At 40.2% G+C, this 66,270-nt stretch overlaps 2 protein-coding genes and 1 pseudogene across 2 annotated transcripts in view; 1 reads left to right on the top strand and 2 right to left on the bottom strand.

Annotated features, from left to right (window-relative positions):
- The window catches only part of calb1 (calbindin 1), a 17,662-nt gene extending 15,612 nt beyond the window's left edge, over nt 1-2,050 (bottom strand). Inside the window, exons 1-2 of the mRNA XM_035410276.1 lie at nt 1,876-2,050; nt 1,248-1,324 (exon numbers count right to left, since the gene is read on the bottom strand). Coding sequence (XP_035266167.1) covers nt 1,248-1,324; nt 1,876-1,954 — 156 coding nt within the window. The 5' untranslated portion in view covers nt 1,955-2,050. The remainder of the gene's footprint in view (nt 1-1,247; nt 1,325-1,875) is intronic.
- Nucleotides 2,051-18,819: 16,769 nt separating this feature from the next.
- Nucleotides 18,820-20,070, top strand: LOC118228187 (annotated as a pseudogene).
- A 7,927-nt stretch (nt 20,071-27,997) lies between these two features.
- pnp4b (purine nucleoside phosphorylase 4b) lies at nt 27,998-47,967 on the bottom strand. The gene is made up of 6 exons (XM_035404382.1): nt 47,680-47,967; nt 45,873-46,045; nt 41,173-41,276; nt 30,508-30,683; nt 29,498-29,688; nt 27,998-28,682 (listed from the first exon to the last, which is right to left on the bottom strand). The coding sequence occupies exons 1-6, from the start codon at nt 47,700-47,702 to the stop codon at nt 28,459-28,461; spliced, it is 891 nt and encodes a 296-aa protein (XP_035260273.1). The 5' UTR covers nt 47,703-47,967; the 3' UTR covers nt 27,998-28,458.
- Between the last annotated feature and the right edge of the window lie 18,303 nt (nt 47,968-66,270).

The raw sequence follows: 66,270 nt of genomic DNA, 5'->3' as shown, positions 1-66,270 counted from the left end.
CACAAAGTAAATCCTGTAAATATGCTTTCTGATAAAGGGACAGAGGCAGTAATAGCGAACAATACCAATATATGCTATTAATGCTACTATCTGCAACAAAAGCAAATTAAAAATATGAATCTGAAAAGGCAAATTTGTAAAAGAACAGTCACATATCACAGATCCTAGATCCTAGCCTTCCAACACGCACGCCATTGAGCTTTTTTCTGTTTTATTCAAAGAAGGACTGGCTCATTATATTGTTGGTGTTTACACATTGTCACTCAAAAACGTCCTCGGAAGCAAACACTACATAAAATATATATTTTCTGAAACATTGGAATCAAAACAATTCCACGATCAGGAAATACTTACATTTTTTAAATGCAGTTTTATCTTTAGTTTACTTCCTTATAGTCCAGTGGGCTACTTTCTAATAAATAATTCCTTTTAGGGTTCCATGACCTTCAGAACACTGTCTAGGATGTAAAAATATTTACACTTTGCAAAACATTCTTGCTGTAAAAATATAATTCATCTGTATTCTGTAATCCATACAGACTAAATATACCAAATTAAATATTTGTAACAATAAAAAAACCATAATAAATAACAATAATTACTCAACTATAGGTTTTAGTTTTTTCTTAAATGGATTAATATGTGTTAAATATTAAATGACAATTGATAAACCATTATCTGTATGGAATATGATCCAATAAGCATTAAATTACGTAGCAGGGGCGATGAATACTAAACTTTGAAAACACATTAAAATCATTAGCTCTAATAAAGCATATTCCCGTCCAATAGTTAATTCCCTCAACCGACAAGTTCTGCTTGTTGATTGAAGAACGTAGCCTACCACCACTGAAACAACTGCAGGGACGTACGGAGGATGGCCACGCGTAAGGAGCTCCACCGCATCAAGGAAACGTGCAGAACAATCAGGTCAGTATCGGACTACCGTAACAATGAAGATTTCGTTCATGTGCCACCGTCACGGTGCTTCAGTGAGTAAATACGAGATAACAATTGAAGGTAAGAGATTTGTCCGGTAAAATCACTGTGGTCTAATATCAAGGGCAAACTTGAGAGAGGGGTTGTTTTAGTGGTGAAGGACACGTTTCTATGCGTTATAGAAATGACGCATTTTGTAATCGGTAAATTAGGCCTATATCACACATCGCAGTAAAAAAACAAACAAACAAAAAACCTTGAACTTTTGCCAAAATTATAAAGATTAAAGAACAAGTATCTGTACTTACTAGTCCTGCTTGTTTTCGGGCTTGCTGAAGTTCTTTAACAAAGTTCTGCAACTCCTTTCCTTCAATATATCCATTACCTGAAAGAGTAAGTGCCTCCAAATTAGCGCGTGAGCCCTAAACGTTGAAGGCAAAAGTAATTTAAAAAGCTCTTCGAATGTCATGTAACTCGATGACAACTCGAGAAAATCACTGGAGGGAACGAATTCACTTGCACAATCATTTCAGCATCTCCAAATAAATAAAATAGCTCGTTGCCTTATCGAAACATTCTTAGCCTAACTGAAATGAACTAACCGAAATTAATTTCTATTCCGTCACAATGTCACCACAACTTTCGCATAAAGTCTTTTAAAAACGTATAGTCTATACCAATGCATATAACAGTCACATCTAGAGACACCAGACACGTTGAGCACAGCAGTATTCTACACTAAACAGTCCCAACTATTCAAATACAGTGATCGGTGTCAAAATAACTCAACTCATGACGGTTTAAGTTCTGAAGCAACACTTAGAAGCAGATGCATAAAATATAATTCCCAGATCAATAGATAAAAATCGCACTTCGCTCTCATCGTTAGGCTCCAGGGCCATCTTTAATCCATAATTAAACGATTTAGTAAGTTACCATCATTGTCATAATGATGAAAGATATCCAGGAACTGTGAAGCCGAGATCTCAACTCCCTGCAGGTAAGCGTTTGCCATGTCGCTTGTTTTTTTAGAATGCGAAGATGGTATTGTACTGGTACTTCTGCTCTGACTGAGCTACTTTGATCAGAGCGCCTCAGTATTTAACACTGCACTAGCGCCCCAATCTCATGGCCCCGCCCCCGCTTGCTGCGAGGGGAGAAAGGAGCCAAAAGCGAAGCTCACCTCCGCCGGAATGCCGCAGGTAGCGCGCGCTCACGCAAATACGCACTGGGGTGCACGGAGATGTGGAGCGCATTCTAAATGAGCACTTTTAGGCGCCTCGGGTTTTTTTTCATTCAAACAGCCTGACAAAAAGTAAGTGTTCAACAGAGCGACGGATACTATCCTAAACAATTCGTGGCATTTTTGAACAACTTTCCTGATAAAGTAAAGTGAGAATTACGCTGAAAAATCAACGCAGCAGTCGTTATTTTTGGGTGGTATTTTTTCTTTAGGAAAGACCACCCGAAACATTTATTTATTTATTTATTTATTTATTTATTTATTTATTTATTTATTTATTTATTTATTCGTTTGTTTGTTTGTTTGTTTATCAGAGACCATGTACAACAATTGCAGCATAACATTTCATTAGCTGCATTTTACGAGACTTTTAGGGTAGCTCTAAGCAAATGTCCCTTTCCAGTGCCAGAGCAGGTGTACAACAATGACACCTATTATGTAGGAAATAGAATAGTCACTTTAGAATAGCATACGAAAGACATTCGGAAGACTAAATTCAGGGTCAGAGTTGTTCTAGATAATGCAAATTTTGTTCGTTGAGAACTTACAGTGAATATATGACATGTTTTCATAAATTGATATGACTCTGTTTCTTTACTGCATTTTCAGGTTGATGTATGAACAATTTGTAATAATAATAATACAAGGAGAAGAATATGTTTAAGTATATAAGTATATATTTAATAATATTTAATACATATTTAATAATAATAATAAATATTATTTAAAAAGGAATACAAGCAAGAGTTCTGGCATTTGGTTGTGCGTTGAACATTCCTGAGCTGTGTAGGCTCTAGTTTATTAAACTATGAACAGTGCCAGTTGCTGCTGAATTGTCTGCCATGATGAACAAACTATAGAAACATTACAGCAACCGTTAGACAAAGAGGGCAGCAGATGCTGTTGACCTTAAGATCTTGTTGGCACCTATCACTGCAAAGGGAAACTTCTACCCTAGCAGGATACAGACTGCCAGAGTGAGCAGATATTAGCACACCAGACACAACACACCAGTCAACTCACCAGACAATAGGTAGACGGAATCCGGTGTAAGGCACTATGCAAGTGATTAAATAGCAACTTGCTCATTGAAACCCAGCACATGCTCTTGTAGAATGATAAGCACTAAAGCAGCCATGTTTCTTGTCTCTAAATTACTTGCCAATGTTAGGGTGAATACCAACAGACTAGGGTTCTTCAGGTCCAGGGCTGCTCAGCTCATGTGCTTATACATCTGATGGAACTGGTGTATTTGATTGGACACATACCTATCTGACTGTGTCCATGATCCAGTGGGATAGTCTAGACTTTCGTAGTGGCTGACCCCTAGTTCAGATTTATAGCATACAAACAGCTGGTCTGTCTGCCTTGGATGTCCTGGTCTTTCTGTGCAGACACTCAGAGCCCTAACAGGGTGCAGGAGAAGCAACTTTATGTCATTATATGTCACCCCTGATGGAAGACAGAAGGGATGCTGGTTGATAGATTGATAATAGTATAATGGGGGTGGCACTCTCTGGAAAAAGTTTTGGTAAAATGTCACCCCCATACCATCATGTTAAACCTTTATCTGCCTCTGTGAACACAAAATGCTTACATTTCACAAACCTTGTCTTCATTGATTCCTGTTTCAGCACAACAGAGTCCAGGGCTCAAATAAGGAACTCGAAAGCTTTTTGTACCCATCCCAAGTCCAATGCAGGTCCTCCCCTGAGGGGACTGTTTTATCCCCTGGAAAATGTCCTTGGGGTGGCTACATGAGCAGTGTTCATTACCATCATCAATCCCTTAGTGTTGCTTGCCATAAGAACAGGACAAACTTTAGGGTAATACACAAACATGATTGTCTTGGACCACAACATGATTAGAACTCGGTGAGGTCCGTACTTCTATTTGGGATATTCCCACTAGTTCGAGCTGGGATTTCTTGGTGGCCAGACCCACAGTCCAAGCCCCAGAAAGGGATGGAATAACAAGCCCTTTGTTTGTGACATAAGGTTCTGCATGATAGGGAGCATTTTGTCCCCTGTCCAGGAGATAACAGAGACCTGAGAGCTGCAACCTGCATGGCACCTTATAGGGCAACAGGATATTGCTTCTTCAGGATATTCAAAGATATAATGTCTTCTCCATTCTGTTAATCATGGGCTATGGGTGTTGTGGGCTGCCATGTCTTCCAAATGGTTCTAGATGAGCTGAGCCACATTAGACTGAATTTGCTACTCTTTGAGACTGAGAGCGCCTCTGGTCAGCATGGCCACTGCCAGACTTTGCTATCCTGGCAGGTAGGTTGCCTTTACGCATCTTCATATGTAAAAAGCAAGAAATCGGGCAACACTTAAAGGCCTATCTTCTCCCCCCACCCCCTGTTTGCATAGGCGGTGGCCATAGTATACTGTCTGCTCTCATTTACACATAGCAACCATAGAGCTGTGACAGAGCACCAGGTAGATATTTCTCAGCTACAGCCCAGTGACGTGCTATTGCACCCGGGGGAGCTTTTCACAGTCACTCTTCCTCCTGCCTTTGTGTACCACTCTCCAAATGGATGGTAAATGGTAAATGGACTGCATTTATATAGCGCTTTTATTTAAAACGCTTTACAATTGATGCCTCTCATTCACCCATTCACACACCAACGGTGAAAGGCTGCCATGCAAGGTACCAATCAGGGGTTAGGTGTCTTGCTTAGGGACACTTCGACACGCCCAGGGCGGGGGATCGAACCGGCAACCCTCCAACTGCCAGACAACTGCTCTTACCTCCTGAGCTATGTCACCCTGGACATCTCCCGTATTAAAGAGACTCAGAAGTTCTTCATATTTAGCGTTGTGCCATTTAGGCCAAGCCAGCTTCAACTAAGATATTCTCCTCGTTTAACCATTTAGGAAAGTCTTTTTGTGTTGTATGGGTTTGTCATATACAGACTCTCTGACCTAGTGTAGTCTAGTATCTGGTTGGGGAGATATTTCATCCATACTCCATTGATCTCCTTCATAATAGCTTTCTGTTTCCTTGAAATTTATGCAGAAGAATTGGGAGTGCTGAGGGGTGGGGGTGTAATGGTGAGAGATGGCTACAAACATCCAGGGATGAAAAAGCAAATTTAACTGATGTATTGGAAAAACAAAGTGAAATGTTCATTACTGAACTGTTGTCCTTTGAGTGATCTTCAGAAGAGTTCAGTAGCTGCAGTGGCTTCCTGACTCTCGAAGGTGCCATTCCTCATAAGCCAATCCCATATACTGCATATGGGTTCAAGAGGCAGTGTCAGCATCAGAGAGGGAAAGTATGATTCCATCCACTGCAGGATGCAGTGAGCCTGTAAATATCACGCTTCTTCACAACCGAGCCGCCCCGCCACCCATCTCCCAAAGTCAATATTTTCACATCTCTCCGCACACTAATGAAGTGTGCTGGTTTACTGCTGTTTTAAAGGGTGTCATGGGAAGGAGTCCAGCAGTTGAGCCAATAATCCCTGTCTTTTACAAGATAGGTTTCTAGGGAGGCGGCACAGACTACAGAATTGATTACTGGCTAGGTGATGTCGGTGGGTTGGGAGGAAATTATGTGATATAGCAGAAGGGTGTACAAAAACCCCATTAAATAGTATTGAATTTCCCCTCAATAGATCTTATAATGTGCGAAAGAGTCTTGACGGAGTTCAAAGCAATAGAAATCTCTGTACTGGAAATGCATTTTACTTATTTTTACCTACAGGTGGGGTATGCATAGCCAGTCAGATGTAGGGTATGATGGTGACAGAATGCAGAGGGACAGTTTTGTGGGAATTTGACAGACACTAGGATTAATACCTGTACTCTCTTGAAAAGCCCCTTGGGATCTGTAATGAGCACCATAAGCCAGGACCCTGGTTTAAGGTCTTATCATAAGGATGGCATTTCTAGAGCTCAATGCCCCCACCACAGTGCTGGGGCATTGAATTTCTGATTGGACCAGAGACAAAATGCCCCCTACTGGTTCACCAATACCTCTTCCAGTAACAAATTGGCTTTCCTAGATTTCCCATCTAACATACTAACCAAGCCTACACCTGCTTAGCATAAAAACTACTTTCACTACTAGGTGGTCTATAATAAGGCAACTGATAGGAAAAACTGACAGAATAAAACAAATATGAATGTTTCAATATTACTGTAGTTATACACCATGAAATTCCATGTTGTTGTAAGATTATAACACAAGCATAAAATATACAGTAAATGTTAATGCAGCGTAATAGCAGAAGCAGGCAGTTTTAAAGAAAGGCCCGGTCTCTCTCATGGCAAGCACGTTTGTCCAACATTGGTCCTTTTACACTGCGGTTTCTTGTTTAATGAAATGCATTAGAACACGTTTTGATTTACTATTGAAATATGGCATTGTGCCTGGTGTTGGTGATACAGTACATGCCTTTCAAAGCATCACCCTATGAAAGCTATCTGTGGAAAAACAGCAGACAAATCATTTCCACCAAAATATCAGTCCAACATCCAGACTGGGGGACTACCAATATACCTCAAGAGAGCACTTGGATTTTTTTTGGAATTAAGTCTGTATCTGTATTATTTCCATTAACATAGAAAATATTTTTGTGTTTCTTTAATCTTTATGAAAATGTAATTCATTCACAATTTTCTGTTTTCTTTCAGCAGACACAATAAAATGCATAACCAGATGTTCAATACAAATAGCAATCATTATATGCATATATGTACAATTATTCATTACATTTCAGTTTGTGTCGTTAAACTCCACTATATTAATCCATTGGCAACTTAGTAATGTATGTACCACACAGAGATGCATGCACACTCAAACACACAGACACACACACACATACATTTTGTATCACTTGTGGCTAGTATTTATACAAGTGCTGGGTAGGGAGGGCTATGTATAAAAAGTGTTGTAATTTCTACATGGTGAAACCCCAAGTGTATAAAAATACCTTTCAGTAAAATCAGAGAATCTCTACTTTAACCACATAAGAATTGTTTGATTACAAATCTAAATTTGCAGAGTACAGAACCAAATAAAGAAAAATATACATGACTTTGTCCCAAACATTATGGAGCTTACTGTACCTCATCACAATGACACTGCAGTCAATTACAGGCTTTTTCTTTTTCTTCTTTTTCTGAAGAATAAATGCTTGATTTTGGCAAACATCCAGAGAAACTCCTGGGTGTGATTACCTTCCCTATAGCTCAGAAAGAAGAAAAAAGGAGAGAATTGAAAACTGGCATGGTCCTGCAGTCTGTCACAAAACTAGGGATGCACTGCAATACAGTGACAGGGACAAACACTCCCGGATGGAACTGCAATGGACAGTGGGGCAGATTAGCACATTTAACCTGAATCTTGAAGGCAATAACATAGAAACCATAACCCACCATTTTGGTTTGTGCAACGGTGAGGACGGAAGACAGTGAGATGAAACATGAAGACGGCCTACGTGTAATTTTTCCACCACAGAAAATTAAGCAAATTCCTATCAAACAAGCAGAGTGTTCCTGTACCTGCATTTCCTACCTCAAACGGCTTATTCAAAATGCATGACATAATTAGAGGAGGCATAAAAGGACATGAAAGAATAAACAAATGGAGCTGATGAATGCATTCAGGATTTTTAAAAAAGTGATTGTCATCATTTTAAGGCGTCTGCCTGTTGGATATAGTCTCTGAGGCAGAGATTCAGGCAGTCAGTGGAAGTGCGAGAGCTTGCTCAACTGCTGATATGATGTTTCTTTTCTTTGTTTTTTGTCTGTTGTTTTTTAACAGCCCATTAGTCTATGCAAATGTGCAGCCATCCAGGTGGTAGTTGCAGTCCATCTGTTTTTCATGATGATCCCTCCTGGAGAATCGAGCTCTGGCTCCTCCTTTGCCTCGCCCCACAGGTAGACCACAGGCAGCTAGCATCTGCTTGGTGGCGGTGATGTCATCGACTGGCTGGTGGTATATCTCCTCATGGCCTTGACTGCAGACCATAGGTCGTGCATCCCAGTACTATGAGTGTCACTTTTGTGTATAGTTCAGATGTATATTTATTACCGAAATAGTTTGCAATCTTCTATCAATGTTTTAAATATATAGACTTATACATTATACAGCATGATAGTCTGTGTGTCTTTGAGTGAAAGTAAGAGATTGTGAAAAACAATTTAAAAAACTGATATATTATCACTTGAATAAAAAAGTTGCCCTTGGTATATTATGCAGTCATTACAACATAAAAAACTTTTCAACTTTTCCCCCCTTATGATTTATCATATACTAACACATGCTATCCCGGATAGCATAATATCCTGTTGCTTGCTGAGAGGCTGTTTTTAGAGATAACCACTCCAAAAATACCTCCAGGCACTTTCAGCGACTAAGACCATTAAATAAAACTGTAATCTTGACAAGAATTGTCTCCACATGAAACAAATTGGGAGCTTATAAAAATGACCTTAATATTACATTAAATCAAATAGTTTTCATAATAGTTTCATTGGTTCACCATAAATGATAACATATTTCTTCAAATTTGGTACATTTTATTGTGTTTTATGAAGGCAAGTTTTGTACTTTTTAACTTTAAACATAAATGAAACATAACATACATAATATGTCCCAAATTATATCTACTGCAGTATATTTAACAATTACCGACCTATTCAAACAGTTGAAGTTTTCTTTTTATGATTGCAATTGATGGTTGTCTAAATGATAATTGACTCAAACGTGTAAGACAAAAAAGTAACACAAGCCACACAAATTTCAATTACAAAATGAAGGCACTGTTTCCCAAACTTTGGATCAGAACCCTCTGCAGTGCTTGGGAAGGTTTGAGGTGAGTATTGAGATACATTTGACAAATATGAAGTTGTATGAAAAAATGTGTTTCATTGACATTCACACCTGTCAGTTTAAGAATTGAGGTTGTCACATACACTGCAGTTGTTAGATTACACAAGCAGAACCAGACAGACCCAGTAAGTGACATGTAGCATTTTAGTGGCCCAGAGCCGCCATGCCTCCCCCCCCCAATTATTCAAAATATTTCAAAAATAGTTTCTAAAGAAGCAATTGAACACAGCTGACTGATCAGAAACACCAGTGAAGCCATTTGTCCCAAACACTATGGAACCCTGAAATGGGGGGACTATGTAAAAACAGTGCTGTTATTTCTACATGGTGAAAACAAAATGCATAAAAATACACTTCAATACAAGCCGAGAATCTGCACTTTAACCTTAGGTGAATTGTTTGATTACAAATCTAAAATTGTGGAGTACAGAGCCAAATCAAAAATATATATCTCTTTGTCCCAAACATTATGAAGCTGTATATATATTACTTATAATGTAGAGTCGGGGGGGAGGGGGGGGGGCACCAAATCAAATCCTGCTTAGGACCCTGAAAGGTTAGAGCCAGCACTGTATACTAGTTGTGTAAATTTGGCAGGCAAATGAGGGTGGGGCATATAAATTGTTTGTGTGCATTAATTTGCCTGTGGGCTCAGTAAATTTTGACTTAGGTTGAGTGCTGTTTAAAGCATTCAGTGCTCAAAGCTGGACTGTGGACCATTCTGGTTATAATAATGGTTATTCTACAGTATATAATTATAATCATGGTGATAAAAAGCTGTGTGTTACAGAACAGAGAAATGAAAACTGGCAGACCAGCATATGGTGATTAATTGCGATGTCAGCATGGGACTTTTTAACAGGAAAGCGTGTTGGTGACATTATGAATCACCCTCTCTTTAGCTGGCTGAGAGACACACATTCTCCCGGGGGAACACCGGTTTATACTGTGAAAATAAAAACAGCTTTATACACCTTCAGCTTTGCGAACAAAGTGCGTCACAAAGCAAAATTATGTCAGACAGCACAGTCAGATTGGGCAGGGTACATTAATTGACTATCCTGTTATAATAACTTGAGTGACTGAGAAAAAATGTCTTATTGGTTTTTAATTGATTTGGCACAACATCCATTATGTGTACACACTATAAATAGTGCAGAACTCCTGTCCTGTCCAGCCACTTCTCTGATTCTGACAGAATTGAGTGAAACAGTAACTGTGATCACATGCAAACCACCCCTGTGATCCCCCTTTCTGTGATGCTCTCCTGTAAAATTAAGGTGGAATGATTTGAGTTGGCCCCAGAAGCTTGTCTCTGCAGTAAGCCCAAAGAGAACTATTCCTCAGACTTTTATCTAATTGGATCGTAGACCAACAGGAGTTTGAGAGACAGCAGCATTCATTGATGCTATCTAGAATCTTCGTGCTGCTCTTAATAGTTTGGCTGAGAACTGATGATATGCATTCTGGTGGAATTTCTTCTTTTTTTAACGCTGTCAATATTATGTCTGATCTTATTTTGACAATCACATCTTTTCAAAACATCAACTGAATGAGAAATCAGACAATCTTCATCACGGCCCTCATATTTAATTAAATCAGATTGACTTTTTTGACACCAGAGGTCAAGTGCACCACCCAGCCTTTTAGGAATTTGACCGTATTTGCATTGGAATATTGCGATGAGTGTGTGGCTATCTTACTCTCACATGCTTTTGCAGATTGGCCAATACAGGCACTCTTCGAAAAACTCAGTTGCTCATTTTCTGTATGCTCTTGTGAAACCACAAAAGGCAGTCGCTTGCAATGCACCATTAATTTCAGAACTCATATCAGCGTTACCGTGACTATGTTGTGGCATGATCTGCATATAAATGAACAAGGTTTTATAGACAAGGTAATGGCACTCTACAGAATCCCATTCATTTTAATAAACAAAATGTATAATGTATAGTTTATGCTGGAATATTTCCATACTTACCACAATTATACAATCATAACAGAAGAGTTCAAAAGTTGTGTGTAAGTTTTTAATGTTGAGTGTTTCACATTCTGTAATTGTTTTGATTTGCATAGGTGCAAAGACCAGTTCACAAATAATTTTATTCAGTGTTCATTTTTCAGATGAAACACCTGTTCTTGATTGGTTTGGAAAATAATAATATAACAGTAATTATTGCTGCCTGCTTATTACCATCAGCAGGGTTCTTGACATTCTAATCTGTAACTCATTTTTTCACATTATTATTCAACCCAAAAAAACCTTATCCTACCCAGGCTTGTTTTTGACATTCCTACTTGTTGTTGCGTCTAAGTCAGAGCTGCTTTGAGAGCTACATCTTCTTTTATGCACCTGATAACTCTTTTAAAAGAAGGGACTGGACAGTAAAGTAAAAAGAAAAACTTAAGCTGGCAAACAACAGTCCAGTTTTATCCCAGGATGTTCAATATTGTGGAATATCTCTGGCAAGAATAGAACATTTCTCCAACTGATAAAGATATAAAAAGCTTCCTTAAAATGCTGTTTTTTATTTATTTTTTTTCGTATAAAAAAGCTTTAAACAAACTTGATATTTATATTTCATCTTATATATATATTAAATATCAAGCCAGGTATGATTTTATAGTAATTTCTTGCTTACCACAGATAGATAGTTTCCTCCTTTGTGATAATGCCTTGGCCTTTGGGAAAGAGGGGCAATTCAAATGTTAAACTGAGGCCTGGGGCTCACTTTGTGGATATGACAAAGTGCCCATGGGCTACTGGAGGGGTTGACAGAATTAAAAAATGTAAGAATTTTGTGTTGACACTCACAACTTGTAAGATGGTAGGCTGTAGTTTCTTTGTATAACTGCTGCACAGTTTAATCCTCCGACTGAACAATCTGGTCCCATTTACTAGAATACAGACTGTGGTGCGAAATGGAATGATAATTAATGCATGATTAAGTTTGCAATATACTGTATGTACTTTCAGTGATTTAGGCCCCTGAACAGAAATTAACCATGTTGTCTCTGTGGGCACCTGTCCTTCTTCCAACAAATGATTAGCTCTCTTCTGTTTACTAACACGAGCAGGACAGTCGATTGCTGTGTTTACAGAGAGCAGCTTGTCAAGCTAAAACAGATTACAGGCTGTGAAAGATGTTTTACGAGGCTAAATCCGAATGGTGTAAACAAACATGGCTGTTGATAATAATTGGAGAGAAAACAAAATCTCCAGCATCATGTATGGTATGTAGTGACAACTTTTATTATGAGTTTTCACACTAAAATGAGAGGGCACTGAGAATAGGAAGGGGCAGAAGACTGAGATAGGAGAGGCGTAAGGTACATGCAGCCAGCAGTTCTACATCACACAGTTTAATTTAAGTGCTTATGGACTTCATTAGCCAGGTTCAGTGAACCGATGGAGAGGCAATGAGAACCCAAACAAGCAAACCTAAGTGTATAATTATCCTCAGGCTATTTATTTTGTATCGGTAAATTCATCCTGCTAATTCAAATTTAGTTAAAAAAATTTGTGAGGTTTCAATCTTACTTAGTAAAAGCTGCAATTATATTTGTGTGTACTGTGGAAAAATGCCACAGATTTTTAACCTCAAGAAGGCTTTTAATTTCAATTCAATCTGTAATTAACACAAACATCATATTCATAAAAGACATTTACAAAAAGCCAAGGTCATATAGTTATGTCTGTTAATTGCTATTAAGTAGCTCTTGTTCATTCAGATGCAACATAAAATATGCATTTAATGTTTAGGTGTTATTGTATTTAATATCCATTCCATGATGTCTTCTAAGTTCATGATTCTATGGACCTTAACAAGAGCCCCTTGACCAGTAGATGCAGCACAATCCCAGGGAAGAAACTAAGGGGCATTTAGAGGGAACGCTTTCCCAGGGGCTAGTGGGTCCAGGGGTCCCCTAGAGGTATATTGTGGTTCCTGCAGTGCTTTATATTATTTTCCACACACACACATTGACTACGAAATGCCAGGGGAAGAAAACCATGAGCTACAGTTGGACACAATCAGTCAGCTGAATCTTTTTTCTTTTAGGCAATAAATGTATTCATAATTAAATTCTCATATTTGTAACTGCTTTTGAGTCAACCCTGCACTAGGCTGAAGCATACGTTCCTCCACTATACTTGCCAGTGAGTTACTAAAAACAAATGGTTGCTTGTGGGCGCCTGGGGCTTCACTGGAAATAGCTAACGCAAAGTAATCTGAGCAACCCAGTGTGACCCATCCTAACCCCTGCTACGACAAAATCGATGTCATCCCTCCACTGTGGGCTCATGGCCTTAGTAGCTCATAGCTCAGGCTTGAATCTGACACACGTCTTTTTTTCCCATAAGCAGAGAATGATTCTAAGCATTGTTGTAAAGACAACAGGTCCTAATTTCTGTCTGTGATCCTGTCAATACTCCTAAACCTGCAAATGGTGAGTCACAGGCCTGTTATTAAGTCAAATATCTATCTTAAACTCAATAATAAAATATTGGCAAGTAAAAGTAGATTATCTTGTTGAAATGTGTTTTTCTTAACAAAAACAATTTCCCCTTGACTCATTATGTAATTGCTGTGATTAAGCTTTTCTGCCAGTCAAGCACGCTCAGAAATGTACAAAGAGTCAAAACAAAATCAACACGCTGGGGTGCAGGAAGTCGTACCACCCTAACAGCCTTCCCTACAGTCATTTTCAAAATGCCAATACGGCAGATGATATCAACGGGTAAAAAGACTTTCTAATTATTTTTAACCTCTGAAACTCATAATGGATATGGATATTTATGAACAAATGATTCTGATTAATCAGACTTTAAGTAGGTACATTCACCCTCATCAAGGGGTCATTTTCTGGCCGTTGAAATCTTTTCTTTAGTCAATTGTCTCTAAAAGGTCAAGAGATGTATTTTCCTGCTGAAGCTGTACTAAATGCTGCTAACACAGAGGGAAATCTTTATGCTTCAAAGTGTGAAATGGAATCTTTTCCTTCAGCCAAGGCTGTTAAGTGGATGTCCTTTTCAATCTCGTGTTCATCCATATAATTCAGTCTCCTGCACAGATGCAGAGTGAGAGAGCTGAACCACGGAGATGGACTGTCCGGTACATGAAGTGACAGGCCACAGCTGACGGTCATCATTCAAATGTCTGCCAACTGCCAGGAAATAACACGCCATTAATCTGAGACCAGAATCTGACAAAAAGGTGCAAGATGTGATTTCTGCATGGAAAGGCACTCATTCGGCAGGGAAGCCCACGTAATCTGCATTGTACACAACATAAGAAAATAAGGCAAGGACAAACTGTAAGGCCCACGGGAACAGGCATAGAGTGGAATTTCCTCTCTGACTGTCGTAAAGCAATTCGCCAGGTGCAGAGTCTGATATTGTCGGGACAGAGTGGCCCGTAAGACCTTGGCATCTGGTTTTGCGACAGTTAACAGGTGACACCTCTTTTCTATGGTCAAGCAATTCTAAAATTATCCCAACATCCTGGAGGTTTCAGATGGCAAGTGGTAGGGTCGCATGGTGGAAGTGGGGCAAGTTGCTCAGGACGGTTGAGGGACAGTCAAGGTGCCCTCGCCTGGTGTCGCTGGGTAACTTGTCTCCCAACCTTCATAAGGAGAGAAATTTACTCACGCACACTTTTTGTTGGGAAGTAAATCCCGATTTGGGTCGAGTGCATTGATACACTACACTATGCGGTCTTGATGCACTGTGGAGGGACATTGAGAGTTGACGGTTGGTTCATGTGAAAGATTGTGCAGTTGTTTCATGTTTTTCGGAGTTTTCATGACAATCACGAGAACAAATATTCATATTTAGTATGGTTTTTATGGTCTCTGTGCGAGTGATGCTCTGGTTTAGGTTTTAAAACCAGCAAACCTGTAGAAAATCTATTTTAATCAATGTGTAAGTAAACTGTATTTTTGGGACACACCTCCTAGTAGCCTAAATCCATCTGTCTGATCCTGTCTGAACCAAATTCCAATCTTCCCTCTCCAAGTACATTTATGGTTTTATGACCCTTTTGTGGCGACATCCACCTGCCTGCGCTGGGTTCTTATAGGAGAGGAACAGGGCCCTCGGGGAGTCTGCAATCAGACTTCCCACACAAGACTCTTTCTGTGTGTAGACTGCTGTCAGGTATGCTCATCTTTATCTTTGATTGTTAGACTATTTTCTAAATTCTGTAACTACAAATTGACTATTTTAAGTGTATAACCTACCTGACATTAAAACTGTTAATGACTTGATTTGTGTGGTCTTGGTCAATGTTTCGTTCTTGTAAAAGCCTTCTAAGTCGGTTTCCCCCAATTATGACTAGGGAACTGCCCGTTGGACTTGTTTGATCACCAAGTTTTCAGTTAAGGCGGGACCGTCAGCAGAACCAAGTTGATCCTGGGATGACCAATATTGGCCCTTTCGGAGTCCCTGAACCTTAATTAGGTTATACTCCCCATGAGGGAAATCTCACAACCGCTGTGTCGTCTGCAAACATCTAGTTAAATTGTCGTTACGGGCGTATCCGCGGTGCGTACCGGGTGAAACTGCGTTGACCCTCGGTGTAGAACTTCAGACGAACTGAGGTCCATTCTAAATCAAGCCTAAATTCTAATTTGGAACATAACTTATTAATGAATATGGAGTCAGATTATTACGAGGGTAAAACCTATTAACTGTTACGCTTTCTTGCTGTGGTCATGGATATATTTGATGTGTTGTTCCGCGCATTTGTGAATATCCTGATGCTCCCATTGGAATGTTGACAGTCCGGCGACAGATCGGATATATCTCTGATGACAGCATAGCCCCGTTTACGAACGGAGAGTAACCTGAATGCTACTGATCCGTTTTGGGCCAGTTTTAAGCGGGATATGAAGCAGCGCCTTCATATCTAACCTGTGGCAACGGAACCAGTGCATTCTTAATTATAATTGTGCCCTGTTCTTACGAACAGAGGAAAATAACTAACATCTCCGGTTTTGAATCACACCAGCCAAGGGAGAACACGCGATACCTTCCCCTCCAGCTACAAACCCTCATTGGTCTAGCTGTGAGGTGTTTACAAGTGGTGACCCCGACGTGATTGGAAGTATCTGGAGTGTTCCCTGAAGTTTCTGCTGGTGTTTTTCATCCCGGCGTGATACCCTTCACTGTGGGTATCTCGCATTTTCTTCTCTGGGTTTCCTGATCCTTGGTGTGGTGAGTGACACAATTCTCATATATTAGCCTGTGCTAGGGAGAGTTTTCTAGTCACTGCATAGGGGATCGACATATCCCAGACAGGCCTGGGACCGTAGAAACCAGGCTTTTTCCATATTACTACCCTTCGGGGGAATGCATAAACAGGGAAAGAGAGAAGCTTAGGCTGGCATGTTTTTAGGAAATGTGTTGTGCTAATACGGCAAAATGCGTTTTAGGAAAAACTAGCCTATAGCAGTAGATGGTTGCGTATGTGTACGAAAATGTAAGCGTTTGTAGAAAGGAAGGGAGTTTTGATGCAAGGCTTACTACTGTTTCTGCACAGAGGCGCAGAAAACCTTGCTCAAACTCAGGAGAAATGAGGCACTGGTGAAAAGCCAGTGAATTCTGAAGGTGAACAGAATGGAGTATGAAAGACTAAAAAGCAATAGAAGGTGAACAGTGAGAAAGTTTATAGCTGCCAGTAAGCGTGTGCAATCACAGAATGCACACGCGAAGAAGTTTGAACTTTGCTAGGGGGCTAACCCAGGAAAAGTGGCAAGCTTCTTATTATATTTAAATTAAATAATATTAAAACACTGCTGAATGCTGAATCAGGTGCATAACCTCGGCTTCAAAGTTCCAGTCCTGAAAGCAGAGTCTGTGCTGATCCTTAAACCCAGGTATGGCCCTGCGGCGGTACACACGTCTCAAGACCTCTGACAGTGCAGACTGCAGCTGCACCAAGTTTTGAAACTGTTCGTATCTGTCCGGAGGAAACCATATTTTAAGTCTCAGAGATCGAGGCCGGTACCAGTGTAGTCACTGAACCTCTGAGTACCGTGCCCGATGTAATGTCACAGGACCGCTGAGTGCCACGGCAAATGCAAGTCTCCATCCCTCTGAAAGTGTAGCCGCAGGCTACAACAAGGGTGGCGACCGTCTGGAATTTGCCGCATGTGGGACTCATGTCTAAAGACCTCTGAAACTGGTGAAAAGGTATCAGGACACAGAACTTCTGCATTTCTGAGGTGCTGGAACCAAGGTCCTTGGCCTGTGTTATCTGTCTCAGTAAACAGTGGTGTACTATTAATTAAATAAATAGGTTAGGATTTATGAAACAGTTGAGATAAGCCAGTGTAGAAGGTAAAATTCCAACATGGCTTACAACCAACCAAAAAATAGACTTTGGCCTATTATAAATAAAATAATCAATAGCCTAGAGCTAAATTAAGCTATATAGGCATAGGTGTACCACCATTCACCTTTCGTTAGAAAGCTCATTTTCAAAAAAGTGTAGTGAATTCTGGTGTACCCTATTGTTTTCATCTGAGTTTTTGTTCTGTGTCTTAGCAGCACAAGGATGAAACCAGAGGATTTTAATTAATAATATTAACTAATAATATATTAATTATTAACGCATGCCTGTGCATGCCATTTAGAAACTGTTAGAATTCACTAACAGACTTCTTTGGGTGCCAATTACATTAGCCAAGGCATGTTAGATACTAGAGATCTAATGGTATGTTTGTGTGAATTTCACCATAGCACAACATATACCTATTAGAATCTTTGTCAAACCGTTGATAAGCCAGTCAAATGCCATAAATGAACATAAGGTCATCAAGCTTAAACTCAGTTAATAAAGGCCAGTATCATCTGTGCCTGCAAGGAAAATTATTTAAGGAAGAAGTCTTCCAAACTACATATGTCAAATAAATAAATAAGGAGAAGAAGCACTTACTCCTAAGTTTACACCAAATTTGTCTTTTTAGCATTAAAATGTTGAAAGGGGTGTTATTTTTTGGCAAGGACTGGCTTACTGGTCTCACTTTATTCTACTTCTCCACATTTTCTCTCCTTAGATTCCCTCCTTCTTTTTAATTTACTGTTCCTCCTCCTCCTTTCTCCCTTCTCCCCACCGGTCTGTCTTGTTCTGTTTCCCCCCCTTCTCTGTCAGTTGGTGAATATTTAAGGAGCAGTAAACCTACACTCCCAAGACAGTGTCTGATTTTCTTTTTGTTTTTTCATCTTTTTATTTTTTGTCCGTTGTGGTTTAACCCCAAATTATGCAGACAGTAACCCTACATAGATTTTCTCTTCTGTGCACAAATACAGGCAAGAAGTTAGCACCTCAAGCATCGGTGACAGACCAGTTGGGTGGAAATCTCTGAAGGGGTCATAAACATGTCAGCAGCTCATTTAGCCAACTCCTAACTTTAAACAGGCCCCCTGGTGTAGCACCAGAGCAAATTTTACAACACCCAATTTGTTACATTAGGGGATCCACCCATCCCATTAAGAACTTCACAGTCATCTAATCTAACAAGAGCACATAAACCAGCACACATCCAATCCTAAACAGCGCACATATAGGACACAATAGAAACACTATCCTATGTGATTCTATGAATTTCTTGGTGCAATAATGAATTTCTCTTATACCATTAACACATAGTATTAGACAACATTTCTTCAGTCTGCTTCAATTAAACTATTTTACCGTAATTACCATTCCAGTAATTTTCAACTTTTTAATAAATGTATGTATGTAGGCATTGTATGTTTCTGAACACTACTTGTCTTATATGTCTTAATTTATGATTTTGGTGTTTTTCTTTATTTTTTGTTCTTTATTTTTATACTATCATTTTCAATAACCATCCACACAAAATGTATTGGGTTCTTTGTTTCTTTTCCTTTAATTCACCCAGAACAGGTGTACCCAAATTCCACTACCATACGCTCTATCGGCGTAGTAGTGAAGAATCAGGTTCTAAAATTAGATCACCTTACCGGGTATATCACTATGAGGGGCACAGAGACCATATTCACCACTCGCATGTGTTGTCATGAAAGCTCCAGCTATATCATCTGTACCTGTAACACCTTACAACCTTTTTCTCCCAATGATACCAAATTCATTAGTGTGCAGTCTTTGCATGGCCACGCTGACGCTATCCAGGTTTCCCACACACAATGGTGCGTCATCAGCGAGATGAACTCTTTCTCGTATGGAGGTCTGACCTGTCCAGCAAACCACACTTTCTGCTTGGAAGTGACGGAAGATTTGGCCATGGGTCAGATCAACATTCTAGGCCGAGTTCCACTGGAGGTGGACGTCTCCCCGTGGTGGGAGGACACATTCTACGAACAAGGAACGCGGGCCCTGACTGACCTAATGAGTTTGGTATAACAGATCATCCGTGACACCAATTATCACATCAACCAGGCTTAGGTGGAGGTGAATCTGGCCAAAAGAACGGCGGAGATCCTGGCCAGCTCCTCTACCCGGTCCGCCCAGGACACGTACACCTGGTGGGATTGGGTGTTCCGAGGGTGCGTCATCCCTAGCGCAGTCATCTTTACCATCACCCTGGTTCAATGCTGTTATTTTCGACACCTGATACACTCTCTGCGCACCTCCACTCATGCTGCATTGGTTCTCAGCCCCCTCCAGTTTCCAGCGAGGCCGGGCTTGAGACCATAAACACCGGACCTGGACTGCTGTCAAAGTTGGGCATTTTCAGTGACCCCTGGGACAGCGTTCTGTTTGTCCCACGGGGCCAGAGAGGGGAACTGTAAGGCCCACGGGAACAGGCATAGAGTGGAATTTCCTCTCTGACTGTCGTAAAGCAATTCGCCAGGTGCAGAGTCTGATATTGTCGGGACAGAGTGGCCCGTAAGACCTTGGCATCTGGTTTTGCGACAGTTAACAGGTGACACCTCTTTTCTATGGTCAAGCAATTCTAAAATTATCCCAACATCCTGGAGGTTTCAGATGGCAAGTGGTAGGGTCGCATGGTGGAAGTGGGGCAAGTTGCTCAGGACGGTTGAGGGACAGTCAAGGTGCCCTCGCCTGGTGTCGCTGGGTAACTTGTCTCCCAACCTTCATAAGGAGAGAAATTTACTCACGCACACTTTTTGTTGGGAAGTAAATCCCGATTTGGGTCGAGTGCATTGATACACTACACTATGCGGTCTTGATGCACTGTGGAGGGACATTGAGAGTTGACGGTTGGTTCATGTGAAAGATTGTGCAGTTGTTTCATGTTTTTCGGAGTTTTCATGACAATCACGAGAACAAATATTCATATTTAGTATGGTTTTTATGGTCTCTGTGCGAGTGATGCTCTGGTTTAGGTTTTAAAACCAGCAAACCTGTAGAAAATCTATTTTAATCAATGTGTAAGTAAACTGTATTTTTGGGACACACCTCCTAGTAGCCTAAATCCATCTGTCTGATCCTGTCTGAACCAAATTCCAATCTTCCCTCTCCAAGTACATTTATGGTTTTATGACCCTTTTGTGGCGACATCCACCTGCCTGCGCTGGGTTCTTATAGGAGAGGAACAGGGCCCTCGGGGAGTCTGCAATCAGACTTCCCACACAAGACTCTTTCTGTGTGTAGACTGCTGTCAGGTATGCTCATCTTTATCTTTGATTGTTAGACTATTTTCTAAATTCTGTAACTACAAATTGACTATTTTAAGTGTATAACCTACCTGACATTAAAACTGTTAATGACTTGATTTGTGTGGTCTTGGTCAATGTTTCGTTCTTGTAAAAGCCTTCTAAGTCGGTTTCCCCCAATTATGACTAGGGAACTGCCCGTTGGACTTGTTTGATCACCAAGTTTTCAGTTAAGGCGGGACCGTCAGCAGAACCAAGTTGATCCTGGGATGACCAATATTGGCCCTTTCGGAGTCCCTGAACCTTAATTAGGTTATACTCCCCATGAGGGAAATCTCACAACCGCTGTGTCGTCTGCAAACATCTAGTTAAATTGTCGTTACGGGCGTATCCGCGGTGCGTACCGGGTGAAACTGCGTTGACCCTCGGTGTAGAACTTCAGACGAACTGAGGTCCATTCTAAATCAAGCCTAAATTCTAATTTGGAACATAACTTATTAATGAATATGGAGTCAGATTATTACGAGGGTAAAACCTATTAACTGTTACGCTTTCTTGCTGTGGTCATGGATATATTTGATGTGTTGTTCCGCGCATTTGTGAATATCCTGATGCTCCCATTGGAATGTTGACAGTCCGGCGACAGATCGGATATATCTCTGATGACAGCATAGCCCCGTTTACGAACGGAGAGTAACCTGAATGCTACTGATCCGTTTTGGGCCAGTTTTAAGCGGGATATGAAGCAGCGCCTTCATATCTAACCTGTGGCAACGGAACCAGTGCATTCTTAATTATAATTGTGCCCTGTTCTTACGAACAGAGGAAAATAACTAACATCTCCGGTTTTGAATCACACCAGCCAAGGGAGAACACGCGATACCTTCCCCTCCAGCTACAAACCCTCATTGGTCTAGCTGTGAGGTGTTTACAAGACCATTGCAGTCATTTTGCCTGCTGCCTCGAGACTATCCAGCATTTGCCAAGACTGTTCTGGAAAACTTTAAGGGTCTCCACCTCTATACAGAAAACAACTTTTTGCATTCGATGGTCAAGAGATATGCTTGCTGAACATCAGGCTAACAGAGTTTAACACCAAAAAGATCCATATACTGTGTACCCTCACCATCTATTATGTACCTTCCCTAAAATAAATGTATTTAATAAATAAAAGATCACAGTATTACCAAGGATGTATAAAACAGACAAGGTTTATTGCATTTAACTAAAAAATTATGTAATTAAGTATTTGCTGGTCATGAAGCGAGGTCAGAAACTGTAGCGGCTGGCCAATGATTTGAGCAGATGTTCTCTGTGCTCTGGAGGTGCTTCTTGTTTCGGGTTGACTTATGCCTTCTGACTATGCCCAGCACTTGATTTGTTTGGGGCAATCTCCATGATACACACCACCATCTTCCCAACATCTTTCCAAACCCTTCTGCATACCTGCCTCCCCCCCAACCTTGCTATCTGAACTCAAAATGCAGTTCTTTAGCCCAATAGAGGAGGAAGTGTAATTTGAACCGCAGTGAAAGTAGAGTATTGATTTTGTTTCCAGAAATCACATTGGCACTTAGAATCCCTTTTTAAATATACAGACATGCAGCAAGTCATTTGTATTTTTTTTTAATAAGGTCTCTTGTTTGTGCCACTATATACATGCTGCAGTGTCAGTGATTTAGAGGCCCAATTTACTGCTGATTACAGAATTATAATTTATTGCAATATGCAGCTGGTACATTGTCAGATATTCCCAGCGGACGCCTGGGCTTTTTCTGGAATATTACTGGCACCTTTTCAAAGATTCAATTAGGGAATTGTTCTGTTTCCAGTGTATTATTGCTACATTGTCAATAACTTAAGGAGAAGGGTTGCTCCGTTTTCGTTTTTTTCGTGATGCTTCAGTTTCTGCGTGTGCAGAGTCACACACTGCTCTGCATAGTCAGAGGGCTGCTGAGGGCATATTTTCATTTGGAGATCGGCTGCAGCTACGGTGATTTATGTAGAGCTGCAGCACAGTGGAATCATGGTGCATGCAGCGGCATATACCAGAGTCACAGCCCCCTCTCCTCTCCTCTCCTCTCCTCTCCTCTCCTCTCCTCTCCTCTCTTCTCCCCTCCCCTCCCCTCCCCTCCCCTCCTTCCATATGGACACATTGTAATATGAGTGTAAAAAAGTATATATATTTTTTGATTACAAATTGATTACATATTTTTTTTTCTGATTACAATTACAGATTATTTTTTTGTTATTTTTCTATTTGAGAGTAGGACCTCTGATTACAACTAAGCTCTCTGATGAAAGTCTAGTTGGGTTTGGGAATGGCACAGGAATATCAGCACAGCCTTTGGGCACAATTTTCTCAGTCAAGACACAATAGTAAAACTCTCACAGCAATTCACAACAGTGTCGAATTAAGGCACGGTCAACTCAAATTTAATAATGTTGCACACCTGCAGTGCAGTTTTTGAGGTTGGTTAAAGTGGAATAAATTACCTGTAGGTACAGTATGGTGAGGGTTTTGTTTCATTATAGCCAATCACCGTTTTTATTTCTCTTTAATCTCTTTATAATTCTGTCATGTCTGCTATAGTTGTCAGGGAGTTACCGAGTCACTACACGATTCAGATCAGGAAGGGAGAGGCAATGCACATGCCGACTACAGTGCAGACCTTTTTTTGGCCACATGATAATAAAACAATTTTTTTTTTTTAGCCGGTGGGATGTTCTGTTTGGTCTACATGTGGATAAAAACAAAAAAAAAGATGAATGAAAAGTTAAGCAAATGGATTAACATAATCATACTTTAATTTGCTAGTTGCTAAACAAGCTAACTATCTCCTAGCTCCTTTCAGTGCTCTAGGAAACGGTCAAGGACACAGTTCATCAACCCTGCTAGCCAGGAACTGTGAGTGGGATGACTGACAGCTTTGGCCCCACTAGCTAGCTAGATGGCCAGCAATGGGTTATTTATCAGAGGTGTTCTTAACAAGCTGACATTAGCTAATTAGCTAATTCCCTGCTCTACCAAATACCTGAATCTCCTGCTGGCATCAGTGAGAGACTAATGTCATTGCATGTCGCCATGCCACTTTGATCAACACAGATGCTGAAAGCGGCATCATGGAAGCCTTCCTCTGTCCTGAACAAAATCCCAAAAGAAGTCAGAATTCTGCTCCTGGAAGGTTTCAATGTGTGAGTAGGCTCAGAAAACCGCATATGGAACAAGGTGTTTGTTTTACACAGTTCGTTTACTCAGCAATGTCCTCTGGCTTTTAACGCTCTGTGCTGATCACCACATATAAGTCATCAGCACAATATTCTAGCGGAAAGACAAGCACATGATGTCTTGGCATCATCCCTGCTCTAAGAATTGGCATATTCTGGACTACATAATTGTCGTTCAGGAGGATCTCAAGGAGGTGCTGTTCACAAGGTCCATGTGTGGCACTGATTGCTGGACTGATCGCTGCATGATCAGAGCTAAGCTCAGACAGCAGTTCTGGCTTTCCCACCCAAAACAAGCCCCCAACAAGAGACTCGACTGTTCTGCCCTCAACTCACAAGGCCCAATTAATAGCCTTAGAAGTATTCTTACAAAAAATTTCTCTGCCATTCCTGCCACTTCATTTTGAGGCTCAGTGGTCATAAGTGCACTCCATTCACAAAGCAACTGAAGAAGTACTTGGTGATTCCCGAAAAAACACGAAGACTGGTTTGACAAAAACTCACCCAGTATGCACAGTCTCCTAAGACCAAACATTATGCCCACAAAGCCGACATAGCAAACCCAGCCTCTCACAGATCTCATCTCACCAGCATAGGAGCAGAGACCCAATGTACACTGCACTCCATGAATGATAACTGATGGTTTGAAAAGGCTAATAAAATTCAAAACCTTGCTGACTCCAATAACTTTTAAGCCTGCTATGAAGCTGTTACAGCTGTAAATCTCTATGTAGCCCAAGAAGATGAAGTATGACCCCTGTAAATTCAGCAGACTGCAACACCCTGTTCATTGTTAATAGATCCTCGTGAGGTAGGCTGAGCACTTCAGCTTCTTTCTGTGCTATTTTAATCCCATCAGCCCCACTTTATTAGACTCTATTCAGTCTTCCTCCAGTCTTTTACCTTGACTCCCTCCCCAGGTTCTCTGAGGTCCTCCAGGCCATCAGAGGACTGAAGAACAACAAGAGTGCAGGCCCTGATGGTACACCGACCCGAAATATATAAACATGGAGGATATCTGCTCATCCGTCAAGTTCACCTCTTAATCTATGCTGTCTGAACCTCAGAATACATCCTGCAAGAGCAAAAAGACAAAAACATAACTGCCCTTACAAAAAAAGGAGATAGAGGTTTCTGTGGCAACAGTAAAGGAATTTCTCTCCTTTCTGTTGCTGGAAAGTGCATCCCTGGATCAGGCTCCTAAGTCTCCTAAGCTCCTAAGTCTTTGTGAAAGAACCATGCAAACACAATGAATATCTCTACATGGCTTTCGCTGACGTGGCGAAGACTTTAGACACTATCAACTGAGATGTACAGTGGATACAGCTAGCCAGACTGGGTGTCCCATCCAGGTGGGAAGTCTCAAGTCAGACCCCTTCAGTGTTGAGGTTTGAGTTAAGTCCAGTCCAGTCACCTTTAGCATGTTCGTGGCCACTGTGACCCAATGCCGACTGGACAGCCAGCTTTTCAACCTCCATAGTCTTCAAACACACACTAAAATGCTAACAGCACAGATCTTCGAGCTACAACATTGAGAAGACTGTGCTGTTTTAACACACACCCCAGTGGTCTATCTGAATGTCCTAAACATGGTTTGCACATTTTATGAAACTATCGGCCTACAAGTAAAAATCCAGCAGACCAAAATCATCACACAGTTTGTTTGTTCACCAGCTGAGCTACCAGTCTTCACAATCAATAATAAATCTCTCAATGTGGCGGATTATTTTACATACCTTGGCAATGTTCTTTCTGCATCCTGTTCCATTGACAATGAAGTCCAGTCCCGTATCAACCACACCTCAACAGCCTTTGGTCAGCTGCCCTTGAGAGTTTTTGAAAATAAGAACCTGAAGACCAGCAATAAAACAGCTGTATACAAAGCAGTCTGCCTCCCAACCGTCCCGCTCAGAAACATGGATCACTTACTGAGGCCGCATCAAGATGCTTGAGGCCTTCGATATAAGATGCCTTTGTCGCATTTTGGGAATGACATCAGAAAATGGCTTGCCTCACAATGAGTTTTGCTACAGACACAAACATCATCCATTGAAGCTACGCTTCGTTTATAGATCCAGATACTGGCACTTCCATTTAGACGTTTTTCCATGTTTCGGTGTGTTAAAAAGCCTCTACACTGCAGCCTATTGTAAGTGAATGGAGAAAGGTGTCACATGTCAGCCATTCTGTGGAGCCACAGAGTGTTCTTTTTACAAGGCCTTGAGATGAAAAGCTTTTGTAAAGCTAGTATATGGGATGTGCAGCACTCTTTCAGTCAGGGGAAAACAACGGAAATGAATAAGCTGAGGTTGTTAATGTGAAATTGGTTTGGTGGCCCCACTGCCCTGTCTCAGCCCTGAAAGGGAGTGGGTCAGTCCCTGGTGAGCGATGCCAAGAGGTTAAAATTGATACCTTCTGCCACTCAACTTGGCACTCAATATGGAGATGGATTGGGGGCACGGCCCAGCTAAGGCCTAGTGTCCCATCTGGGCTGGGGCTCAGTCTGTCTGCTAGCATAACGGAGTTTGAAAGTTTGAAAAGTCCAGTCCTGTATCTACTGTATAAAGCAGCAAAAGTGCTGATGCACAGTGAGACACAGAGTGAAACCCACCCTCCTGGTGATCCTCTGCCATGGTTGGAGCTGGCCACCAGACCTTGGGTGTGCTTTTGGAACAATTTCTTAATGGTACAAGGGACAAACCATCAGAAGCTCTTAGTTTAAGTCTGCGTGTGTACAAATGTAGTTTCCTTTTTCCATCCTGTTGTCATAAACAACTTTAAGTTGTTCCTTTTCTGAGTGCATACAGAGTACAGATTCCCTCTTACCATCCCCAGCATTCTGTAGATAATCCATTGAACAGTTTTTCTAAATGTCATGAACTGTCTGCAGTCACTGTTTAAGAAATCTTTCTTCCAGACACAACAGATTTCACAAATTCTTCTCTCTCATTGTACTTGAGGCATTGAGGCTGTTTTCATGCTGTCACAGCAAATTAAGTGAAAAGGGAATTCTGAGAAAGAGATGGTGCTTACTGCTCACATCAAGCAAACAGGTTTTAATTTGGCTCAATTGTTCACCTGTTCCTTGACCCTTTTGCAGACCAGCTTATGACCGCTCAAGTGCTCACAGGTATAGACACACAAACAGACCATCATACATACACATGTACACACATAAATACCCACACAAACACAGTCAGTCTTCACTTAATAGCCATGTACAATTCATAATGATTCGCTGAGCAACAGCTAAGAACTGATGATTCCAGGTGAGTCTGACAAGAACAGAAGAAATTCAACTGTGGTTGTTCCTGCCTCCATATTAGTATGTCATATTAGGAAGCGCCACCCTTCTGCCATCACAGGTTAATTTCGCCATGTTTTCTCCCCTTTGATCAGTGGCCTCCATTTGGAATGCCCAATCATGCTCACTGCAATGCTCATCCAAACCTCTGTCTTCAATTCAGGAGAGAGTAGACAAGCAGGTGCTCTCTTCCTGAACATGTCACCCGCTGAGTATTGGTGGAGTCGCAGAATTTTGACATGGCAAGGTTTATTTCAGGCATTTTGTTTATGTGATCATTTTTTCTCCCTCATGTACTGCCATGAAAACCTGGCAATGCAAGTCCTTTTCAACAAACTTCTCCTGCCATTTCCTCTCCTAATTACTTTGCCAAAGATAAGTCATATTTTCTTGGGAGGTCTGAAGACCTGAGCTGTAGTTGTAACTTAATGCAAGGGCATATTTAGTACCCTTAAAAAAACACATTCTGCCACACTCTTTCAACCCCCCCCCCCCTCCCCCACAACTGTACATTATGTGGGAATACATCATTATCAGAAATTAAAACTGATGCCTCTTGGAGTTATCTTGAGTGTTTGTTCCCTTATGACTAGCCTTGCACCAACTGAAGTCAGGTCAGGTCATTGTTGTAACTTTCATCTCAACCAATTAACTGGGTGAAATGAAAGAATAAAGGAACAGTATTTTTGTGTGGGTTACAAATAGAAAATGGCGAAGTAGAAATAGGGTGAAACCTGGCAGAATTTTGGGAGTAAATAGTTCACCACAAAAAAATCTGAAAAGTAACTGATCTGATCAACATACGCAGAACACAGCAGAATCATCTACACTTCTCTATATTTTAATTAAATAAATTATGTGGCTTTGGCTAGACAACCATATTGTGTATAATCAATATAAATGCATCCATTTTCTACATGTACAGTAAATCATTTTGTAATGTATGTGATCATGCATGCATGAAATTACATGTGAAAGTGGACACACAACTGATACACAGGTACCTTAATGCTAATACAGTATGTGCAAAATAATTTTATGTAATATCTGGAATATGTTTTATTTCATTTCATTTTTTTGCACTTTAATATATGCACTGTCTTCAACGTAGGCATACATGGATATCAGTATGCATGGGAAATTAGAGTTGCAGTTTGTCAGATATGTGCATTGCACAAAGGTTGTTTTGGGGCATGAGGTGATTACAAGTAGACACCCTGCGAGGGCCTGCAAGGGGAGCAGGTTTTGAAATGAGGTGGGGGGTACAGGAAAGAGGCTCTCCTAGTTGCTGTTAATCCCATCGACCTGGTGGGAACGGGCAATGAGGGTGTTGAGGACCTTCTGCAGCATCTCCGCCCTCATCTTGCTGATGTGCAGCACCTCTTCATGGTTTACTTTCTCCTCGTGGTTGTAGTCCAGCGACACCTTGTTGGTGATGAGGGACAGTCCCAACACGCGCAGGCCGCAGTGCTTGGCCACTGTCACCTCGGGAACCGTGCTCATGCCTCAAGGGGGGAGGTAAGGCGGGGGGGCAGGTGGTGGGGGGGCAGGTAGGGGGTGGGCATAAGAGAGGGGAGGCAGAGGGCAGGGGGATAGACAAGGGTGGAAGGAAAGGAGCTTAATTAAATGCCAGTCACCTGTATGGGGAAATACACCGCCAGGATCCCATTGCATCATTAATAAGCCGTCCATGTTTCCCAAGCCAGTCCCTGTTCTTGCTGTCAATACTTAATGAGATTGCTTCCCTCCCAGTGGGAGGTAACCATGTCATTATAAGTCAAGTGTCCCCAACATATAGCATAGTCTACTTAATGTATGCACCCTCATTCCTCATTGGGTCAAAGGTTACAGTTGTGTGACAAGGAGCAGTGTTGATTCACGTGACAGTAAAGTTGATGTGTTGGAATGGTTCACCAGTGAGAAATCTCAGTGAAATAGGGAGGGTCTACATTCAAGGGTCACCATTTGTCAGTTTGCCATGAATCTCAGTGCATCAGTTCGGTTTGCTAAAGATAGAATGTGTCTATTCTTCAGTATTGATTTCTCCTCTGCTAATTAGTGTCATTCTCCTCTGCTCTGAAGCAGATAGCGCTGCTCTAGCAGCTAGTGTCAGATCATTTATTAATGAGACCAAGGAGATACAAGGAGGGACCAATTAGAATGCTTATGGACCCAACGGCAAAGGAAGAACGGACAGAAGAAATGTCATGTGAGAAGAACCTCTCTGAGCAGGCAGTGGGAGTTCCCCCTCACTGCGCTAAAAGACCTCTCGCTCATTTCAGGCTAGCGCTCCATGCTAAAAAGGCAGTCAGGGTCTCACCCACGGAGTCGCTCCCTAGAATCTGCAGCATGCGGGCCTCGGCGATGGTCTCAAAGTTGGGCCCACTGACCATGCAGTACACGCCCTCCCGAACGAAGTCAGAGTAGCCCAGCTCGGCGCTGATGTCCAGGGCCAGCTTCCGCAGGTCTTTGCTGTAGGCGTCCGACATACATGGGAATCGGATCCCAAACCTTAAAAAAAGGCACCAGATTCTATGTATTTGTTGTTTATTTGAAAGGGACAGAGACAATGTAAGAAACAATGTACATTTTTTTAAAAAATTTAAAAAAATTAAAGACATTTTTCAACAAGTGTTTTTGTTATTAAGGATTATTGTTCCTAAAAAGATGTGTCCCAATTATCCACATCCTAGCCATTACAAAACTAATTCTATAGTCACTTAACAATTTCTTGGTTGATTTTGAGATAATTGTCTTAGTGAAAGATCCATTTGTGACCAAGTATGAGCTTCCTGGTGAGGGATACCACATTTATTGCCAAAATGTTTTAGTCCTGGCTGTAACTGATTATTTCATTAACCCTACAAAGATCCGGACCAGTACCCATAACATCAAATTAAAAACAAAGACTGTATGAACTTGTTAGTGCTTGTGTATGGTGTCCTTTATGAGGCTGAGGGAGTAACACCATTAACCCATAATTTATTATGCACAGTTAATTGATAAGTAATACATAACCTATCCGTTACATTAGCGTTAAAACAAAGGTACTTGGCAGTGTAGTATAATGGATATGAAACTGGCCTTATAACCTACGAGTTGCAGATTCGATACTCGGGTGGGATGTTGCTGTTGTGCCCTTGTGCGAGGTACTTAGCCTGCATTGGTTCAGTATATATCCAGCTGTATAAATGGATGCAATGTAAATGCTGAAAAGCATGTACAAAAGCATGTAAAGAACCTTTAAAATATATATTTTTTTGGTGTGGTTGCATGCGGCTCAGTGCCACAGGCAGTGTGGTAAACCCGCTCCCGGCGCCCGGAGCCTACCGCTCATCATTGGGTCCGCACAGTGGGTGCTGTCCTGCGAAGCCCGGCAAGTTAATGTGGTCCTTAATGATCATGATGTCTCCCACTTTGAAGTCCTGACACAGGCCTCCTGAAGCATTCGTCACAATGATAGTCTCCACTCCCATCAGCTTGAATATCCTCACGGGGAACGTAATCTAGGAGAGCCAGGCACGTCAGACAGTTGGGAACACGCTCCGTTCATTCTAAAAGGTTCTCATCTTAAAGAGATTGTTAAAATATAATTTTGGTTTTGTTGTATGTTTTGCAATTGACCAAAATGGGTTTTGTGTGCAATGAAGCATATGCAAGATACTTACCAAAGTTTCGACAACCTGCAGGCTTTATTTGGTTTGGGATAAGGGCATCCACAAAAATATGGTTTAAAGGAAGAAAATACACTTAAGTCCAAAGCAGCTTGTACAGCAATTCTAGGTTTCTAGAGGCTATACATATGGACACTTTAATTCTATAGCATGGTTTCACAATTATAATCTATACACAATTATTAAATAAATCTATATTTTTATAAAAATTTGGATCATTTGTTGTGCTCTTGAGTGCAGTGGTCTCAGGTTGAACTAGTCCCAAATTAAAATTTATTTAAAAAAAATATATAATCAGGCTATATAAACCCACACAACCTCTGGAGGCATAACATCAATGCAGAAGCTGCTTTACAGTTACTTTAAACGTATTTTCTTTCCTTAAACTACAAACATGCAAATGCCCCATTACCAACCATTAGCTTATAGGTTGTGAGAAACTTTAAGTAACTAAAACATCCTTCACCATGAACATCTGTCTGGGCCAATAGAAAGCATATACTAAAACAGAAATAATATACTTTTAACCCAGAAAGTAAACTATGTACCCCTTTAAGGGAGCTAGTTACTTGGATGGTGTCCAGGGAACAAGAATGACAGTGTAGGTTTGTTTCTATTATGTTTTTGGAGTTTGAAAGATGGGATTTGAACAAAAGCAAAAAAAAAAAGAGAGAGAGAGAAAAGCCCATTTTTTATCCGCTAAATCCATACTGTTCCACAAAGTTGTAGCTTCAATAAGTCAGAGCCTTCTTGCTCTCTGATTTACAGTCGTGCCCTGTAACCGAATGTGACTGGCAATGCCAACCAGCTCCAGCCATCGAGGAGTAATTGAAAAGGCTCTCAGTTATGAATGAGATAAATATAGGATTGTACAGGAGCCCATTACAGGATCTGTCACGGCGTAGGGGTATGAATAATGCACTCCCCTGCCTCAGTATAGAGCAGCTCAATAGGGATGTCATACCTTGTCAGCGGCCCTTGGACTGACAGGCCCTGGGCGACGTGTGAAACTGCCAACAATGGGCCTGACAGCACAAAGCCAGGGAGTGTGACTGTGGGGGGTAGGGGGGTGTTGGAGGTTAGCTGATAAACTGACAAGCAAAGGTGTATTTTAGGTTTAGGGTGGCCCACATTTTACTGCCGGGCTTCCTTGAAGCTTTTAAAATTTTATCATAATAAACTGTGGGGATTAAATATTTTATCCGCGGAATGTTGGGGAGACAGGGGGATGGAGACACTAAAGCCTCATAATATAATTTTATATCAGTGTTCAGGGCTGTTATGCTCATGCTACTACAGGAGTGCAAGCTCCTGATCTGCAGAGAGGCACATCACTTAATGATGACAACTGGCAATCTGTAGCTGCCTGGTGAACGGCTAGGGAGCACTGAGGTACCGCTGCTAACCCAGGGAAGGCTGTCTGACTGAAAGTGATCCTATAACCCAGTGTGGGCTCCTTAGGGCTTTTCACGCTGAACATTTAAAAAAATTTAACCCTGGAATAAGAAGCCTCTTAGAAAGGTGAAGTTTCACACAGGCATAATTCATAAGCATGATAACACCAACCTTAGACCAGGGCTTAGCTGACCCTGCTCCTGAGCTGCTTTAGCTCTGACATTTTGGGGATCTCCAGAAGTAACCCAAAACATGGTGCCAAAATAGTCACTGACAAGTGGGGTCAGGCTTATCATATGGCACTATTAGACTTCATTTGAACACACTCATGATTATGTGTTTGTCTTTCCATCTCCAACTCTGCTCTGCTAAGTGCACTGCATTTCTCTGCTTGCCTCCAGTCTAGATAAACAGATACTGTATCTGTACCTGTTTTCTTTTTGAATATGTCATTATTTTTTGATAGATCGTTACATGAAGCGAAATTGACATGGTTACAATACAAAACCTCTATATGCCCGTAATTCTAACACCCTGCCAGCCAAAGCTAAAGCTAGCTTGCTTAATATTAGCAACCCACTAGCTAGCCGACAAGCAGCAGACCATAACGGTATTTGGTGTGTACGTGCAACTTGATTTTCTCTGTAATTATGACTGAATTATTGTCAACTTGTGTAGAGGAGTATACTTGTTAGCAAGTATCAGCTAATATTACCTCTCTGATCTTTCCAGTATAAAATTGCTTAAAATTACCCTGCTGAAAATATCATCTTAAAACAGACTAAGCTGGTTTAAGATGTGTTTTCGACACTTATTTCTGGTCAACATACTATTCACCAGTTGACCAGCCAATATAGTAAACCAGTTAACAAGTTGACCGGCCAATATAGTAAACTAGTTAACCAGTTGACCACCTGCTTACTCTACGTGCTTAACCAGCTTTGTCTGGCTAGAGACAAGCTTTGACCAGCAGCAGACCAACTACAACCAACTAGCAGTGTCAAAAAAACTAGGTCTTAAGTTCCAGGAAACAGAAATCTGTGAATTCTTTGCTGATGTGTTGTTTTGATACTTTTTTTTACATTCAAAGAAGGCCTAGAAATAATTTTAAATGATTCTTCAAAAAAACAAAAAAAAACAAACAAACAAAAAAAAACCTATAAAAGCCTGTGCCAAAATGGACTTTCTTTCTTTCCCCCTTGGCTAAACGCCAGGTTTTCAGTGTGCGGGGTTAACTGGGTGTTAACAACCTAAGTCCAGTGAAATCCTTTCTACATAATATTTCTATAAAATGATAATAATATGTAAACTTTTGTACAGGTAAGGTAAGCTAAGTCGAAAATGCCAAAGCATTACCCCTATTCTGGATAGGGAGAAAGCAATACGCTTTTTTCTTTTCCCAAAAATGAAGCGACCTAAAAGAAATGAGTTTTATTTCCGGAGCCCATGGGCTCTGTAATACTACCATAACCCATACAGTTAGTATTTACAGTGCTCCTTTTCACCTGGAGCAGAACGAGGTGGATCATTAAGTAGGCCGACCGTTAGCGAGCGACAATTAAATAGCTTTCAAGCTTAGACATGTTATTACATATTGAATTATCTTCAGGTTTAACTATACAGTCGTAAAGCATAGTTTATGTTGCTTTCTTTCGTTTTGCCTGGTCGTGTAAGGATACTGCACGGGACAGTTTGCTTTAACTCCAACCTTGCTAGTGAAGAGGAACGGTTTACATATGACCTGTTTTACGTATATGAATATTAATGAGTGCAGGATACACGCCCACCCTGTCCTTGTCTGCCAAACAGGTCACAATAATTAATAGTTTTTATTATAATTTATTACTTAATTTTTTTTTAATGATTATGTATTACAAGTTATAATTAGATAAAAATGTTGAAAGTAATATTAAGAAGACAATCTATTGTCAGTTCTGGGCAGCATAACCACATTTAGAATCCAGTTTCCTGGACCTGTAAACCACCTTAAACCAGCTTTTATTCAGCAGAGCGCTTTATTTAAAATTTTAGTTATTACTCATTTTCATGGTTAATGAATTTGTATATCATTATCAACATATCAGATAGTAATCTTACAATTCCTCAGGCAATTTCATTGTTTGTTGATTTATAATCATGGATCCAATCAGTAATCAGCAGAAATTCAGTTGAAAGATTTTCATGTGTTTGCTAATGGATGTTAGCTAGGGCTTTGGGGTGCAGATATCAGTCCTGAACCCAGAGTGCTAAAGCTTAGCCCTGGGTAAACAAATGCAGAGGGAGGTATGCTAACTCTGGGTCATTTTAGCCTGGGAACTAAAAGCTTTAAACAGGTTGGGCCTGGACATTTTAGTTTACTGAACACATAGACTCTGGTTCTAATAAAACAATTGTCTCCTCTCAGTTTGAAGGGATTTGAGTCACTGTCTGTTTTTTAAACATGACTGACCATAATTTCTGCATTTGGAGCCCACTGGATCTCAAGCAGTGACAAGGCTGTGCAAAAATTCCCTTCATCTTGCCATACCTCTTGCACAGAATCATTTATTAGCCATTTTAATTTCTGATTACTGATACAATCTCACCATTAGCCTTCCGCATTATTAAAATGACCCCAGGTATGAGTAGTTGGTGGTGGTGGGCCATGGGGTTCAATTCTCTGTCCCTCAGCACACAGTAAGTTATGAAATCCTAATTAGCGGCAAAACCAAAGTCATGTTGGGAGAAAGTAGATACTGACCTGCAGAGAAATAATTGGCGAATGAGTCTGAATGCCAGATGACTTTTCCAGCTGCGTGCTTTCTCCCCTCTCTCACAGTCCTCTCCCCTGACCCTTCCCCCCAATAAGGAGAGCCGTCTAATGAATATTTCCCCTTGTAATACAGAAGAAAGGAGCTCAAGTCTCCTGTGTTTCCTTTGTTAAAGCACGAAATGCCCGGAGGTGGCCTTTACAGGCAGTGCACAGGGCAGTGCATCCCAAAGGACTGCTGACAGAGCTGGCACATGGTGACCTAGAGCAGCCCTTCAATCCTGCTGCAGAGAAGACCAGTGATGAGCTGCTCCATCACAGTCACTGTCTGATTAAGCCTGCTCCCAGACTCCTCAGAACATCTTGAGGGAGTGCGGCTCCCTTTGTCACGTGGTATGCTGGAGGACTAATAATGCAAAAGGTCTAATTAACCTTCTTGATACATCTCTGCTCTGGCGAAGAGATTGGACAACAAATTGAAAACATAGCTGAGGCTACAGATGTGAAAGGCTAGTGGCTGTTGTCAGAGAAACGTGGCTGTAGTACATATCCCTTAATCTGAACACAAGCAATTTTTCATATTTGCTAGGATTGTGTGAGGATAAATCGAGGTATGATACAGTGTTGTATTTTAAATGGCTGGTGCATACAGTAAGTAGGCATTGTGATACACTATTGAATGTTCTTTAAGAAAAGTGTTTGCCGTTCTCTGAATAAAAGGGGCTCTTGTGCTGTAATGTTCATATTAAAATGAAAGATTGAATAGACATGAAATAACACATGTAGATGTACTATTACTCAGAGACAGTGTGAAATAATTTTAGTAGATTTATTGTTATCAGTTATTCAACAGGTACTCAGAGAGAGCACGGTCATTCAACTGCAAATGCCATGTCCACGTTGTGACATGAACAGCTGTAGCTTGGGATTCTGCCAGTGGATTATATGGAATTGTGTGCATGTGTGTGTGTGTATGTATGTGTGTCACACCAAGTGAAATCATGGTGTGATGCCAAAATGCACTCAATGTCGAGAGAGGGGAGGCAGGCAGGGCTCTGTAACCAGAGTTGGATTGGCTGGGGGTAAATTTAGCCTGAATTGATTTTTTCCCCCCTCCTTTCTCGAAAGCATCATGACTTGGAGCAGCAGCCGATGACAGAGGTGTGATAGAGTAGGACATGTCTGCACCATCCAATCCCTCTTAAATTGCGTGTGGCTTGTTTTATGTCTCCTCTTAAAGTCTTCAAATGCCATACAAACACTTGAATTTAGTCTACTTTAATGTGACGAAGCACTCAGATGGCTAAAGCCTTGATAAGGAATGCTGGCCAACTCTTCAGAAAACCTCGAGGCAAATACGCCAATGAAAGTGATTTATGTTTGTGCCTTTGGTCCCTCTCACACCACTTTACAGAGAGGCAGGGGGGGAGGGGTGGAGGAAGTGACCTCATCCACCTCCAGTATGTGCTGTGTTCAATGATGCATGGCAGCCATCTTGTCAGGGGCAGGGGACACCCCAACTCTTTCTTCTAAGAATCATGGGATCTCATGTGACCCAAAGTTAATCACATCCTTAACTATGTTCTCCCTGTTTTTTCACTTGGTCATTTATTTCCACATGGTCCGGAACAAAGACTCATTGTTAACCTTCTGAATAAATGGCAGCAACAATAGGTTTCAGTTTCAATGAGAACAGTAGTGTAAGTCAGTGTCTAGGTGTCAGTTGAATTGCTAATTCCGTTTCTTTCAGCCAGTTACTCGCTCAATCAATCAAAAATCCAAAGAAAAAAAAAACTCAGAAAGAAAAATATTGTTGATTGTCTTGATTGATTGGAAGCAGACATGATAGGTAGTTTCATTAACATGTAATTTCATCTATGCAACATTTTAAAGAGAGGTGAATAAACAGCCCCCACGAACGCCGGCGATTATTAATGGCAACTTTGATTGCTTAAGCAAAATCAGCAGGTTGCTGGTCAGCAGCTAAGCTAGGATTGAATATTTCCCACATAGGCTACATAACGTTTTATTCAGCGGCAACTGGTGAGCTGAAAATTTGTGGGGCGCAAAACTTCACTTTAAACTAATCATTGATCTCAACCTGTTTTCATTAGTAGCCTTATTTTCCTTTATAATCAAGTGTGCCAACAATCGGATTAATCAAATGACAAGTAGCCTAACACACAGCGTCTTCATACCGTGTTAGGGGGATTAAATTATAAATTCAATTTATCCATTAAAAATCCGTTTTAATCACCAAGTAGTCTACATTTAACAAATAACATACACCAGTCTGTTATCTACTATGTTAGCTCTCAGAATAACCAGCAAAAACAAAACCTGCACTTCAATTGTGTTTACAATCTATCTTACGCATTGCAAATATTTGCCATGAATACGAGTGCGGAGAAAGAAGTGTATCCGCAAATAATGTTGATTAAAAATGTGCGCAATTTCGTACAAATGAAAATAAACGTAGGCTATACGGCCTAGGCTACTCGCTAAAACTGCCTATTTGGGGAGAACTGGCTACATATGATAGTATTGAGTAGCCTATTTTGTGGATTAATTGTTTTGATACTCAAGGAAAATCAGGGGAAGATTCCGCCACTGCTTAGCAATTAAAACTGATTTTTCTAAATTGCATTTGTCATTTAATCTCCCTAACACAATGCGAAGAAGCTGTGTCCCTTTCCATTTGATTAGTCAGATGTTTGCATGCTTGTTAATCACTGAAAATTAATTCAAACAGTTTGAGATCAATGATTAGTTTAAAGGAAAGTTTTGCAGTATAAGAAAGATGGATAAAGGAGGAAAAAGTAGCCCCTTTCCCACTGCAGGGCCGAACGGTTCTGAGCACGGAGAGGAACGGTTCCAATGGTGTTTCCACCTGGAAACGGTTTGGCGCGGAACGATTACAAACCGTGCCCAGCACGATATTTTCGGCACGGTTAGACAACCGTACTCAGTGCAGCAGAACCGTTCGTGTGGGCAGGCTTAATGACGTATTCACTGATTGGTTTCACATTACGTCAGTTTTGTGCCTCCGCATACGGTCTCTTCACGTCCTCTTCGGTAAGCTAGGTCAGTGGAGAAGCTAATATAAATAAAAATCGTATTCCGTCATAGCAACAAGATAAACCCGACAATAGCCATGAGATATACAGCAGTGAAAACGCTGCTCACTTAATAACGAAATAAACGGGACAAAGTTTTAAAAAATGATACCATGTCATTCTACAGTCAATAGCCTATCTGGGACTAAATATTGAATAGGCTAAATAGGCTACATAACCTTACCATTGGATTTATGCGTAGAGATGTCCCTTTTGAGACCGAGTGGTCATATATTGTCTTGGACTATCCATTTGTGAAATATATTTCACGCATTTTGATGCCTGCATACATTCAAAATAGCTGTGCATAATACCACATGTATCGTTTACTACGTTGTTCCCGTTTTTAGTACAGTCTGGCTTGATTGACAATTCATTTATTCAGTAGGTGAGAGTATAGCTTTCTAACGATGTATAGCATGTCTAATTTTGCTTTTGGAATAGCGTTTTATAGGTCAGCGTAACCGGAAATTTTCTTATCATCGCATTCACTTACGCATTAAGACGCTGCAACGAAACGTTGTTAACGATTTTTCGTAATTTCTTGGAAAATACTATTATTATTGAGAACTTCTGGGCATAGCTGAGCCGTATATTTGCTGATAGACCTATCTGACATCGTTTTCTGGAGCAAAACATAAGCGGATTGAACTCGTTGATTTACTGTCTCTGAACACAGATAGAAATATTTCGGTTATACACGTTATTTTTGGATTGAGAGTCTTTAAATAGGTTAATGATATTATATAATGTGGATATTTCACACTGTAATGTAAGCGTTAGTTAGCAGTTTTTTGAATGCATGCAACAGTGATGGTCAGTGGAGGATAGCCTACGCTAAAAAGAAAAACCAAAAACAGACCAAAATACACAGAATCCTTGTCCGTTTCGTCAACCAACGAAACATAACATAACAAAAACAAAACAGTATGGGGAGCGACAACAACAACTGGCGCATATTACATTCACAATGGGACGCCGTCGCTGATCCACTTGCTGTCCTCACTAGATACTTCCTAGTCCTGGTTTTAGCAGCCCGACGGTGGAAACAGAAACCGTAACCATTCCCACGAGTACTGAGCAGCGCGGAACGGCACGGGGTAGCCCTGGTAACGGTTCGGCCCTACAGTGGAAAAGCGGCAAGTGAGGACAAGAGGAGGATGACCGATTATTTTCGTGGGTAAAAAAATGCTTCTCAGCATTAATGACACTCAATAAACTTGAAATATATGATGAGCTTGCATCGATAGTATACATTCTTTTTAAAACATTGTTTTCCTGAATTACAATTATTCGCACAATACATTAAAGATACAACTATTCTGAGCTGAGACATTCATTGGTTTGTACCTTATTTCACCCACCTCCCACCGGATCTCAGGGTTCACCCACCTCCCAAATCCCAATTTAATCCTTGTCTATCATGTGTTGCTATCTAATAATAGTAAAAATGCATCTGTAAATGAGCTTCTGTAAATGCATCATAGAAACAATACAACAGTGTGTTGGCATTAAAAATAAAATGTACTTTTGAATACTAAGGTTTTTTAAAAGCAAGTACTCCAGTACTTTAACTCAAGTAAAAATTTGACTGAACAACTTGCACTTGTAGTGGAGTAATATTTGACCAGGGGTATCTATACTTTGACTCAAGTAATGGAGTTGTGTACTTTGTCCACCACTGCAAATATGTATGTATGCCCTTGCACAAATCAGTGGACATTCATTTAAATGACAATTTACGAGACACAAGTTGAGAGATACTTTATTGGATAGTGACACGCATTTGTGACTCGTCTCTTATTCATGGAAAATGATACACGTGTATAATATTGAGACTAATCTCTCCCCGCAGAGTCCCCTCTGCAGTATCGTACAATGTGCTTCCGATTCGTCTTTACGGAATCAGCACTTCTCGTGCTGTTTTCAGCCTCCATCTTCAGGCCTCACAATTTTTGATAGTGACAAATAAAGCTAATAGCCTGTACAGGAGTAGATGTCAAGGGAAGAGCTTCCCGTGAATTCCCTTGTCCTTGTTAAGTTACTGGGAGGCCCAAGGCCACTACAATCAGGGCACCCTTAAACTCTGCAGACCCCAAGGCTAATTTAAGCAAAGAGAAGCTGGGTGATAAATACGGCAAATATTGAGCCTTGCCTATGCTGTGCGTGAAAAGATTATAAATGAGAGGGACAGGATAGTAATATATTCAGACTGAAGATACGTATGTGGGAGATCAGTGAAGGGGACTGCTAGTTGCATCGCAGGGGGGAAAAACACCAGTGTTGTTTTTCTGTATTGCTTTATAGAATTCTATTTACATACTCTGTGAAAACCACAGAGTCCCATTTACATACTTAGTGAAAACCAGATTAGTCAATTTACATACTCTGTGAAAACCTCAGAGTGACATTTACATACTCTGTGAAAACCACAAAATTTGTTTGCATATTCTGTGGAAACTACAGAACACCTTCAAAGACATCAATGGAAAAAGACTGCAGCTTTATCGGAATACTGATTCACTTTCAAGAGCCTCTTCTAACAAAGTCCATATAAGGTAAAGTCTCCATCAATACCTATACCCTTTGTGTGAATTAGATAAATGTTACTGCAGTGAAATAGCCACAGATTAACTATAAATCATTAGTGAACACAGCAAGCTAATGTAACCTCCAATATCAATGTCAGGAAAAATTCATTGGCTGTAACTAGATAGATAGTTATTTCTAACTAATTATCTATTTCACTTTGTAGCTGGAAAGATCTGGTCAATAAGCACTTAATTCCAACAACCAGTGAAGTACCGTATAGTACGCTACTTTTTTCCTTTTAGGTTGAAGGTAGACTGAGGCTTGTGATGATGTCCTCACGTCTGTAAGGAAGAGCACATGTGCTCTCACATAGTAAGAAGCACATTCTAGCTTCTTCTATTACTCCCAGTGTGCTGGGAAGAAGGTGCCGTCAAGTATGGAAGTATGCAGAATGTATTTTAGGGCATGCAAATAAGCAAGATATGGCAATGCCTTACTATAGCTTTGTTTACTTTCAACAGTAACTTACCTTACACAATGAATATCCCTCGTAAAGGTGAAATCTTCCTTGCATGAAGACGCAGGATTTATCCTTAATGTGCCCAAACACCAAACGGCCTTCATGGCCAGGAACTGCAGAGAAAGAACACAGTGGGGAGTCAAATGAGGCTGTCCGAAGCCAAAACAGTACACAGCAGAAATTCAGAATGTGGGATTTTTGAAACAATGTTGTTTACACATTTTCCATCCAGAAGTTTCCATTTGAATCCAGTTGCTATCTTTCAGCCAATTAACAAATATTCTTCAGTGCATTTTAACTCCCATCTCAGTATTCCATTTTCATCATATCACCATGTTCACTTCACACACATACACACATGCCCACGCACACACACGCACACACACACACACACACACGCACTCATACATTCCAAGTTTTATGTCATGGATTATGGACACCTCTGTCCAGACCAGGTTTCATAGAGCAACCAGACATTTATAAGTATGTCTAATAGCTTTAAATCATGTTCCTTAATGCCGATTGGATCCACCTCCTTTCAGAGAGCATAACCAGAAATGCTTTTTAGAAGGGATGCACAATAATATTATGGTCTTACTGGTATTGGCTGTTTTTTTTGGATCATGGCCAATATGATGGGCTATGTGATGATGTAAGATATACTAAATTTACAAAGTAAATGTGGACACCTGACACCTTAAAACATCCTCCACTCTTCTGGGAAGACTTTCAAGTAGATTTTGGAACATGGCTGCAGAGATTCGCTTCCATTCAGCCACAAGAACATTAGTGAGGATGGGCACTGATGTTGGGCATAAGGACTGGCTAGCAGTCGGCATTCCAATTCATCCCGAAGGTGTTTGATGGGGCAGAGTTCAGGGCTCTGTGCAGGCCAGTCAATTGAGTTAATGGACCTTGCTTAGTGCACAGGGGCATTGTCATGATGAAACAGGAAAGGACCTTCCCAAAACTGAAGTGCACAATTCTCTAGAATGTTATTGTATGTTGTACCATTAAGATTTCACTGGAACTAAAGCGCTTAGCCCAAACCAGGAAAAACAGCTCCAAACCATTACTCCTCCTCCACCAAACTTTACAGTTGGCACTATTCGGGCCAGTACAGTAGGCACTATGCATTCTGCCAAACCCAAGTTTTTCCGTCAGGCTGCCAGATAATGAAGCATGATTCATCACTCCAGAGAACGCGTTGCCACTGCTTCAGAGTCCAATGGCGGTGTGCTTTACACCACTTCAGCTGACGCTTGGCATTGTGCATGGTGTGACCGCATCGCGGCCGCAGCCGTTGTTGCTCCTAAACGTTTCCACTTCACAACAGCAGCACTTATAGTTGACTGGGGCAGCTCTAGCAGGGCAGAAATTTAACAAACTGTCGTATTGCAAAGGAGGCATCCTATCACAGTGCCGTGTTGAATGTCACCGAGGTCTTTAGTATTACCCATTCAATGTCAATGGAGATTGTGGCTGTATGCTTGATTTTATGCGCCTGCTAGCAATGGGTGTGGCTGACATAACCAAAACCACGAATTAGATGGGGTGTCCGCATAGTAAAACGTCCATGTTAAAATGTGTAAAATGTGTTTATTCAGCTCTTAACAGACGACACTCTGGAATGTGGGACCAAATGCTCTCTATTAAGTGTTGAATTAACACAGGACATTTTACTATATACTTTTGGAAATGTAGTGTACATACATTAGAGAAGCAATGCTTTTGATGCACCATGAATACTGCAAATCAAGTGAAAATATTATGCTCAAAAAGAAGCCCAAACACAAGCATAGCAGAGACCAAGTAGCTCTCTAGACTCATGCTCTCATAATATCTCAACTCATAAAATTTGTAATCTACTGCTCTTCTACTTATTCCACTTGGTTACAGTTTTGTGATATAATGTATAATAGAGTGGTATTGGCATCAACCAATATGATCAGACAAATATTAGCTATTGATGTCTGTCTGAAAATTAATATATACTGCAAATCCCAAATCTTTGTGAAGGTGGGAGTTCATTCTCTTGCAGTATGAATTGACCCCTAATATGCAGAGGGGTCCGGGTCGGAATATCTGTTAAGCAAAGAAATAATAAAATTTTATAATCTCAGTATGTACTCACAAACACATGGAAAAACAAAGATTTTTTGTTGTTGTTGTTGGTGAGCTGACCTAAGCTGTTTAACAGCTGTTCCATACCACCAGCTGACAATAAGTGAACATGTTGATTTATTCTTTACTAAGTGGCCATTATAACAGTCAAATGATAATATGCTCACAAAACAGCACAGCTCCCTTTTGTAAAACTATTTCACAAGGGGTGTGAAACTTTAAATGAGAAGGGAAAATAATGTTTAGTCATTGGAAATTATGCTAATTTAACCTTGGGCTCTGATTGGTGAGATTTGTTGGCTCCTAAAAATGCTGTGTAATGAGATATGGCCTGAATAATTACAGCTGTGTGTAGAGTGGCCTTTTTTTTTTCTTCTGCAGGCACTGAAGGATAGTGAGGCAGCTATTAGAGGGGGATCTTAGACTGCTGAAAGAATTTATTTGGTAAACACTGGAAATTAATGAGTAAACTGACATTTTAATGAACATGTCTTGATTTGCTGTTTCCAGACAACTTTATGATGCAAATAACAAATCGCACATCAATTAAAAAGTCAACCTTATGAGCAGATTTGAAGTCAAACTCAAATCATCGTCCCAAATGTAGTATTATGCATGCTCTACCAGTCAAATCCGGTGTAATCATCAAATGATTGCAGAGATACATCTAGCTGAAATGAATACAACCAGGCAATACATCCTTTTGTGCACTTCATTTCCAACACAAGGACAATAACAAATCAATGCAGCTTCGAAATGATTTAATTTAATGCATGAATGGAAAATAAAAGTGCTAGACATGAACTGAATCTTTATTTTTGCCGCATTATAATTCATACCTGCCTCTCATTAAATCTGGGACACAACTGGGACAGAACTAACATATTTATTGTGCTGACTAGAATTTTTAACATTTTAAATAATCTAAAATTTTAAATCTAAAAAGTGATTAATTTCAAGTTCGATTAGCAATCCATCTTAGTAACTTGGTCATTATTAGTAAGGTTAATCTATTTTGCTTCCAAAGAGTTCCACTTTGTTGCCAACTAATGCTTGATGGGGTCAGTGATAAACTGAGACAACAATTAGTGTTTGTAATTAAAAGGCTTTACTGAAGAGTTTATCAATAGTCTTCTCCTAACCAACAGTGACAAGCATAAATTAACAAGAGGATAAGGGTGAAGACACCAAAACTAAACGGAATCTGTAAATTGCATACCAATCCATTTTTTTTTACTCCAACAGTTCTTAAAGATATTATAAATAATTGTCTTTGAAATTAAGATAGGAACCTCAACTGGGCTACAGCTATTGTGAGTTATTTTATCATATGGAGGAACCACAGAAACACATGAAAACGTTTTTGTGAAATATAAATACAGATTTGTAAATACAGATTTGAAAGATTGCCTATCAGAAGTGGCTCTATGGATTGTAGGCCCTGCCACCTCAGGTCACCCCATCACTGCTAAATTACAGTCTGAGGGTCCCTGTCAATCAGGGCCCATGGTGTTTAGTCCTTTCTAGGGTGGCTTTCTAGTGACAACACCCTCCCCACCCTCCTTCCCATATGGCGCCTGTTGACAGTTAACACTAAATTCTATGTACAAGAGAAAATTAACTAAAAAGGTCAAGGCACTGTTTATCATCCTATTTGATGCCAGTGAGAGCACCTAGTCTCCAACACACAATTCATTCCAAGCATTGATTCTGAAGATAATTTCTCTACAATTTGGCCACTCTACCTGCTATTCATGCATTATTGCCAAAATGTTTACATACTTAAAATATGGATTTAATAAGTTCCACATTGCACCACAAAACTATACTTTTACATCTGTCATATCCAGGTTGTGGGGATAAGCACTTTTTCTATTCATCACCATAACACACATGCTTCAGCGCAACTCCTGCATGCTGCTAATGTGATACCACTAATGTAGGATTTTGGTAAACTGTCACATACATGGCCGTTGCTGTCAATGCCATTTCTGATTCGTGACCTCATGTCCACACAAAAAATGTGGAAACCGTTGGAAGAAGCTTTTTTTAGCAGGGCTGGCACATTAAATATTGTGGATCTTCAATAATCAATTTATGATATGAAATGTATTTATGCATTATTTTCTAAGGAAACAAAAATACAAGTAAAAAAGTACATTCTTCATATTTTCACAAAGGAACTTGAATTTTGTGTTGAATTTCATATGGTGGCTTAAAAGGAAACACAACCCAACACAACATCATCATTTCTGCACACATACAAATCAACATTGACCTTCTGCACTGTTTTCACAATCGCCACAAAACTTTACATGGTTGTGCCATTTTATAAACACTATAAATAGAACAAAACCTTTCCTTGTATAGGAGCACACACATACCAGAAAAAGGAAACTGGCAAGTATGTAAAAGAAAGCAGATGCTAAGCCACAGATGGAGAACATGTGACCAGCAGCATACACACACGCGTGTACTTGCAAGCACACGCTTATACGCATCCAAGCAGGCATGCTCACACTTGCACACCACATACTGCACATGCACAAATGCACTGGGGTGGACGCCTTTGATTAAATGCTTACCTGTGCTCACAGGGAAATTGGGGATCTCTTTGTAATGGAAGGTCTGCTTGTTGAGGACACAGTCAGCCAGGAGGCCTAGCCCCGACCCGCAGATCACAGCAATTTTTGGCCGGTGTCTTGTCTGGCTCAGCAGCCATTCTGTAGTCAGCTTGTAGTCTTCAAACGAACAGCAGCTTCACATGAGATAGGAAAAGCATATCAGGGGTCTAGAAGGGTCTGATAAATCTGGAAGATCATAACCATTTTTTGCTTTGGGATCTTGAATCTGCTATCTAGAAACTGCAGCCAAGAGATAACCTGCTCATATAGTTCCAGATATAGATATAGAATTTCCAAGAAATAAGGAACAGAGTTAGAGACTGTACTCATGAAAGAGCTGAGTTACTTGGTTTTATGGCCTGTCCTCTCCTAGGTATTCTAACAGAAAATGTACAGACAATGCAGAAAAACCAGTGAAGCATGGCTATATAAATAGGAAAACACAGGAACGTTTATTTAGCATGAGATTGGTGTTACTTCCAGCAGTTTTGAAACGGAGGCCCAGGGATTTGTATTTATAATGAAACAGCTCCAATTATTGTTAGCCACAGAGAATAGTTTTGCATTACTATCATTCTCAGTCAAATCTGGTTTCATTGTTAAATTGAATCCAAAAATTGTCAATATGCTTTCTGGAGACAGGTCTGAAAATGCCTTTGTGTGGGAGGCCACTGTAGCAGTCTATACTGTAATGACCATTGCTCACCAATTTTAGCTGATTACAGGTTGACTTCATTCCTGTTTTAACAGGGGTCTGGGGAATTTCCATTGGACTTGTACATGTGAAGACTCACGTGCACACACTCCCATGCATGGACTTTAATGCACACTCACACTCGAACACGCACAGAATTAAAAGGAACTAAAGTACTCAATCCCCAACGCTACCTTCTACGCTATAGCTCTTCACCTCCACTCACTTCTCTGTCTACTTCCATTATCTAACAGGCTCATATCTAAATCAAATACTGCTGATGTTTTGAATTTTGGTAGGCTTTTGTTTATAATATATCAATATGCCTCAGCTTCCCACAGCTCACTGATGTTGTTCTCACATGAATTTGACTCTTGGAATGCAGGCCCATTCGATTAATACAGGCATACAGCATACAGGTTTATAACATTATGACCCATGGCTTACTTTATGTTTTGTACGTATACATCGGAACACTTGTCTGCCTTATCTCTCTTTCCTTTAATATTTAAAAGGGCAGTTCACCCAGAAATTAAATTAAAGTATTTTTCCGCTTGCACAGAGATGTCTGAGGCCGCTTGACCTGATACAACAGAGATGTGCATTACAAAGACTCAACAGCAACGTCTCTATCCAAATATAATGCCACGATTACTCACAAACATCCTCGGAGCTTAATTTGTCCACGGTTTCATTTCTTCTACCGAAGTATGCCAGTTGTGTATATCCGAGCAAAGTCTTGTGCAGGCGGACTAGTATGAAAAGCCTGTCAAATCTCAGCAAAACTATCTGGATGGATAGATAGTACTCTGGGCAAGTGGAATCATACCTTGATCTATAGAATAAACTAGCCAAACTGTGTTTGTGATTAAAAAATAATCCACTCATACCCATTTCCATTAGTTTGTCAAAGTTACAGTTATCCTTTACTTCCAGCCCCTATCAGTCATCCAGGTGATCTCTGTACGGGTGCAAGCTTGGTGCCTTAGTTTACTGTTAAAATAAATGTGAGAACTTGGCTGAATGCAAAATCTTTAAAAGAGAGTACATTTAAAAAAAATATATTTAGTTTACCATGCATTTCCTCTAGTGTGCATGATCCAGGCTGTGGTCCTGTGCAGTTGGAGAGCAGCTTCGCAATAAACACGTATTTGCTAAGATAAGAGATAAGAGCGCCCATGGTCATCGTAAAGCATGTCGCCGTCAAGCACTGGGCCACTTTTCATTGGCTGGGTTTGAGGTGGAACACTAAAATTCGTGTGACATTCTATGGAAAAAAACAATGGTCACATGGGCATCGCAGCGTTCCTCCTACACATGAAAGGACTGGTGTTACGTGTCCAGAAGAACGTTGTAGTATGTGGTCATTTTGCCCCTGTATTTAAGTTACTGTACGATAACGGCTAAAGGTTATTGACCTAGCCGAAGCAAACAATGTCAAGGCACTGGTACAAAGCTGCAAATATGTACAATCTGCAAAGGGGAGGGTAGGATTCATCAGGAAAAACTCAGCAGGGAAAAACAATCAATCCAGGGTTCCTTTAACCCTTTGTGGTGTTCTGCTATACTCCGTTTCACTGCTGTCACTTTTGAAAGCCTGATGAAGGTGTTCTTAAGGATCTGATGCTGCCGATCGATGTTGAAGCTCCACAGGTCCCGCCTGTCAGGGGCTGCATATTTCAAGCAGAGGAACAGTCTAAAAAGGGCCACTGGTGGATAGAGTGCCTGATTACACCTGACACCACTTATCTGAGGGGACTTAGTCACAACAGGTGTGTCACCATACTGTATGATTACAAAATGAAAATTGTCTTTGTGAAAATATTGTTCCACATGTGTAATGCAAAACCTTCAGCAATACATTGTAATTTAATGTCCTGGATTTAGTAAAGTGTACTGTACAAGAAAAATAATAACTGAATATGTTTGCAATCCTCATAATAGATTGATTATAATATAATAGTGGATGTATTCTGCATAATTACAGGCTAATCCCCGTCAGATACCACTGTAGGAGATTATTAGACTAATTGAATTATTCAGGAAGCTGAAATTGAATGAACAGAAGGTGCTGCCTGTTTCCTTTTCAGTGTCTGTAAAATATGTAGTTTTGCTTATCACAATAGAACACTGCTTTTTAAAATAATTTTTCACTGCACTGTTTACGTACTTGCAGTGCTGTGCCACTGATTTTTGTTTGCCTTCCATTAATCTTGAGAAGTAGGTTATGTACCAGGTGATATGCGATTTCAAAGATTAAATGACGTACAGATCTTAACCCCTTGACACATTCGCATCCTTCCATCTATCCATTATCTATACTCACTTATCCTGGGCAGGGTCGGGGGGGTCCTAGAGCCTATCCCAGCGTGCATTGGGCTAAGAGGCAAGAATACAGACTGGACAGGCTGCCAATCTATCACAGAGCACACACACCATTTACTCACCATTCACTCACACACTCATGCCTATGGGCAATTTAGTCTCTGATTAGCCTACCTGCATGTCTTTGGACTGTGGGAGGAAACCGGAGTATCTGGAGGATACCCACGTGGACACGGACAGCACTACCCACTGCACCACCGTGCCGCCTAGTACATTTGTACATTTGCATATGCTGCTTAATTTCACTGCAGACAATGACAATCTTCTCATCAAAAAAATAAATTAACAAATCCTTAGGAAATCCACACCAAATGTTTACTTGGAATGTGACAGCAAGGAACCTAAACACTATGCCATAGAATAAAGAAGCAAGCTAAGGCAGACGTTTCAGGCATCAGGTTTTTGCTTTATGATTTTGGGCAACGGTCCTGTCAAAAAACTGTAGGATTAACCTTTCTGTCCTCTCGATATCAATTTCAATTTCCCAAATTGTTGCAAGCTGTTATTCATTATTTATTATTATTGTCCATAGATGTAGTAATGGCATAATTAGTGGTAGAAGTGATAATGATGGTGAATAATAGTACAGTAGTTATAGTAGTAGTTGCAAAAGTAGCAATAATCCCTTTGTTTCAAACAGTGATTGCACAATTATATAATACATAAGGAAATCACAAAAAGAAATCATACAGTGTTCACTTTGCAGTCCATACAGTTGCCAGCCATTGAAAAGACTCTTCAGCTTTATGAATGGGGAAAAACTGGTGGCTAAAGTTATGAGGTGCATTTCCTCAACACCTGAGAGGGGACCACAGCTGCTGTCATGGCTGATAATCAAATAAAATTATCATTGTACATAGACAGTGAAGCTAGTTAAACAACAAAGACAGATACATTCCACCCAAACAATGAAAAGAGCTTTCACAAGGTGAAGATCCATATTCCCTGAAAACAAAGCAAACTTCAGTGGGTTTTTTCAGTGACAGTGGTGTGTTCATTTCAGTGATCACGTGGAAAGGGTCCAAGGGTGATGTAATTGTTACACAACATAGAGACTGGGACATGTGTTCTGAGATAAGATGGCAAGCAAGTGGTCTCTGTCATGCTTCTATACTGTGCTGCACATGGGAATATAGTGTCAATACATCACCCATTGTACTCATGCATGTGGTATTGAAATGCCACCATGCAAAATATACAAAAGGGAAAAAATGTGTGAAAAGATCCATGGATATAGCTTAATTTAGTTTGTCCTTGCGATGCTGGTTTTAGGTAGAGTATTTCCCCAAGTTGAGCTGATTGTGAGTGTTCCTTGAGATCTCTGGCTTCCAGTTCACTGATTCATATTGGCTACGGAAGTAGGCTGTCTATTATACAACCCCAAACACCCCATCATATTGTTGTGATGCAAAAAACTGCACTTGACATTTGCTGTCTTGTGGTGGGAAACACCCAAATGCATGACCTCATACATTATATGACCAAAAGTATGTGGACACCTGACATCCAACATCTCATCCAGAATTATGGGCATTTATATGAAGTTGGTCCACCCTTTGCTGCTATAACAACCTCCTCTCTTCTGGGACGGTGTTATTCTAGATGTTGGAGCATTGCTGCATGGATGTGCTTCCATTCGGCCAGAAGTGCATTAGTGAGGTCGGGCACTGATTGGGCGATTAGGCCTGGCTTGCAGTTGGCTTTCCAATTGATCCCAAAGGTGTTGGATTGGGTTGAGGTCAGGGCTTTTTGCAGGCCAGTCAAGTTCTTCCACACCATTTGGAAGAAATCCAGCTGCCACACCAGGCTTTTGTCTCGGAAGCTCCCGCACCCGACGTCTCCTCCTCCTTAATGCGAGAGCTTCCCTGAGTGATAGCCGGGAATGGTCAGCACTCAGCCCGCTGCCTGCTGTGCGCTGCCTCGGTGGGGGCGACTACAGAATATAGCGATCACTTTTCAATAATGTGTAGTAAATGAAATGACTAGTTGGCCATCCACAATGATATGAATCGATTCGAAGAAACATAATGGCTGACGCACAGACCTTATTTATTAAACGTTTTGCAGTGCAGTGGCTCAACGTTTGTTGGTGTGTGTGCAGGAGTTCCAGATACAGCTAGCTTTTTTTCCCCGAATCTGAATAATAACAAGCAACTTTGGGTAGAAGAAATATCTGTTTCCATCGCATTATTCATGCTTTCCCGAATACAGTATTCGGATTTGGATACATCCCTAATTGACAGGAGTACTATCTGCAGTGGAAAACAAAGTAGCCTACCTGGTACCAAAAGTGAGTAGAGTTGAGCCGGTACCATGCGGTGAAAAAGCGGCTTAAGGGTCCTAGCCCAAACCTTGAAAAACAGCCCCAGACCAAGGAGTGTCCAGATACTTTTGTCATGTACTGTACGCTTGGTAGCATGTGTCTCTGGTGTTAACTTGTTTGGATTTGTTTGCCTCCGCTAAAATTAATGCAGAGTAAGATGTGTCACATTGTGTTACCATGCAGGATCAGAGATGCTGGAGCCCTACACTCATGGGCATCCCCGAAGCGGGACATGACAGAGCAAGGGGGTCCCAAGCTGCCTTTGTGCCAAGCGTCACCCACCAATGTGCAAATGCCAGGCAGGGTTCATGAATTTAGAATTTCACCAGCTACCTCGCCACGTACGGTGACCTGGGGTCTGCTAATGCTCTGGAGAAATTAAATGTCACTCAGCTTGTTTCCCCTTTCTACGCCTCTGTTTTCTCTGCTTCCTGTTTATTTACTCCACAGGAGTTCCCATTTACCATTTCACTGTGGGATTGTTGCTGGTTCATTTCAACAACCTATCAATTCTTTATGTATTTTAGGACATTTTTTTCACTTTTGAGGATCACAGAGGGAAGAAAGGAAATGACTTTCATATGCTTCATCATTGTGATTTCATTGCAAAAATATATATATATATATATTATATTTGCTAATAGTATTCATGTAATTGTGCATTATAAACATAGTAAATATGTCCAAGATCTCTTGCTGCCATGTCATAATTATAGACACCCAGGGGTGTTCAGCACTTCATTGACATTTAGTTGAACAAGAAACAAGGAATTTCCCCAAAAACGCTCATAGTTTGTACCGTGTCCCATCGTATCTTGTCCTCTCTGTTTTATTGCCTTCTTTTACAGGCACACCCTTTTTAATCACTTGTTTATCACAAGAAACACAGACAACCATGAAACAAGGAAGTGCCTCTTGATTTATGTTTCACATGAGTATAACATCATAAAATGAATTGGTGTCCCCCTGAAGATAATTTCCTAGAGTGCAAAAAGGGCTCAATTTAGCTAATTAGTTGGAGAAAATAGATTTTTTTTTGCTACAAAGGCTAACTTAAACAGGGCAATTACAGATTTTACTTATGCAACTGCACAAGGGCAAAGGTTAATGATCTGTAAAAAGCAACAATATGAAAAATGCATGGTGAAGAGCTCTACCTGTTGCCACTGAGCAAATCAATAAGTCACAGTTGCGGAAATGCCACTGGCTGCTTCTAATTTATAATATATAGATATTCATGTGCTCTCAGGTCAATAGGTCTGCAAGTCAAGTTTATTTTGTCTTGAATATTTTATTATTAAGGTGCAATAAATTAAACTGTGCATTGAGAATACAGAATATCTGACAATAAAATGCATCACATCTTAAATTATTTTACACCTTTGTGTATTAGCACAAGCAAACATTAGAAATGACAATACAATTAAAATGTGATTTTAAAAACAAATCATTAAGCTTTAGTTTACTGTACATGAAAACAGGTAAACTTTTCAGCTCATGTTCTAAAAGTTCAACCTTTGAACCTTGCGAATGGTTTTACAAAAGGCCCAATTTTATTTGTTTTTGTAACATGTTTTAACATGAAGTTACATGACAATTACAGCAGTAAAAGCTGTCTTGTCAACCTCAAAGCACTGTTAGAAATTCACAGAAGGGATTTGCTTCCATTCAGTCAGAAGAGCATTAGTAAGGTTGAGCACTGATTGGGCACTGATCGCAGTTGGCCTTCCAATCGATCCCAAAGGTGTTGGATGGGGTTGAGGTCAGGGCTCTGTGCAGGCCAGTCAAGTTCTTCAACTCTGTTCTCGACAAAACAATTTCTATATGGACCTCGCTATGCGGACCTACCCAAAATGCACTTGCGCCATGTGTTTAGACCATGCACTAAGGTCATTAAATAGCGCCCAAGTAAAATGGCTACATCCTCCTTCCCTTTCCTACGATCAGAACTGTACTCATCCATGCATTCCGTAACTGTGATCAAACCCCCCAAACAATTTGTCATTCTGCATTGCTGCTGCAAGGCTGATCAATGTAATGACATGACTACTTCACAACCTATAGTAGATCAGTGTTCTGTATGCACCGAATTACCAATGTCAAAAAAACTTTCATTTCCGCCCCACTAATTGGGGTCAATGTGAGATCCATTATTGAGATGAGAGGGTGACTACCTGGTGGGGTCTGCAAGGGCCTGGAAGTAGTTCCTTGGGGTCCTTACCAAGGACAAATGAAAAAGTATAGTTTAGAAATTTGTATTTTATTTTACTTGGCTATTGTGAACCAAATACCTATGTGGTATAGATCTCTAATTCATGATATTATGTTCTCAGAATACTTAAATATTCGTGTGTGTTAAATGGTCACTGCATTGGAGTGAGTGTTGGATAAAGGGGTTAAATGTTAACTATTGGAGGTCTTCACCCTGAGGATGGCCATTACCTAATAGTGATTAAACGTTATTGAGATAAAATACTTGGGAACCCATGGTTTAGACACGGCATGCTGTGTTAATATTACCCTCAGAAACCTCACATAAAAAAACACTGTTGGGAAAAAACAGCCCAAAAGGTTACCCAATGGGCTGAAATTATTTTGTTACTGTATCATATTTCTTCAATCAATGATGCTAGATTGAAGAGAAAATAGAAGAATTTTTGCAGACATCAATTTTATCCGATCTAGGACTTCCTGTTTAATGTTGTATAATGAAAATTATATTTTTTTCAAAGAAAAAAGAATGCTTAATGACCCCTTAAATTCAATTTTCTCTGTGTTAAATCACTTTATTTTTTCAGCATGAAAAGGTCTGCATCCCTGTATAAATGGTCTCAGAAACAATTGAGAAAAAAGATTTTAGATAAGTGATTTTTTTATCTAAAGTGAGGAGAAAACTGCATTGCGCATCAGATCATGGGTATCTATTGAATAAATCCCAGTTAATTTTTTTGTATGACAGAGAATTCGCAACTTAATAAAGTAGTAATAAAGTAGTCAACCACAAAGATGCATCTGATCAAGAGTAAGGCTGTGTTCTGTTATACATTTGTTCTATTTAGAATGCATAGAAAATACTATTGCCATGTTGTCTATCATGATGCGTTTTGTATATGCATCAATGCATGCTTGTATGTGCTCTTCGTTCCCAGACATCACTATGTTGAACACAACCATCATTTACAAAAGCAACCACTGAAAAAATCATGTTTAAAGTAACTTATCAATACCAAGTTAATATTTTAAATGTTACATTTCATGACATATTTCTAATATACATCATGAAAAACATTCAATATTTAATTGTCCCTTAAGTGACAGCGGCAATGTTGGTAATAAAATAGCCATAGGTTAGCAATGACTTACTAGCTATCATAGCAAGCCAACGTTTACCAATATTATTGATAGCAAAAATTCAGCTAACACAGACTCAGTAATTAACTATTTCACTAGTTCGAAGGACCCAGTTAATAAGCCGTTATATACAGATGCCAGAGACCAACCAAGTACAGTACTTCTGTGACTGTCTGTTAGGTCAAACGTATTCTGATGCTTGTGACAATGTTGAAGAGTAGAGAGCAAAAACAAGAGAAAGAAAGAGAGAGGAGAGAGAATCTGAAGACTCCAGCCCATGCAATGCACAAGGCTGCAAAGGGCACTTTGTGTGAAGAGAAACCCTGCAGACTGACACTGTTTGATATGTATGTTTCTGCTGAAGGCTAGTCTGCATTTCATATAAAGCTGAGGAGGGCAGCTATACAAACACCTGCAAGTCCCTGTTTGTATAATATGTTCTTTTCTTCATTAAAATCTATTATACAACAGCTTGGCTGTACACTCAATTCTGATTGCCTCGGAGGTGTGCATTATTTTTCCATAAATGCCCAGCTATTAAGTAGCACTGGCAAAAGTGTAATCACTGCTCTACATTAATGCACATCAACAGCCTGACTCAATAAAATAAACACAAACAATCAGGATTTTGTAAACTGCTAGTAAGCCCACTGTTGCAATATCATCATACTTGCAACAGTGTTAAGGATCTCCAAGTCACATTTCACATAAGGCATGCGTGCAGCCTCTGCCAACTCAAGTATAGTCAGCTTGATGTCCATGAATGACTGTAGAGAGCAACTAATCCAGTTACAGCTTTTAAAAAAAAATGTTTTGAATATAACAGCCGGCTAGCCATCTATCCATGATTTTAAAAAAGCATACTGTGTGACCTTTTTGACCTGAAACCAAACTGGAATTTAATATTAGATAACGCGAGTGACAGAGAACCTAGCATAAAACTAGCTATCTAATCAAGTTGAGAGAGGGATGAGAAAAACGCATTCATTGTTAAGTAGTATTGGGTTTGGGCATTTGCTGGAGTACTTAAGAAACATTTCCACTGCAATAGAATTGACTACTTTGAACATTTATCTTCATTACAATTTTGCTTTTTGCTGGATAGCCATCAGGATAAAAACCTCAGGGCTGGGCATTATGCTGTTTGAATGCCCTTTGTGGAGGGAAATTTAATTATTCCACATCATATCCCTGGCACAACAGCTTTGCTGAATTCTCAGTTCTGATTGGCTGGGAGGTATGCATTATCCATCCATAAATGTCTGGGTATGAAGTAGCACCCCTCGGTCATTATCCCTGGCATAATAACAATAAATGCAAAACATGATATACGAAATACCCCAAACTAATACTAACTACCCTACACTATTTTCATCCCATTTCTAGTTCAAGGCTTGTGGTCAGTGCTCCATAGATACATGGCCTGTGTCTGTGTTACATGGGTACCTGCCTGGGAATGTGTTGTTTTTGTCAGTGTGTGACAGACTTTTAATCCCAGGAATGTCCACAGAGGACTCAGGGAACACAACAGACTGGAACACAGGACCAGCTCACTTGGTTCTCTTATGAAAATAACAGAAGTTTTAAAGTGGCAGAGGTCTAGAGATAGCAGACTCACTAGCACTGAATGTGATGTGATCACCCTTCTAGAAACAAGTTTGCAAGGTCCCATAGACATCTGGCAGAGAAAATAACTTTATACTCACAAATTTAGGGATGTCAGATCAAAAATATGTAATGGGATATGTCATTAGATTCATTTGTCTATACTTGTCAATACTATACTTATTTGTCTTAATCTATAGAGATATTAGACATGGTTCCCATCCAAAGTGAATATGAAGAATTGTTTTTACTTGTAAGGAACAATTTCCATCATTCCAGCTAATCTTAACAGCCTGCTGTTTTTCTTTTCTGATGAATGTCGCTCGTTAGCACAGTGATGGCATACTCAATTCCATAAGGCCTCGTCAGTGAGTATTTTCCATGCTGTAGGTGACACAGTGTTGCAGGAAAGCTACTGTCAATCAGTGGAGAGGAATAACGTTTACTGTTGGCAGCTGGGGGCCCATGGATCCCTGCTGTGATGCTGGGAGTGCTTAAAGCAGCAATAACCAGAGGAGCTCCAGCAGACTTAAACCCACCTTACAGAAACAGTTTCATCACACGGCAGATGCTCAGCCATACTCAACCGATGGCATATCCTAGGCTTGAACCTGCAAGTATTTGGGCCCAGGAAGCATGAATGGCAAGCACCTTTAACACCTAATTGCTTTAGGTGTGAATATATATAATCTGTATGATTAATTAAAAAAATGAAGCCAGTGGAATTATCAAGAACGTAAAATAGACCCCATACAAATATTCCAGGGAAATCCATGCATAGCATACTGTTTGGGGAAGCAGTTAAAAAAAAATTCACATCAAGATGTGCTACTCTTACTTGTATTTTGTGTTGTTGTAATAATGAAAAACATTTTGATTGCTTGCTTCTAAGAGGTGGTGTAAAGATGTTGAATGTAAAAGGAATACAGCTTTTACAGATGATATTTATTGATGTTCTATGACTTATATTTATTTAATTTTACAGCTAATATAATTAGCTTGTTTAGTCACAAAAAATTTCCCAAATTGTACATATTTGGTTTAGCATACAATAACAGCTCTGTACCATTAGACAAAATAAAATTCTGTGGCATTTATCACCTGATTAAATATATGTAAAGAGACTTTATAGTAGGATGTAACTCAAGAACCAATACCTTTCTAAGAAATAAAAATACAGCATGTAACAAATATAGAGCTGAGCTCTGAACTGTGGCTAAATCTACTAACAAAACAGACCCCTGATATGTTTGACTTTGCATCCAGGTCAGATGGTGCCAAGCAGATGTGATGAGCTATCCTGGAACCTATTATCTTCTTATTGTATCTTGTAGAGGCCAATCAAGATTGGCCCCTCCTGCCAAGTGCCTTTGGTACATGGTTATTTAATAACATCAGCAAGTGATTTTCTAGTTCTAATGGTCTTATATTTCTGTACCTTATGATTTATGTCTGATGCATTGCCAGCTGAGTTTGGTACTTCTGATGTTGAGACTGACACTTAATCACAGCATTGCAGGAAACACACTTAGAGGGCTGGACATTCTAATCTGATGTCCTGGTGATTTTCTGATTGTTGAGAGAAAGGGTGACATTGGTGAAATGTCATCCTCTCAGAAATGCTCAGAGGTTCTGGTCTTCAGTCACTAACCACAACACTTCATGAATGTTCAATAGGTACACCAATATCAGTCAAGTGATCTGAATGTGTAATGTTCACAGTGACATGTCCCATATAGCATTTTGCTAACAGGCAGTGTGGAATGGGGCTGACTGGAGTGAAACTGAAGCATGAGCAGAGGTGGCTTTGTATGTAACACCAATCCGGTCATCTCAGCAAAGCCCACCAAACAGCTTTTTTGACCTACACTGAACCTGACATTCATTCACTTCCACCAATGTCACCCTTTCCCTCAACAATCAGAAAATCACCAGGACGTCAGATTTGAATGTCCAGCCCTCTAAGTGTGTTTCCTGCAATGCTGTGATTAAGTGTCAGTCTCAACATCAGAAGTACCAAACTCAGCTGGCAATGCATCAGACATAAATCATAAGGTACAGGAATATAAGACCATTAGAACTAGAAAATCACTCACTGATGTTATTAAATAACCATGTACCAAAGGCACTTGGCAGGAGGAGCCAATCTTGATTTGCCTCTACAAGATACAATAAGAAGATAATAGGTTCCAGAATAGCTCATCTCATCTGCTTGGCACCATTTGACCTAGCCAAACATATCAGGGGTCTGTTTTGTTAGTAGATTTACCCTCAGTTCAGAATATAGTTCTACATTTGTTACATGCTTGATTTTTCTTTTCCTTCTGAAAGGTATCGTTTCTTAAGTTACTTCCTACTTCAGAGTCTCCTTAGTATGTGCATTCATTTAATCAGGTGAAAAATACCAAAGATTTTCTTTTTGTCAAATGGTACTCAGCAATTTGTTTGCAGGCTCAACCAAATATGTATTCACATTTGTGAATGTTACGGCCGGCTCGAAAAGCCGCAACAACAAGTCCAATGTACCCAAATCCAAAAACTGATTTAAAAACACAAACCCAGGCATTTATTAGAATAAATAACAAACTAATCACAAACTAAAACAAAAGAAAACCCACAAAGTTCAAACAAAACAATCTTCACAAAAACTACAAACCCAAAACCACAAGACACCCAAAAGAAGATCCCAAAGAAAGACTCTACACAAAAGCCCCAAAAGAAAATCTCCCCTGCCTCATACTACTTGGCTTATATTGGGCCACAGGCAGGTGGAGGCAATCAGGCAATTAGGAAATTAAGCAACTACCTCCACCTGCACTACCCAGGCAAGCAGAGGCAGGGGACGTAACAGTGAAAAAGAAACTTTATCCAATAATCCACCTTCCAAAAACACCTTCCTTAACATTCTTGTTGTGAGCAACTGTCCATATGATGTGACCACATGGGCTACCTAAACAGCTTTCAAGATGCATAACTTCAGAGACATAACTGCAGTTAGCAAGCAGCTGTCTAAGCAGCTATTCTAAGCCCAAAATGCAAAATTAAACCCAAAAAAATATTATATTTGGCCTGTAGCAGGAATGAATCTGTGAACTATGATGTTCTTTATGTTGTGCTGGTACTTCTACTTGCCCAGTCACAGTCAGATTTATTGATCTGGCTCGCTCTGCATGGACAGCATAGTCACAAGTGGGCAAAGATACAGCCCTCTCACTTGGTCCTCTCCTGCTCCTCAGTTGACAGCGTATGTATGTGAAAGAAACAGAATTATTTCAATTAAAACAGCAGATTAATAAATACTGTTCTCAAAAGTAACCAGAAGCATTTAGGTGCTGTTTTTCAATAATTTTAATCATGTTTGGTGCATGCCCCTGAACCCCCCTAGCACTGAAGTATCCCCCCCAGTCACCAAATCTCCCCTATGCCATTAAGCTCTAGTAAATAGTTTAAGTAAGCATTCATATTACAAACTTCTATTTATCCTAAATATTGCTGCAGTGTTCCTGCACACACAATGAACTACGTACCTGGTAACAAAACATCACTATTCTTCAGCTAGGTAGCTGCACTGAGAGTCGTTCCATATACAAGAAACACGCTGCCAACTTTAAATGTGGCACTAGTTACCACACACGTACACACACCTATGTCATAATCACACCAATCACTGTAGATATGGCGTCAAATGACTACACGCTTTGTTTTTATTTATTTTTTTACAATAATTTGGCAACCAACAGGGACTGTGTATGTCCAATTTTCTACCCGATTGCCTGGTACCCACACTGCATGGGACCCACAGTAGAATGCAGACCCATTGCTTTCCTCTGGAACATGTGGCTCAGCCACCTGTTTCTATATGTACCATTGCCAAACTTGCAAAGAGTGGAATCGAAGTAAGACCAATCGTATGCAGCTGGTATGCAAACCATGGGTGCCCAATCGCCCTGCAGGTTCGCCAGGTGAATGAGGACTGACTGAACTCACCCATACACTGGGTGATGCAATAACCAACTGTACTTAGCCCCCTACAGTGCTACTGGCCTGTCTGCGCTGGTGCGATCCGGATTCGATCCAAGACTGCATAGCTCATCCATGCACTACAGAGAATGAATGCTGTGTGAGCATAGTCATAGGCTGGTTAAAGCTTTATTACATTGTCTTACTAACAGTTCCAAGTAGGCTGTGTAAGCTGAAAGAATGGCGCAATATAACACTATGCAGTTTGGGCAGTGACGTCTTTTGAGAACACTGACGAGAGCAGTCTGGCTGAATGTTAGCGAATGTTAATATAGCACTGTCTAATCACATTTCTGTTGTAGTTAGGCGATCTAACAGTTAAATCTGTCTGGTTAGCATAGCCAATAATCAGGAAATATCCTGCTCAGGTAATGTTGCAAGTTTGTCAACATACAGTATGTACCTTGCGAAAGAGTTACAAGTTGCCCTCCATTTCTTGTTTGCACTGCCCTCTTCAAAGTTTTCAAACACTGATTATGCAGTGGCTGGCTCTGGAATTTCAATACTAAACAGAAAAAACCCCATTCTAGCAGAAATGCAATGTTTATCGCAGGCAGTTGATCAGATATGAGTAATGTGACTAGCCATTTTACAGTTAGCTTGTCAATGACTCTTAAACCTAACCCAGCTGTGATCCCTTACCCTAACAAACTCAAACTCTAACCTAACATAGTAAAAAAAGAGCATAGTGATACATAGTAAACAGAGCAATTATACAGAACATAATGATCAATAATCTCAAGCCCAGGTAGGACAAAATAATGGACAAAGGCCTGTCATTCATCCCAGCATTTACACAAACAAAAGAAAATCATCAAAGGACAAAGACATTCACACTGAGAACCTGGCATACTGCAGGTTCTGAGGAAATAATGCAAATCATCTGAGAGGACAAAATCACCCTATAAGCACTAAACCCAGAAGTGCAAAAATAAGCGTACGTGGGAGAAAAGTCAAGCATTAGTGGAACTTCTAAAAAGACCTATTGTTATGAAAGCAGCAGACAAGGAAAGTGTAATGACAATAATGGATAGAACTCAATACATAGGAGAAGCAACCCATGCAGTTAAATAACACAGGCCACTACAGAAAAGTTCATAAGTCAACGGTATGGGAATATTTTAGTTAGCATAAGCAGCTGGCTGTAGCTTAGAGGAGGAAGGTCGCCCAATTTGTAAAAAGTGCTGGCAAGAGGAGCTAATACATCTAACCTGAATGTGTATTTAGGGGAGCACCATCCCTTGCTTTTTGCCAAATATAATGTAACGTCTTGAAATTTGCTTTAGCAATAGCTAGGTAGTGAGCTAACTTGCAGAGTGAGAGGAGAGTGTGTGTGCTTGTGTGTGTGTGTTGAGTGTTTACGGGTGCTGTGTGTTTGTACACATCAATGTTGAAATAACAGAATCAATTGTATGTCCACCCTTTTATTTTATTTTTACGTAAAATCAATGGAATAAGTACATTCTTTAAATTTTATTCTTAAGAAGACTAGTACTATATGCTACTAATGTACAGACATCTGAGCGTCACTTAACTGTCATTACAGATGTAGGTCATATTAACATGTCTTTATTTTTCTTTCTTTTAGGGTAGCAGTAGCATTTGCACACCAGCCCACAATTCAGGAAGCATTTGAGAAACAAATGGCCTACGCACCCATATCAAAGCATACAAGACTTAATGTTGTGTTGTACTTCATTGCCAAGGACATGATGCCATTTCAAGCTGAAGAGAGACATGGGTTTTTGAAACTCACGAGGATGGCAGTGCCTCTTACAAATTGGCGTCAAGAAACTTATTTTCAAATAATTAAATCCAGAAGAGGTCAGAGTTTGTGTAGAAACATGTGGCAGATGGGGTGTGATTTTCTGCAACTACTGATCGGTAGACCAGCAGTAGTGGAAACAAAGAGCCATATACACAAGACAGGAGACAAACAAGTTACAACATCAAATGAGGAATGAGACAGTAGTGTGACAGTAATTAAAAGCAGAGCAGAGGTTAAAAGCAGGAGCATACTGTATCAGTCACAGAGTCATGCAGGATTGCTGTACAGTGCTTGCAGCAGACAGCACATGCTATCTATTGCCAGAGGACAATAACATTGGCTCTTTACAGATGGTCTGCCAACTTCTGGGGCCTCTAAACGACTTCACAGATCTACTGGGTTCTGAAGGAAGGGTCACACTGTCATCTTTGAGGCCTATTATGGAACACATTGGATCTGCCCTACTGGAGGAGAAGATGGCCTCTGATGAAGCGAATGAAGAAGGTAAGCCCACTCTGCATTAAATCGGAACCCCCCAGGACACATGTTAATGCCAGATGTAAACAGGGCATATGGCTCACAACGAGAGGCACTTTCATACTGTACTGTATACGAAGTGATGGGAGCTGGCTGGCTCTTTTTTAGAATTAGTGGCACTGGGAGTGGCTCAGCGTACAGTACTCAAAGTAGGAGTAAATTTAGTGCTCACTGTTTGCATTTGCAAATCAGAGGGCTACTTGCAGCTGATTGCCCCTCCCTTCTCCAGATGATATAGGTCAGAGGACACAGCAATAAGAAATAAATGGGATTGGTTGTTTTTCTGAGCTCATGATTATAATTATGAAATGGTTGACCTCCCTTTGACTGAGATACAGGGTACATGCATTGTGTGGAGTTTCAGGAGGTAACAGTATTGTTAGAATTAACTTCTGGAAGTGTAAGGTAGTTGGGCAAAAATATAAGCAGGGTTCCATTTTGGTGATGTTTGGATGGCCATTTGTAGAGGTACACTAGGGCAGCACACTTCAGGAGGAGATGTCAAATTTTGATGATTGTTTAATCAGCTCCAAACATTTTTATTGGCTTTGCAGAGATCCTGGGGTAGTATTTGGAAACTAAATCTGGCTTTGTACAGTGGCACAAGTGCATGCATTCATTACAGAAAAATGTAAATACATATTTTTTTACATTTTTCAGAATATGCATATCCAGCATGCTTACTATCTGATGATAGTCATATTGGTATAGGGCTGCTGTTTCTTTCAAGCCTTGAACTCTGTATGCACTGTGTTGTTTCGGAGGTGATGAGATTTATTTAAACTAGCCCTTTGCATGTGGTTTTCCAAAGTAACCCAAGGACATATTCATCGAGTTAAGGAATTCTAATTACCAGCACTTATCTGAGAAAGGCCAGTGGGGGAAGCTTTTTCGCCTTCTTCAGCTAAAGAACTCATAATGGTATTCAATCAAGACATAGATTTGTCGATTCGGGTGTCTCAGGATTTGTTTAGACTTGCAGTTTGAAGCAACACAAATCAGATTTTTTCACACATCCATTACACATCTGATCTTTTTCTTGAAATCTAAACAGCAAATAATCAATAATTGTTACTTTCAATCCTGGTTTGGACCACAGTCATATATGGTCCTAAATTCAATACGTACTGTAGCTGATACCTGGCAAGCAAATTGTCTGAGCGGCCCAAAAAAATAAGTTGCCTTTCTTTCCCTTCAACACGTTTATTGTAGCTGCCAGGATTTTTGTTAGCGTAATCACATGGCCATGTGTGACGCATATCCGTGTTTATGTGAAGGGGAAACACACTTTAAGGCTGTCCAATCGAAGAAGACAAGCACGCACTGAGTGAGAGGCAGGAATACACCCTGGACAGGTCACCAATATATCTTAGGGCACATTCACTCAAGCAGTCAATCCTATGTGCAATTTAGACTCTCCTCTTATTCTAACCAGGACTATGGGAAGAAACCGGAGTGCCCAGAGGAAAGAGAAGCCATGCAAATGTTTTATTACACACCGACCCTGGTGACACTAATCCCAAATAGACAATAGGTAACAACTAATGAGTCATGCAAAATAGGGTTCGTTTTTAATCATGGTTCTATTTAGAGATTAGAGATGAATAGATTTCCATATACATTCAGGACAAAGTAAAAAAAAATGTCACCTACAAGTGGAGAAAATCCAGCAGCTTAAGTATTTCAAAAATAATGAAATTCTGGCTGAGCTGATTTTAATTTCAGTGAATTAATTTTCTAAATAAATACATATATACAGAAATCGATTTGCTAAAGCAAAAAATATCCCTCAATGTAAGGTAGTTTTTTTTTATTAAAGCATTACAGAAATCTGTTGCTTATTGTACACTGTACATTGTGCACACAGTAGATAACGTAGAGTTGTTTTCAGCCAACAAGCATTTAGTACGGCAAGCAGTCACTCTGAGGGTGCTAATTAAGACACTAACCAGATCTTACTTGTTGCAATTATATTGAATGTTATATCAACGTCTGTTGATGCACACAGAGAAGGAGAGGAAAATGGAGAGAGTAAGAGAGAGAAATTACAATTGATAGAAATACTTTGGGGGGAAAATGGAATAGGTTGCAGACTAACATTGCTAATTCTGTACTTCCATGGATACTGATGAATTTAACTTAGTTATAATTCATATGCTACTTTTTTAACAAACGGGATATCCTTTTATCTATTTGCAAATAATAGAGATGCAAATTTAAACACATGCTACTAATCTGAGAATGTACGTGACATTGATTCTCTTCCTTTTACACTGTTTTGGATTGCATTTTACTGTATACAGACTGGCTCATTCAGCCTGAACTTGGCAGTAGTCAAAACATTTGTCAAAGCCCTTTACAGGCAAAACATTTGTTTTTGAATATGTCACTTTCTTTCCACAGTACCTCCCACTTGTCTACACCTTGTCAATGTGGGAATGGATTTTCCCTTTTCATAACTGTGTCATGTTGACTTGATGTCGTATTTCTCTGAAACACAACTTTTGGCTTTTGCTTCACGTAGACGAACCTCGTACGTTGATCTTCCACAGGGGGAATGTAAAGTTGTTAAGCACTGACGTGTAACGACCGAGATTTCTGCAGAAAGGTGAGATTGACACGGACATCTTTAGCAGGACTGACAATTTAATGATGGGTGAGAAGATTACCTCCCTACCCGTGTCACTGTCACGTCTGCCTCGGCGAGTGGCAGGTCAGACAGTAGATGTATCTGAGCGCAGATCTGAATCAGTCAACCCAGGCAGAGGAAGAAAAAAGGGGAGGGGCCTGTGAAGGGAAAGCGACCTTTCTGTGGGCTTCCACAAATCCCTACCTCTGAGGGGCAAATCTCTTCTGGAAAAAGCAGGTGTCAATCATTCCATAATTGGTCAATTTGTCTTGTTAACCCTCTGAGGTCTGTCGGTTTCCGTTGCCTTTTTTCAAACCAATGTGAATTACTATATTGTTCAATTAATGTACATTAAACTTGTATGTTTGTCTTATATACCATGGTGTTTTCAAAATGGTGGTGGGGGCTCTGTGTGTGCTGGTTTTCATTCCATTCACAATTGCAACCCTTGAATTTTAACAAGCTGTCAATTGTTCTTAATTAGACAGTATGTATGTCATGAACAAAAGTCCCATATTCACATCCCGGAACTTTTAATCAAATAGATCGGCTAATACTTTTATTGTATTGGTAAATTAGCAAATGCTCCTTTAGAAAGCGGTTACATCTTTAATTGACTAAAAAAAATATAGACTGAAAGGTCAAATCATGACCTTGGATAAGCTTAGTGCAGTCATCAAGATATTATGAGAACATCAAGTACAAATCTGAGAAATTATTCAAATGTGACTCCTGCATTTACTACATTTGACCAGATCTACACTATTAAAGCTGTGAACGGATTTTATCTGCCAGGTTGAAAAATAATGTCCTTGAGAAACCCAGCTGATGCATGTTTCCTTTTGAATAATTCAGGGTGATTTAAACTCTCTGTTAAAGAAAAGAAAAGATCTTTGCTTGGCTATAAGCATAGATGCCAATTATATACACTCTATTGATAAGATTGTACACTTGGCTGACTATTTTATGCCACAAGTAGATGCACTTTATTTAATGTAACAGAGCATTTTATCTTTCTTCCTTAGTAAAGTTTTTGACACACCCCCT

This window comes from Anguilla anguilla, chromosome 1 (genome assembly GCF_013347855.1).
Source record: "Anguilla anguilla isolate fAngAng1 chromosome 1, fAngAng1.pri, whole genome shotgun sequence".
In the NCBI taxonomy this organism is placed as follows: Eukaryota; Metazoa; Chordata; class Actinopteri; order Anguilliformes; family Anguillidae; genus Anguilla; species Anguilla anguilla.
This window is presented reverse-complemented; position numbering and strand designations above follow the sequence as displayed.

Coding starts and splice junctions, on each gene's coding strand:
- pnp4b (XM_035404382.1), bottom strand. CDS start 47,702: ATGCACACTAGAGGAAATGCATG. Junction 41,277..45,872: donor CAATTTCCCTGTGAGCACAG/GTAAGCATTTAA, acceptor CTTTCTCTGCAG/TTCCTGGCCATGAAGGCCGT. Junction 28,683..29,497: donor TCTAGGGAGCGACTCCGTGG/GTGAGACCCTGA, acceptor TCCCCCCTTGAG/GCATGAGCACGGTTCCCGAG.